This window comes from Mustela lutreola, chromosome 7, assembly GCF_030435805.1.
Source record: "Mustela lutreola isolate mMusLut2 chromosome 7, mMusLut2.pri, whole genome shotgun sequence".
Taxonomy (NCBI): Eukaryota; Metazoa; Chordata; class Mammalia; order Carnivora; family Mustelidae; genus Mustela; species Mustela lutreola.
In genome coordinates this window covers 18,594,512-18,666,600 of record NC_081296.1, presented here as the reverse complement: position 1 = coordinate 18,666,600, position 72,089 = coordinate 18,594,512, and the positions used below count along the sequence as shown (strand labels likewise).

The window sequence follows — 72,089 nt, the reverse complement described above, 5'->3', positions numbered from 1 at the left end:
GGGCGGCCGGTGGCGTCCTCGCCTGCGGGACGTGTGGCCCGGGACGGCCACCCGCAGGCACCGCGCGGCCCCGCAGGGGGAAGGGAGGAACCGAGTGGGTGTCGGGGGTTGGGGGGGACGCAGCCGGTCTTCCCGCCGCCGGAGCCGGCTCACGGAGCGTGAAGCCCCCGCTCTGGGTCCCCTTCCGTAGTCAGCGCCGCGGCGTCGGTGGCGGGGAGCTGTCCGCCCCAGTGGTTCTGAACCAGGCGCTGCGGAAATTCCAGGTAGGCGCCGGGCCTGAGGGTCACGATTTCCGTGGCTGCTGTGGCTGCTGCTGCTTCCGTGCTCCACAGCCGGCTGTGCCTTGAGCTCTTGCAAGCACAAGGGCTATCTGGCTTCCAGGAGCCTTGCTCTAATGAGGAGCCCGCCTCGCCAGTTCATTCCTGGGGTCAGGTGGTGACTCAGTCTCGCTTCAATACCCCTGTAATTTGAGGGGGTCAACATCCGATCTTAGTCATTCCTCCCGTCTTTGACCTTTGGCATCTTTAAACTCAAAATATTCATTACCTTCCAAATATTAATTACTCTAACACCACCATTGCAACATCTTCACCCATACATTTGACACACTTGTCTGTTAAAATACGGCACAATCACCCAGGCTTCAGTGTTCTGATATACAATAGATCAGAAAGGTTTCATCCATCCCTCTGCCTTGGCCAGGAGTGCGTGGCACTCATTCCGTTGATAACGATACACATGATTGGGCGTTTCTTGCTCCTCTCTCCCTCCCACAATAATGCAATAAGTCACAATGATGGTAATTGGGCCATAAAGTCACTTGCACTCTGAAATAAAATAAATCCACAGAGATGTGAAGGGCTTGCAAATCCTACTGGGTATTAACTAAATAAGGATTACACGAAAGGGAAAGGCATATTGCTATTTCATGCATAAAGGATGCAGATGAATAAAGGGTGAAGATGTTGGGACCACCAGCTACGGTCAGTTCTAACAGCAGGTGAGCAGCTTCTGCTCTCGCCCTCCCCCTCGCAAGCCCCTGTTTCCTCCTCCCAAACCAGAGTCTCTGTACCAGCACGAATTCCTGATCATCACTGAAAGATGATATATAAAAAGGAAAGGATTCACATGACATTGCTTTGTATGTGAATTGGCTGATATACGTGAAATTGTTTGCAAAGCATTTCAACTCCGTTGGAAGAATTGTGTCACAGAAAAGAACTGGTTTCCAGCACTTCTCTATACTGTGTTAACCAGGGAAAGATTCTGAAGAGAGTTCATACAGGTAATCAGACTTAAAAAGGTCAATGACACATAGATTGAAGACGAAAGGTAAGACTGCGTAGCTCAAGTTCAAATTCTGCAATTAGGAATTCTGTAATTCTCCTGTAAAATTTAATGATATATATTTTAAAAAATAATTGAAAGGGATCAAAACACTGAAATACATAGGCAAGAACTCCTTCTCTTCTCCAGGCAGCCAATGAAAAAGTCAGCAGCTAAAGTGAGTGTGTATTTTAAAAACAGTGGCTTGCTCTGCTACCCAGAGGAAGCAGGAAGTAGAGCAGTAACAGTTACAAGGATGGACACAGTCTTCCATTGTCCCAAATCTGCATTTGTATGGTGCTAATCCCAAAGAAACCTTAGAGTCTTTGTGCTTATGAGCTCTCAAGTGCTTGTAGTTCACAGAGCATGCAACACTGGGAGAGGATTATATGGTCACAAAAGAAACAGACTGGGAAATCAAATTGTTATCCAAACCCTGGCCCAACAAAAATGAGATGGCTATGTCCATTTAGAATCAAGGGTTTAGCAACCAAGTGCTACTTTGTTTAAACAAATGTTTCCGACCAAGAACAGTAAAAATACTTCAGCCTTTAAAAACAGGTGGCTGATTCTCCTTGTGAAAGGAGGGGAGGAAAGGGAAGAAAACAACTGGAAAACAAAAACCAAAAAACTTTCCCATCTGCTTGGCAACCTCCTACTCGATGCTATGATTATGGTTCTACATCATTAAGTTTTACAAGTAATGTTGTCTGGGAGGATAATTATAGAACCAGCATTATACTGAGATCTTTTAACTTTGAGTCATTTAAACACATCTTCCAAATAATACAACTTTGTAATATAATTAATTTTAAGATTAATATTGAGCTTTTGGTTCATAGCCTGCACAAAAGGCTCAAGGGTAGTAAGAACAATCCATTTCTGTAGTAGATTCCTTAGGCTTTTTTAAGCCAGAGAGGTTCATGCACTTGTGAAACTGGGGATAATAGCCATATTTCATTGAGTCTTGGCCTCCTTTCCTGGTATAGTTTAATGAGAAACAAAAAATGCTACCATTCAAACTATGATACAATGTTTTCTTTTCATTAATATTTTAATTTAAATGTATTCAAAAAGCTCTTTGGTAAGTATTTAGACAGATTTTTATCACGTATGGCCTTAATGCATACATAAAAATAAAAGTTAAAATTTTTGGTTATCGTTTTTCCAAACCTCACATTAAGAATCTCACTACTTTTATTTACTTTCTAACTGAGAGATTTCAGTGCCCAGATTTTTCTCACAATATGTTCCTCTGAGCCACCTAGAGCTTCTGTCATGCTGCATTTAAAAAATTATTATTAGACATATAGCTGACATTCAATGTTAAATTAGTTTCAGGTGTACAACATAGTAATTTGACAATTCTATACATTACTCAGTGATCACCACAGTAAATATATCATCACGTCACCATAAAAACTTATTATAATATCATTGGCTGTATTCCCAATGCTGTACTTTTCATCTCCAGATGAGAACAGGAAATTATTTTATTTATTTTATAACAGGAAATTTGTACCTCTTTATCCCCTTCACCTATTTCACTCATCCCCCATCCTTCCCTCCCATGACCACCAGTTTGTTCTTTGTATTTAAGAGTCTATTTCTGTTTTTTTTTTTTTTGTCTGTTCACTTGTTTCTTTTTTTAGATTCCATATAGAAGTGAAATTACAGGGGCCCCTGGGTGGCTTAGTGGGTTAAAGCCTCTGCCTTTGGCTCAGGTCATGATACCAGGTTCCTGGAATCGAGCCCCAAGTCGGGCTCTCTGATCGGTGGGGACCCTGCTTCACCTGCCTCTCTGCCTGCCTCTCTGCCTACTTGTGATCTCTCTCTCTCTTTCAAATAAATAAATAAAATCTTAAAAAGAAAAAAAAGGGAAGTGAAATCATATGGTATTTGCCTTTCTCGATCTGACTTATTTCTCTTAACCTAATACCCTCTAGATCCAGCCATGTTGTCACAAATGGCAAGATCTCATTCTTTTTTATAGCTGGATATTATTCCATTATATATCTATATACACCATATCTTTACCCATTCATCTACTGATGAACACCTGGACTGCTTCCATATCCTGGCTATTATAAATAGTGGTGCAGAAAACCTAGAAGGGCATATCTTTTTGAATCAAGTGTTTTTATTTCCTTAGGGTAAATATCAAGTACTAGAATTACTGAAGCATATGGTAAATCTATTTTTAATTTTTTGAGGAACCTCCATTCTGTTTTCCACAGTTGTTGCACCAATTTACATTCCCACTAAAAATGTACAGAGGTTTCTTTTTCTCTACATCCTGGCCAACACTTGTTCTTTCTTGTCTTTTTAATACTAGCCATTCTGACAAGTATAAGGTGATAGATCTCCCTGTGGTTTTGATTTTATTTTCCTGATGATGAGTGATATTGAGCATCTTTTCACATGTCTATTGGATGTCTGTATGTATTTTTTGGAAAAATGTCTATTAAGTCCTCTGCCCATTTTTCAATTGGATTATATGTTGGGGTTTGGGTTTTTGGGTTTGTGTGTGTGTGTGTGTGTGTTCTTTACATATTTTGGTTATTAATCCTTAATTATATTTATCATTCACCACTATCTTCTCCCATTCTGTAGGTTCCCTTTTGGTTTTGTTGCGGGTTTCCCTTACTGTGCAAAAGCTTTTTATTTTGTTGTAGTCTTAATAATTTATTTTTGTTCTTGTTTCCCTTGCATAAGCAGACATATCCACAAATAATGTTGCTAAAACCAATCTCCAAGTGATTACTGCTTATTGCCTTTTAGGAGTTTTATGGTTTCAGGTCTCTCATTTATTCATTTAATTTTTTTTTTAAGTAAGCTTTACACTGAATGTGGGACCTAAACTCACAGCCTCAAGAAAAAGAGTCACATGCTGTACAGGCTGAGCCAGGCAGGCACACCTCAGATTTCACATTTAGATCTTTGATCCGTTTTGAGTTTCTTTACGTGTATGGTAAAAGAATGTGGTCTAGTTTCATTCTTTTGCATATGGCTCTCTAGTTTTCCCAACACTGTTTTTGAGGAGACTTCCTTCTGTTACACATTCTTGCCTCCTTTGTCAAATATTAATTGACCATATAATTGTGGATTTATTTCTGGGCTCTCTATCCTGTTTCCATTGATTTATGCATATATTTTCTCCCAGTACCCTACTGTTTTGATTACTATAACTTTGTAGTATATCTTGAAATCCAAGAAACTGATACCTCCAGCTTTGTTCTCCTTTCTCAAGATTGTTTTGCATGCTGCACTTCTTATAAAAGTATTCTGAGGTCATCTAAATTGCCACCCCTCCATTCTGCTTGGTTTGATGCTGGTGGGGCTTCTCTTTTTTTTTTTTTTTCTTTTTTTTTTCCTTATCTGAGATTTTCATATAATAACCAGTTTATTTGCTTTCTTTAAATGGTCCTCAAAAGGCCTGTGGCTTGGCATGCCAAGGGATGTAGATGATCAGTTGTGCCCTAGGAGCAGTAACCACATGGCACAGGGTCAAGCTGTGGTAACTTTATAGGGACTTCCACTTGCTCAGCTCCAACTATAACACAATTCCTGACATTGGAGATGTGAAAGAAAATGGGAGGGGAGGGGCATCTTAAAATCCATAAAATATTACATATTGTCTCCTGTTTGTACTTTTACAATTTCTGATTTTGCAAATGGCCAAGCTGCCTCAGGGAACAAAAATGAGGTCCTAAGGTGGCAGAGACTGACCTGGCCAGCCCTGTACTGCACAGGCTATGCATTACTGGATCAGTATGAATGGAGAAAGCAGGGGTGAGTCAGGGCAGCTGCTGCCTCTCCCTACATTGCCTTCATCACCCACAAGGAGGGGGCCCAAAGCCAAGGAGGACCTCCTGGAACTGAGACAGGGGAGGGGAAAAGAAAGCTGAACGATGCCACAGCTGCTGAACCATGACCAAAATATGGGGGAGAAGGCTGGAAGCAAATGTGCATGGTACACCGTGACATTTGGAGTCCTAGGTGACATAGAAGCTTAAGGATCCAACCTTGCTCAAACTGATTTTACATGTTGATTTTATCTACTAATCAACCCAGAGATGCAGAGAATGAAATAGGGCAATACTATAGAAAATGCTTGAGAGGAATCTCTCTTATGATTGAGATAACCTGATATTTCCATTGATTCATTCATTCATGCATTCAACAATTATGTACTGAGTATTATGTATCAAATCCTCTTCTGAACACAGAATAAATCAGGAAAAAAAACCCCACAAATACCATTTTTATAGCACATGCATTCAAATAGAAGAGAGAGAACAGACAGTAAATAAATAAATATATAATATATCAGCTGTTGATAAGAAGTCAAAAATAGAGAGGGACAGAAATTATGTTGATTGTGATGGTGCTGGTGCTGGCTGTGTTTGCAGTTAGGGGAGATTACTCTGATAAGAAGACATTGGCAGATCCTTGAGTGGATTCAGAGAACAAGATGGGTACATTTAAGAAGAGGAAACAAGTGCAACCCCCCAAGGGAGGCACGCACTTGCTGTACTCTGTTAAACACTAAGGAGGCTGGTGAGCGGAGGCAGAGACAGCTGAGTGAAGAAGTAGGAGATGAATTGAGAAGGAAGTTGAGTGTTAAATTTTGTAAGACTGAATTTTGTATTGAGTGAAGTGGGGAGCCATTGGAGATCTTAGAGCAGAGAAATAACAGGGTCTGACTTTTGTCTTAAACGGATTGCTTTAACTGCTGAGTGTAAAATAAACTAGAACAGAGCAAAGATGGAATCCAGAAGACCAGATAGGAGACTATTACAATAACTCATAGAAGACGGTCTTTTGGACCACAGTGGGAGTAACTGAAGTGTGGAGAACTGGTCAGATTTAGAATATATTTTGAAGATAGAATCCACAGCTTCTACCAAAGAATTAAACGTGGGCAGTGAAAGAAAGAGATGAATCAAGAATGACTCTACAGTTTCCTGTTTGAGCTATTGCAAGACCAGCAGAGCTCGAGAAGAATAAGAGCTTGGTTTTGAACATGTTGGGTTTAACTCTTCTAGGTAGATCTGGAAAGCAGGCAGTGGAAAAAAGTTCAAAATCCAGGTCTGGACTGAAGGTGGAGATGTGGAGTCATCAGGAGATAGATGGTAGAAGAGGAACAGTCACCAAGGACTCAGTGTAGACAGAGGAGAAGTCTGAGGTTGGGTCCTGGAGCACATTCATACTCAGAGATCAGGGAAATGAGAAGAAATCCCAAGTAGAGGGGCTTGTCCTCACTCAGAAGGGATTGGAGTAAGGGTTCAACCCAGGAAAACTTAGTGGGGTTCTGTGGGTCTTCTTTCCTTACCGATTTGATTTTCTTTTCAAGATTTATTTGAGAGAGAGAGAGAGAGAGAGAGAGAGCAGGAGCACACACATGCAGGGGGAAGAGACAGAAAGAGAGGGAGATAATCTCAATCAGATTCCCTGCTGAGCATGGAGCCTGATGTGGGGCTCGATTCCATAACCCTGAGCTCATGACCTGAGCCAAGATTCACACGCTTAACCACTTAGCCACCTAGACACCCACCCAATTTCTTTTTCTTTCTTTTTTTTTTTAAATATTTTATTCATTTATTTATTTGACACAGAGAGAAAGAGAGAGAGAGAGATCACAAGTAGGCAGAGAGGCAGGCAGAGGGAGAGGGAGAAGCAGGTTCCCTGCTGAGCAGAGAGCCCGATACCCTGAGACCATGACCTGAGCTGAAGCCACCCAGGTGCCCCCAATTTACTTTTCTCAGTGAAGTCATCAGGATGGTCGGTCATCAGCTGTATCTGATGGAAGGTGTTCAGTTCTCACTCTGAACAAAATGGCTGTACATTAGAATCACTGGGAGAATTTTATGTATTTATTTATTTGACAGAGAGATCACAAGTAGGCAGAGAGGCAGGCAGAGAGAGGAGGAAGCAGGCTCCCCGCTGAGCAGAGAGGCCGACGTGGGACCTAATCTCAGGACCTTGAGATCATGACCTGAGCTGAAGGCAGCGGCTTAACCCACTGAGCCACCCAGGCGCCCCCACTGGGAGAATTTTAAAAGCACACTTATACCCAGACCCTAATTGGATATTAATCTAATTGGTTCTACACCAATTAGACCAGATCTTCTGGAGGTGGGCACTCCTGTGTTTTAAAGTCTTCCAGGTGATTCAAAAGTGTGGCCAGTGTTGAGAAGCCCTGGCTTAAGGTTGGAGGAAAGAAGATGTGAAATAGTCAAAATATTTTACGAGAAGAGTGGAGATTCTGTCAGTCAGAGAAACATACTTGGATTTGTGGCTGAGAATATAATGTGAAAGGGGCGCCTGGGTGGCTCAGTGGGTTAATCCGCTGCCTTCAGCTCAGGTCATGATCTCAGGGTCCTAGGATCGAGTCCCACATCGGGCTCTCTGCTCAGCAGGGGGCCTGCTTCCCTTCCTCTCTCTGTGATCTCTTCCCTTCCTCTCTCCTACTGTGATCTCTCTCTGTCAAATTAAAAAATAAAATCTTTAAAAAAAAAGAATTTAATGTGAAAGCTTCCAGCATCTTTGCTTTTCTCACCAACCACGTTCAGCTGCCAGGGGCAGACGAGGATGGACAGAGGGTTGGGTTTTTACCAAGGTGGGGTTGTATCAGGTATGTATGATATATGATGGAGGTGAGAGTATGGGACAGGGATTATAGTTATGGGAGCGGACTCTGTGCCAGCTGCGGAGGCCTGTGAGAATTTGGGGGAAGGATCAAGAACCACAGAAAATGAAATAGGGGGACGCCTGGGTGGCTCAGTTGGTTAAGCAGCTGCCTTCAGCTCAGGTCATGATCCCAGCGTCCTGGGATCAAGTCCCACATCGGGATCCTTGCTCAGCAGGGAGCCTGCTTCTCCCTCTATCTCTGCCTGCCACTCTGTCTGCCTGTGCTCACTCTCGCTCCCTCTCTCTCTCTGACAAATAAATAAAATCTTTAAAAAAAAAGATTCTCTTAAAAAAAGAAAGAAAATGAAATACTTAAATGGCTTTTTCTGAGTGACTTAGATAATTAATACTTCTTGAAATAATTTAGTGCAGCCAGACCCCTGCAAAGCAGCACAAACAACTCTGATGAGTGCTTCAATCTACCATTTCTTCCCAGGGCTTCAATCAATTGCTTTCAACAAGTGAACATTGAGATATTTAGAGCAAAGGAAAAAAATACATATTGGAAGTTCGCTTTTTTTTTTTTTTTTAAGATTTTATTTATTTATTTGACAGAGACACAATGAGATAGGGAATACAAGCAGGAGGAGTGGGAGAGAGAGAAGCAGGTTTTTCCGCTGAGAAGGGAGCCCGACGCGGGGCTGGATTCTCAGGCCCCTGGGATCATGACCTGAGCCGAAGGGCAGATGCTTAACAATTGAGCTACCCAGGATCCCCTGGAAGTTAGCTTTTTACATTCTTGGGAAATGGGATTTTGTACATTTATGTCCTTTTTCTGTCCCCTTGTGGATATTTTCCCTCTTGAAACACACCCAACCCCTGCTCCACAGTTGTCCAGTAAAAGAAAGGGATCTGAGTACCATCCCCAAAGTTCACTTGCGTTTAAAGGAGAAACAATCCTCGGAAGTCGTTTTACACAAAAGAGTAGATTGCTCAGTTGTAGAAACTCAGGTATTATAAGAAAGCGGGAGAGACATTCCTTACTAGAAGAGGGACCTGCTCAGTGTTTCTAAATTCACATTGGTAGATTGTTGAACTGTTGTAGGCTGAGTGTTAAAATCACATCTTTCCCTCCGTTTTCTTACAGAGACAATGATGGTGCTTCCAAGATTGTCTGTGAAAGGCTAGGCACCTGCAAAATCACACATTTGACCTGAGCCATCACCCAAGTAGAATGTAATCCGCTCTCAAATCATAGGAGAAAAAAGAAAGAGAGAGAGAATCCCAAGAAGAAACACTCACGTCAGGGTTTTCATCAAATTTAGTGCACGTCTCACCATTTATCTTCATTTGCAGTATTTTTTTTTAAAGATTTTATTTATTTATTTGAGAGAGAGACAGTGAGAGAGAACATGAGCAAGGAGAAGGTCAGAGAGAGAAGCAGACTCCCCGTGGAGCTGGGAGACTGATGCGGGACTCGATCCCGGGACTCCGGGATCATGACCTGAGCCGAAGGCAGTCGTCCAACCAACTGAGCCACCCAGGCGTCCCTGCAGTAATTTTTTAAATAAACACTAATGTCGAATTGCCCTGAGTTACAACGAGCAACTCAATTATCAGAAAACCACGAGTCTCCAACGTTTGTTCTAATTACTAAAGCAGAAGAGTGGACAGAGTTTAGAAAATTTTCAACAAGGCTTAAACAAGAGAGATTCCACTTTTTTCTAATCAGGTCAACATAGATACCACTTTCCCTACAACCTTGTAGGCAGTTGGTATTTTTCAGAGATATCATTTGGTTCTTTGTAGAAGGCTTAAAGTTGGAGGTCCATAAAAACTATAATCAACTTTTATGTGCGCCTTCTATAGGCCAGGAACTGTGCTAAATGAACAGTATCTAATTTAATCCTCCTAACAAGCCCTGTGAAGTCAATACTACTGACTATTCTCACTCCAAGGGGGGGCAAAGCAGATGCTTCGAGAGTTGAACTCAGTTTACCAAGTTCATACAGCTCGTATATGATGGAATCAGGACTTGAGCTCAGTCTAATGCGAGGTTGGACCCTCAGTGGCAGCTACTGTAGTGTTTTTGACCGTCACCTGCTTCCCTCCCCCACCCCGCCCCCATCTCATTCCCATTTAGGGATAATCAGCCATACCTAAATGACAGTGGCCAGGCAGGAAGGGTGGCGACTGGGTTTAATTATTTATATCCAGGGGGAAGAGCCACCTCGCCCCATACATTCTGCTTCAGCTCTTGCCCTGCCAGGGGAGTAGCCATCCTTCAAACCATCAGTGTTAATTGCTGGTGAGGGATGAATTAGGCGGCAGGGGTCACACACTGTTTACTAGTCATGCATATTTCTTTCAGAATACCTAAGTACCATTCCATTGGAGATGAGAAGAAATGATGGGAGGGATGTTAAAAGGGACTCCCAGAGGGGCGCCTGGGTGGCTCAGCGGGTTAAGGCCTCTGCCTTCAGCTCTGGTCATGATCCCAGGGTTCTGGGATCGAGCCCCGCATCGGGCTCTCTGCTCAGCGGGAGCCTGCTTCCTCCTCTCTCTCTCTCTCTCTCTCTCTCTATCTCTATCTCTGCCTACTTGTGACCTCTGTCATATAAATATATAAAAACCTTAAAAAAAAAAGGACTCCCAGAAATATTTCTGGACCAGTCATGATCACTAGCCCTTATGATACTCTTGGAGTCATTTCACTGATTCTTGAAACGAGTGCACTTGCCCTAGGATGGCTTGGCCCCTCCCAGTAATCAGAAGTTCCCAGGATGGGTCAAAGATTACTTTATTTGCTATAATTCTGCAAGTTGAATGTATCTCTCAGCCATTTCCTGAGAATGCTATTATGGGGCAGGCACAGGGGGATGACTATGGGACGAAACATATCAGGTGAGAGGGATCCTATGCTTTTGTATGAAGGAGAAGCCCATTCTCCTTGGCGATGGGAGTTTCCCTTCTGCTCTGACTCCTGCCCAGCCGGGATCAGTGTAGAGCCTCCTCCTTTGGGCGACAGGTCTCTTTCTTTCTAAATCCTCTTTTTTTGGGCAAAAAGCAAGACTACCCTTCTTTTCATCTTTCAGCTTTTTCATCCTGGCCAATGACACTCAAACACCCTCGCCCCCAATTTGGGTTGCTAGACTATGGCAAGAGGCCACGTACGGGGTATATTACCTCAGGCCCAGTGTTTGGACTTCACTGAACCTTAACTGTAACATCTAAGAAGGGTTGGGGGGGTGGATGATGTGAGGATTCATTAAGACAATGTTAAATTTTTATCACGGAGTCAAGGAAGATCTCTTGTTAGGAATGTGTTCCATCTTACCAGGATAGAGGGCAAAATAGCATTTTACTGGGACGCCTGAGTGGCTCAGTGGGTTAAGCCTCTGCCTTCAGATCAGGTCATGATCTCAGGGTCCTGGGATCAAGTCCCGCATTAGGCTCTCTGCTCGGAAGCAGGGAGCCTGCTTTCCCCTCTGTCTCTCTGCCTGCCTCTCTGCCTACTTGTCATCCCTCTCTCTCTCTGTCAAATAAATTAAAAAAAAATCTTTAAAAATATAGCATTTTACTTATTTTTTAATAAAGTATTTCTTTTTTAAAAATTATTTATTTGACAGAGAGACAGAGCAGGAATACAAGCAGGGGGAGTGGGAGAGGGAGAAGCAGGCTTCCTGATGAGCAGGGAGCCCAATGTGGGCCTCAATCCCAAGACCCTAAGATCATGACCTGAGTGGAAGAAAGACACTTAAGGACTGAGCCACCCAGGTTCCCCGCAAAACAGCATTTTTTAAAAAAGATTTTATTTATTAATTTGACAGAAAGAGATCACAAGTAGGCAGAGGAGCAGGCAGAGAGAGAGGGAGAAGCTGGCTCCCCGCTGAGCAGAGAGCCCGATGCGGGGCTCGATCCCAGGACCCTGGGATCATGACCTGAGCTGAAGGCAGAGGCTTTAACCCACCGAGCCACCCAGGCGCCCCGCAAAACAGCCTTTTAAACAATATTTTTATTTTTATTTTATACATATATATGTAAACATAGAATTGAATGTATACATATAAATATAATTTGTAAACACATTTGATATATATTTATGTTTATCCTTGGACGCAACACTGCCCTCCTGAGCAGTGCAAGAGGGTGGGTTTTTACAGAGAATCACCAAACAGTTTGACCCAACTGAAGGGCCAGCCTTGCGCTGCTGCTTAAGAGAAAGCCTTGAGTTGGGAAAGGTTTGACAAATACTGAGAAAAACCAGTCAATTAATATGTTAAAAACACTACCCAACCACTGTATGAACCATTTAGACATATGGCTTTAATTTTGACTTTAGTCTCCAAAGCCTAGGGGTCCCTGGGGAAAGGGGGCAGAGGGAGAGACAGGACCAGCTTCTCTGTGGGCCAGGTTTCTGGGGTTGCTCCCAGCCCTGCCCCCAGAGGGAACGCCCCCACCCAGGGCTTTGTTCCCAGAAGGGCCCCTCCCCCAGAAAGCCCCTTCCCAAAGGGCCCTGCCCTTTGGGCCACACCCTCAGAGGTCCCATTATCCACCTCCAACCTCCCCACACACCCCTACCCCCGCCAAGCACCACCCTCAGAAGGGTTCTAAGGTGAAGTCAGTGTGCTTCTCTCTCACTGTGTAGGAATTACTGTTTTATTTTTGACTTTGTTTTTTGAGCGAAGTGGGTGGTGTAAGGACCTATTTTATATTTTTATATTTTAGCCATAGGCTTCCATTGAGGTTACACAATCACCTTGTTGTTTAACCCTTAAGCTGTCCCCGCTCCCCTTCTCCCAGGGGACTTACTTAAAAACAAGTCCCGGAAATCAACCTCAGGTAACAAAGCCCAAATACAAGGGTGGGTCAGGCCAGGTGAAGACATCTGATCAGTGGAGGGTTGCATACTGTCCCCCTAGCTACCAAGGAGTATGGGTCCCGCCCTTTGTGAGTCTTTTGGGCGCCAATCCTAACCAAGGTGATAGGCTAGGTCAAATGTCTACCAAAAGGTAAGTTGTAATTCAATTGGTCACCTAGCATCACTGTGCAGCTTTCTCTGTGTGTTACAATTTCATTGGCCACCTGTGCCTGGCCAAGCCTAACCGCATGGCCTTTGCCCTTAAAAGCTAGTCCGTAAAGGAGAGAGGGGTCGACTTCTCTGTAAGAGAAGCGGCCCTGGCTGGTCAGTTTGATTCTTGATGCTTGGTGCGAAATAAAGCTTTGTTTGACCTTCGCTTTGTATCAGTCTCGCTCTTTTAATCATGGACCCATTATTGGGACATAACAGGTGGGACAGTGGAGCAAGTACATAGCGGAGGGGACAGCCCACTGTGGGTATCCACCGTTCCTTGCCTCCTCATTTGCATGTACTGCTCGCCCTGCCCGGTGAGCACAGCATGGAAATGGACACCTCGTGAGTGGTGGTCAACGAGACTCACTGACGTCTATGACCGAGTCAACCGGAGCTCGCCTTCCCTACAGACCAGAGCTTGCTCTGAGCACCGGCAGGAGGTGGTGGCCTCTTGTGAGCAGCCCAGAACCCTGTCTTGTCCTTTCTCACTCATGTCACCTCCCTGTGTTAGCCAAGCCTTGGAAGTGGTGACTTAGGAGGGAAGGGAAAGAAAGGCAGCCCCCGGCTCCTGATCCTGTCAAGTTCCTTACTCATCAGGAAGCCGAGGGAGGCAGGGTCGGTGGAACAGGTGTGAGTCCCCGGGTGAGGTAAAGATGGCAGAGCTGGTCTTGTGCAGGATTTCCACGGTTCTGATAAGAAGAGGGCACATGGGTGTGCCCCAGCTGTGGAATTTCTGCATGAATTATTTAACACTGACATTGCACCCTGCGAAGATGAATGGCAAAAACCATGCCCATAATCACATTTTAAAATTTTTATTTGCTTGGAATGACATTAAATGCAAATAGAAAACAGCAGCCATGCCCCTTCAGAAGACAGACCATGGAGGAAATGAGCTTTCTATTTTAGAACCTTTAACAAACACTTCCTCCCTGTTTTTGCCCAAAGGGCCCTATATCTTCATTTTTCATGGGGCTTGTAAATTATGTAGCCAGCCCTGGGGACAGCTGTGCAGTGTCTCAATGACCCAGTGCGGGGAATGGCAGGAGCCTCCCTCCTTGATACAGTAGTATTACACAAGCCCCTGAAGCTGAAACAGAACTTCAGGATAAAGTCTAGGGGGGAGGTCCTCAAATTTCTGAGTCATGGGCTGTCGTAAACAAAATATCAACAGCCGGATGGCTTAGGCAACATTCAATTTATTTTCTCATGGTTCTGGGCGCTGGAAGTCCAAGATCAAGGTGGCAGTAGGGTTCGATTCTTCAAACGTCTCTCCTTGGCTTGCAGATAGCTGTGTTCTCCACTCTGTCTTCAAACGATTGTCCTTCAGTCTGTTTTGTCTGTGTCCTAATCTCCTCTTCCTGTAAGCACACCAGTCCTGTTGGCTTGGTGCCCACCCCCAGTGAGCTCGTTTTCCCTTTATCACCTCTTTAAAAATGCTGTCTCTGAATACTGCCACATTTTGAGATGTTGGGTGTTAGGACGTCAACGTAGGAATCTGGGGGCATCCAACTAAGCCCATAACAATAGTCAAAACTGGATCCGAAACTGAAATTTAGACACATTTTAAGATGGTAAAAGTGTATATATATAATTTTTGTGGTAGGCCTGAGATGGTTGGTAGGCTGAGATGTATTTGTAACCTTTGAGGGAAACATCCTTTGGAATGATCAAAGAGAGCTTCTATGTAATTCCATACATCCACAATTAAACCCCAGAGCTTTCTAATTTGGAATTTGGCTGTTTTGTGCCTGGTGGCAACCAAAACCAGCCTAGGGCTTTTCTTTTGTTTTGGCAGAAAAGTAGGAGGCAGCATTTAGACATCTTGCTGCTCTTTGGTTTAATCATACTCTACTGAGTTGCCCGAAACTAATTAAGCTCTTGGCTCTGTAGAGGAGAGATGATGTTCATTACATGTCATTGGCCACAATGTTCCTTTTTAAAATTGTTGTTAACATTTGTGTTATTTCTCAGCATAAGAGACAAGCTTTATCTTAGTTTGGGCTGATGTAACAAGAGCACCATAAACTAGGTGCTTTAAAGACATACTTATTTCTCTCAGTTCTGGAAGCTGGGAAGTCTATGATCAAGACCCTGGAAGATTCCGTGTCTGTTCAAGTGCCCACTTCCTGGGTCACAGATGACCATCTTCTCCCTATAACCTCCAAGGTGGAGGAGGCGAGGGATCTCTGTGGGGTCTCTCTCATGGAGACACTAATCTCGCCCATGAGGACTCCACCCTCATGACCTAAACATCTCCCAAGGACCCCATCTCCTAGTTATGTCCCTTTGGACATTGAGTTTTCAACTTATGAATGCTGGAGGGATACACTGTCTACAGTGAGCTTCGTCAAACATATTTTATGTTCAAGGCACTGTTTTTTGGCAAAATTAATCATTTCCTACACATCCTTTGAAGCAAGAGTTTCTGCACTTTGCCTTCCTTTACAACCTTTCTCTAGAGAGGATCCTAAAAAGTTCAGAAAAGACGCAGAAGAAAACTGCTGGTTAGCTCATTTTTCACATTTTGAAGCAGGTTAATCTTAGAAATCCAGGCGAAGATACTTCGCTTGAAAATCATCTCAAATGATCAGTTTTGTTAGTATGAGTAATAGTAACTATAAGATCAATAGAACAACTTTTTGTTCTACTGTGGGCCTACTGTGTGCTGGGTACCTCGGAGCACCTGAGTCGAACCATCTCGTGATCCTTTCAACAGCCCACTGAGGGTCACACTGTCTTCTCCTCCACGTTATGGATTAGCCTTAAGTCTGGGACAGAAATTACACAACTTTCCCAAAGCCATATTGCTACTGAGGGGCCAGCTGGGATCTACGCCCACTCTGGTGCCAGAGCCTGTGATTGCAAACGTGGGCTGCACTAGCTGTTCAGAACAAAGGACTGTTCATGGCGGTGACACAGCAAACCCGTGAGACCCACCACCCTTTTCCCTAAGGTCATTCCGGTATAGCCTGCAGTGATGGCCCGAGTTAAGCATTCGAACTTGGTGCTGCAGAGGGCATGTTTTAGGGACAAATTGGTGTTAAGGGGGTCTAATGAAGACCAGAGGGAATGGAAGGAAACAGGACTTGGGGAAATATCTGGGTCCCTGGAGCAGTGATCTCCTTTTATTACTGTGCACCTATCTTTCACAAAAATAAATGCATACATACATACATACATACATACATACATACAAAAATATTTGCGGACATACCACCAATTTAAGCAAATTTTTGATAAATTATAGACTCTACTACTCTAAATTATTATGCACATTATAAATGACATGCAAAAGCTAAACAGTTAAATGGATGGCATGAAATATGAATAAAACTTATAATATTTTCTTCCAGCCACTTACTGGACTATTTCTCAAACTCCCTTTGTAGAAGACTTTTTAAAGATTTGTTTATTTATTCATTGAGAGAGAGAGAGACAACACGTGTGTGCACATGTGAGTATGGGGATGGGGCAAAGGGAAAAGGAGAGAAGCAGACTCCTCATTGAGCGCAGAGGCCTCACTAGGGCTCAATCCCATGACCCTGAGATCATGACTTGAGCCAAAATATTGAGTCAGAGATTTAATCAACTGAGACACCCAGGTTCCCTGGAGAAGACTTTTTAAGAAAGAGATAGGACACTTGGATTTATAGCAATAATTCCTAGAATTAATCTTTAAAAGTGGGAAGATAGAAATGTTTTTTTTTAAAAGATTTTCTTTATTTATTCATAAGAGATGGGAGGCAGAGCAGAAACAGGTTTCCCGCAGAGTAGGAAGTCCAGAGCGGGACTTGATCCCAGGACCTGGGACCGTGACCCGAGCTGGAGATAGACGCTGGAGACACTGATAAACCAAACTTCAGGGAAAAATGCTGATCTTTACTGGGAAGATGAAGAAGAACAACAGCATATGGCAGCAACATGAGTTTTAGATAGCTGTTGGTCACCCAGAAGGCTTAAGGTGGAGAGAAAAACAAAAGGCTGTAGTGATCCAAAATTGTCCGAGTTGTGTAATTTGACCCAGGAACTTCCGGGTGACATAAAGATTTGTTTATTTATTACACGGACAGCGCCATGTGGGGACAGAGCGAGGGGGAATGAGAATTCCATACAAACGTGTGAGTGGCTCTTCTCCCATCTCCAGGGGGGAAGGAAGAGATTGGGTTTACTCCAGTAAGCATGGTGATGAGTTGGTGAGGTAGGTTGACTAGATGTCTGGGCACCTGAAAAAGCCAGCTAAGGGGGCTTCCTGGCCATCTTGTCAGTGTCTTATTGAAAGCTTGTCATGTGCAAGACTTTCTTTTAACAGGTTGCCAGGTGAATTGATGTACAAATCAGACTACCGGCTGCCATGTGTCATTGCTCAGGTGGTCCATGACACAATGTCCTGCAACTAAGGGGATACACTTAGCATTACAGACATCGTTCTGTCTTTGTTATTTTGAAATTTAAAAAATATCTTATTAATTTGTTCACTCCAAAGAGGCAATTTATTGCTTACTATGGCAGTCTTTTGGTAGAGGACACAAAACTGCTTTCCTTGTTATGAAAATAAATGTGTTACACCAATTTTCTGAAAGATGGAAATGAAGTGCCTCCTTCCAGCTGGGTCAGGACATAACTGTACCCTATGTATTGGTTTTTCAATAGAGTCCATTTACAGAATGTACATGTCTCTCAATACAGAAGACATTTGCTCACATTTATGTGTAGAACATTCCCGAACCTGGTCCAGGTTGCGGATGAAACCGTCACTCTGACTGGCAAGGCATAACGAAGAAGAGTTTTCCTGTAAACAATATGTGGTCATGGAAGGAATCAGCACTGCAATTCGTGGCTGATTCCAAAGGCTCTAAGAGGTGGTAGATGCACAGGCAAAGTGGTGACTTTTGCAGAGGAAGCAGGCTGGGGAGAGATAGCAAAACAGAAGTTTGAGAGGGCCCTAAAATCTCCTCCTGTGGGATTATTGGCCATTGAGCTTGAGAAAGGCTATGGTGAAAACTTGAAAGAGCATCAGATCAAACCCTTGGCCACTGGAGGTTGAAACTGACATGAGCAGCACTACCTCTATTCTTGACCCAAGGCCATAGGATGACAAACTTTGCTTTTTCAATGTGGCCTCATGTTTCTATACTGCCCTATAAAGAAATTAATACAAATAAATGCTGAGAGTGTAAAGTGTAAGCAGAGCTCCCCTTGGCCATTTCCTAAGTTTTGTCCACTCCGAAGTGAGTATCACTTTGGTGAGTGCATTGCAGGAAATGGCCTTAATGATCAATGGCAGACCTCCACTCCAGTGGGACATAAAAAGCAATCTGCACCTCCTTCCTGATTTGTCTGTAATGAAACTTGCTTTCCTCAGGTCCCAGCATTCGAGGCAGATAAATATGTTCCCTTTCGTTGGCTCTTACTCATACTTCAGCAAGACTTCCCATGTGCTTTTCTTGGCTGGCTGGGAAACTGGACCACAATTTATGGCATCTTAGGGGACAGGCGCGTAGAATTCCAGTGGGATCCCGGAACAGAACCTAATTGGAGATTAGAAACCATTGCGGTGCGAAGCTTTTCTTTGAGATCGAAAGAGGTGCATGTTATGCAAATATTAGCAAGTGTAAGTTCACACTGTCTATTGAAAATTTATAGACTCATTATGGTCAAGAAGGCTGGAAGATATGTAGATTTTGGGAAAGATGCAGGTAAATTCAGGGAGGTGGCAAATTACCCCAGGGAAAGTAGAATGGCGAAAGAGTATGTCCCAAACTTTTAAAAAAGATTTTATTCATTTATTTGACACACAGAGAGCCAGAAAGCACAAGTGGGGGGAATGGCAGAGGGAGGAGAAGCAGGCTCCCTGCTGAGCAGGGAGGCAAATGTGTGGGACTCGATCCTAGGACCCTGGGATCATGACCTGAGCTGAAGGCAGACACTTAAGCGACTGAGCCACCCAGGCGCCCCCTGGCTCCAACTTCCAAAGATGGTGTATGAGATACCTTTGGTGGGAAGGAATGAAGATCAGCAACTGTCCTTGATTCTGCTTCTCAGGAAGGCATTGTGATGTGGTACCCAGGACTTTGGAGACAGACACATGCTTGGTGCCCTCTGGCTCTGCCGCTAAAGCAACACCTTCCAGAGGGCAGCTGCAGGCACCGGGTGGCGTCACACAGGGTCAGACCCGGGAGGCACTCAGCCACGTAACCCTTCCACCATCCTGCTGGGTTTGAAAGAGCGCTATCAAAGTCCCTACTGCCAAAGGACCATCCAGAGTGACATGTCCCATGGGGCACGCCGGCATTCCTTTACCCCTTCAGGTTATTGGCAGCAAGGCTGGAAGTTTTTTAAATTTCCTGGGAAAATGATAGCAAATGGCTCCAAAAAGGAGTTTCAAAACACAGACTTCATACTATGTTTTGAGTACATTTCATTCATTTGGCAGGTACTGACAAGGTGCTTAAGTGCCAGGTGCTGCTGCATTAGAAACGGACTTGAGAAGTTAACAGGAGGGGGCTCCAGCCCTCAATCAGCACAAAGTGGATCAATGGACGCATGTGACAGACAGAGCACTGTGACGGGGAGTACTATGTGCTCTCATAAGAAGGGTGTGCTAGGAGCTAAGGGAACACTCGGGGGGAGCCAGCACCAACACTCGGGGAGAGCTGTGGGAAACATGATGGATGCAGATGGCTCCAGGGGGAACCAGGGAACTGCTCAGATCCCTGCTTCTTAACAGCTCCAAGTGCCCGCCGCTTCAGAGTGGAGGCTGGGCGAGCAGGGAGCTGGGGTGGGCACAGCGATGCCTGAGTTCCGACCTGCAGCCCCTGCGCTGTTTCACCTGTCCCTTTAGGAGTACAATAACATAGGATGTCACCAACGGAGGATCTACCCCTGCATCCTGGTACTGGGAAAGCACGCGATGGCTGAGGAGCTGAAAGCAAGAGTTGGTAGTTCCAGTAATGTGTGCAGGGTTTTAAAAAACTATACACGGGAAAATATCCGGTCTTATTTCCATGTGTTTGTATCATGTACAATTTTTAACTGCAATCCTCCTTTTACCTTCTTCCCTGTTGTTAAGACTCTCCTCTCCTCACCGCTGCCTTTGTCCCTATAATACCTGTTGACAGCCTGGTGCTCATCCATGAGCTCATTCGCCTCTATCCACGCACGCATGGGGCTCTGTCACTGCTTAACAAATATGGGCTCATTTTATCTACCTCTTGATCTAGTGCTTCCCGGTTAATAATCCCTCCTGCATAACATCCTTCTGTTTTTATCTTCATTTTTACAAAGAATGGCTGCTCACCTTTTATCAGGTGCCTTTATTTTTTATCAAATGCATTTATTGCTATGATCTTAAGAGTTTTTTCACAGTTAATTCAGTGATGAGGTAAATCTTATTGATTTTCTGGTCTTGAGCTCCCTTTATTTTCCTGGAATGAATCCAAGTTGGTCTCAGGATATAGTCCTTTGATAAATGCCTGACTTCTGTTATTTGCTAACATTAGTTCAGTTTCTGTTAACTAATCTGTCCTAAGCCAGATTTGTTAATAGCTTCCCCGTTCCTACCTCTCGGGTTTGGGTATTAAAATTGTGCTCAGCTTCATCAAGTGAATTGACTTATTATTGTTTAATTGCCTGTTGCCATTTAACAGTAGAATGACAGTTATCCAGCTGCAAACCTGTATGATCTTGGAACTCATCTTCTGAATTTTCCATTCTTGAATCATTTGTATGATTTTGTTTTCCTAGGAAATCATCGTTTCTTCTAGGTTATCAAATTGATTAGTATAAAGTGCCTTGCAGTTTAGTGATTCTTTTATATTATGCATTTGCTTTTATATCTGTTCCCAATCCTTATCTGTTTTGCAACTCTCTCTCTCCCTCTCTCTGTCCCCTCCTCCCTGAAACCCCCCTTTCCCCATCCCCCTTCCCTCTCTCCCCACCTCCTCCATACTCCATCTTCCCCCTCTCTTATCCTTAATAGGACATGTGAAGTTTTTTATTATTTCATTAGTCTTTCATAGAAACAACTTTGAGTTTATTTGCCCCTCATATTTTTTATTAGTTTAAAAATTTATCTTTAATATAATTACTTCCTTTCTTTTGATTGAACTGCCCTTTTCTGATGGGTTTAAATGAGTAGTTTCTTTTATTCAAAAAAATGTTTGAAATTGAAGACATTTGACACTAAAGTCTCCTTAGAGTATAACTTCTGGTGTCTTATGTAAGTTTTGGTATAAAATAGTCTCCTTTCCATTGCTTTCAAGATTTTCTTCAGTCATCTTATGATTTTTTTCTTCGACTGAAAACTGTATTTCTTAACTTGTATGTAGTTTCAATTTTTTGTTACCAGGTTATCTAATTCTGATTCTACTGGATTGTGATCAAAGAACTGTTCTTTAAATCTTTAATTTGGAAGGCTTGTAAAGGTTTCCTTTGTTGCCTAGTATGCAATTAATCTTTACAAATATGGCTTTTCTTAGGTGTAAGAAAGAAATGTTTTCTGAGGGAAATAAGGATGTCTCTTTTCTTTTTTTTTTTTAAAGATTTTATTTATTTATTTGACAGACAGAGATCACAAGTAGGCAGAGAGGCAGGCAGAGAGTGAGAGAGAGGAAAAAGCAGGCTCCCTGCGAAGCAGAGAGCCCAATGTGGGGCTCGATCCTAGGACGCTGGGATCATGACCTGAGCCGAAGTCAGAGGCTTTAACCCACTGAGCCACCCAGGCGCCCCAGGATGTCTATTTTCTGTGTGTCCTTGTTTTTCCCTCCTTCTAATAGATACTCCCATTTGAAAAGCTAAAATTTTACCTTGTTATTGCATTTTTAGAGTCTGTAGGTATTATGTTGTTAGATGTATACCTGCTTATACATTTTACATCTTCTTTCCAAACTCTGCCTTTAAAAATGTCCCTCTTCATCTTAGTACCTATAACTTTAGAACCAACTTGTCTGCGATGAATTTTGCCATTCCGGCTTTCTCTTTTGCATGGTATCTCCTCACCTGATACATTCTCAATCCCTTTTGCATTTTAAGTATGTTTCTTGAACAGCGTGGATCTGTAACCCCCCGATAGGAACTTTAATAGAAAAAGTCAGTCTGTACACATTTAAATTAATGATAAACAGTCATGATCTTATTCCTCCCATCTTATTTTGTTTGTTTTTATTTTCCCCATTTTTGATGTTTTTAATCAAGTTCATTCTTTTTCTACTTGATAAATATAGAAGTTCTTTGCATTTTTCGATGACAGCTTAATTGAGATATAATTCACAGGCCATACCACTCACCATCTAATGTGGACAATTTAATGGCTTTCACTATAGTTAACTATACTATACTGAACTACCTACACATTTTCATCATCCTCAAAAGAAAACTTTAGCCATCACCACCAGTCTTAGGCAACCGCTATCTACTTTCGGTCTCTGTAGATTTAGCTATTCTGGAAATTCCATATAAGTCAAATTATGCAATATGTGGTCTTCTGTGACTGACTTCTCTCAATCAGCAGAATGTTTTCAAGGCTCCTCTGTGTCGTGGCACATTTCAAAATTCTATTCCTTTTCAAGGCTGAATAATATTCCACTGGCTGGATGGATCACATTTTATTTATCTGTTCATCAGTTGATGAACATCTGGGTTGTTCTCACCTTTTACTATTACGAATAAACCCTAAACCTTCATGCACAAGTTTTTGTGTGGGCATAGTTTTTTTCTTGGGTCTATACACAGGAGTGATATTGGTGTGTCCTATGGCAACTCTGTGTTCAGCATTTTGAGGAGCTACTAAACTGTTTCTAATGTGGCTGTGCCATTTTCCAAGCCCACCAGCAATTTACAGGTTCCAGCTCTTCACATCCTTCCAACACCTGCTTTTGGGTTTTTTGATAGTAGCCATCCACGTGGGTGGGAGGTGGTATCTCACCATGGTTTTCATTTGCATTTCCCGAATGATTAGTGATGTTGAGCATATTTTCACGTGCTTATTGTCCCATATATTTTATATATACCTTATATGTATCTTCAAATATATATTATATATTTATTTTATTATATTTAATACATATTTAAGAATGTAAATATATTTACATAAATATGTTTATATAAATATATGATAATGTAAAATACATTTATATATTAATGTATACATTTGAGTATTGGAGAAATGTGTATTCAAGTTCTTTGTGCATTTTTTTAAAGATTTTATTTATTTATTTGAGCGAGATCACAAGCAGGCAGAGAGGCAGGCAGAGAGAGAGGAAGAAGCAGGCTCCCTGCTGAGCAGATAGCCCAATGCGGGGCTCGATTCCAGGACTCCGAGTACATGACCTGCGCCGAAGGCAGCAGCTTAACCCACTGAGCCATCCAGGCGCCCCTCTTTGCTCATTTCTTAACTGGGTTGTCTTTTTATTTGAGTTGTAAGAATTTTTCACACAGTCTGAATGGATGTTCCTTATATATGACCTGCAAATATTTTCTCCCATTTAGTGGCTTGTCTTTTGACTTTGTCAATGGGGTCCTTGGAAGCACAAAACTGGGACATTTTGGTTGAGTCCCATTTATTTATTATTTTTTTTAAGTTGCTTGTACTTTGGTGTTATGGCTGAGGAGCCGTTGTTAGATTCAAGACCACTAACATTTACCTTTGTGTTTTCTTCTGAAAACTTTATCATTTTATTTTATTTTTATTTTTATTTTATTTTATTTTATTTTTTTAAAAGATTTTATTTATTTTATTTGACAGAGAGAGAGATCACAAGTAGGCATAGAGGCAGGCAGAGACAGAGGGGGAAGCAGGCCCCCTGCTGAGCCGAGGGCCCGATGCGGGGCTCCATCCCAGGACACTGAGATCATGACCTGAGCCGAAGGCAGCGGCTTTAATCCACTGAGCTACCCAGGCGCCCCATTATTTTTATTTTTTAAAAGATTTTATTTATTTATTTGAGAAAGAGACAATGAGAGAGAGCATGAGTAAGGAGAAGGTCAGAGGGAGAAGCAGACTCCCTGTGGAGCTGGAAGCCTGATGCAGGACTCGATCCAGGAACTCCGGGATCATGACCTGAGCAGAGGGCAGCCGTCCAACCAACTGAGCTACCCAGGCATCCCGAACTTTATCATTTTAATGTTTACATTTATGTCTTTGATGCATTTTGGGTTATTTTCTCTGTATGGTGTGAGGCAGGACTCCTGTTTCATTATTTGCATGTGGCTGCTTGGGAGTAAAATACTGTTCTTACCCCCATTGAATTGTTTGGCACCCTTGTCAAACATTAGTTGACTGTAATTTATTTTCCTTTTTCTTTTTTCCCATTGAGGCATTTCACGTGCCATGTATATTATATTTCTAGGAAAAAAGAATCCCAGGATTTTCCCTCCTGCCTGGATTCTTCCTTCTTCATGGTGCATGATGCCAGAAGAATTTTTCCATGCAGTGAAACCAAACTGAGGGGATGGAAATATTCTGCCACTTTTCTAGATCTTTCAGTTATACAAGTCTAGGGCTGGTCATGCCACATTTGTTTAACTTGTCCGTGAGGTTCACAGCAGTTTTCCCAGCTCTGTGGTCATCAATAATTTCAAATTTGCCAATGTACTCATGCTTCCTCATCACATTGAGGAAATGGGACGGTGACTTTGGTGCAGGGCCTCCTAAGAACCTGGCCTTCGCCTCCCCTTTCAGCAGTGTTAATGTTCTTGAGGGCATCTGTGGGACATTTGTTCACACTGTTACTGCAGCACGGAAAGATGGCAGAAAAAGCTTTTTTCCCTTTTATTAATATTTGGTCTTGTTCTCCTTCCCTTTCTCATAACCGAATGCGTATTTTCTCTCCGTCATTTGAAAACTGCATACTGTTCTCCAGCTGTTTTCCCCAGAACGAGACCTTGTGTATCAAGAATCCTTATTTCACGGTTATTATACACAATCTTAAAGATTTATGACTGTCCTCTTATTTTACACATGCGTACACACGAAGCACTAAATACGGACTTTATCTGAATGGCTAAATGTTGGCCAAGACAGAAGCCAGTTGTAGTGGGAACTTCTAGGATAAAGATATAGTCTGAAGTTTTTGTTCTTTAAAAAAAGCCTTCATGGGGTGCCTGGGTGGCTCAGTGGGCTAAAGCCTCTTGCCTTCAGCCCAGGTCATGATCCCAGGGTCCTGGGATCAAGCCCCGCATTGGGTTCTCTGTTCAGTGCGGAGCCTGCTTCCCCCTCTCTCTGCCTGCCTCTCTGCCTACTTGTGATCTCTGTCTTTCAAATAAATAAAATCTTAAAAAAAAAAAAGGTCTTCATATTTTATTAAAACTTTTAGGTGTCCGAATTCAAAAGGTTAACAATATAGTATAATAATAATAATAATATATCATCTAATAATAATATAATAATAATTTCTCCTGCATAGTCACTGCTGCACACTAGTAAAATGAGATGTTTCTTTTCTTTTCTTTTTTTTCTTTTTTAAAGATTTTATTTATTTTATTTATTTGACAGACAGAGATCACAAGTAGGCAGAGAGGCAGGCAGAGAGAGAAGGAGGGAAGTGTGCTCCCCCCTGAGCAAAGAGCCTGACGTGGGGCTCGATCCCAAGAGCCTGAGATGACCCGAGCCAAAGGCAGAAGCTTAACCCACCCAGGCGCCCCGAGATGTTTATTTTCATTTGGGATTATGGAGGGGCAAGGTGTTTTTGGCTCTCCTGCTGAAGTAGGGACTCCTGTCAGTATTGTCTCCACCTTTTTCCCTAATAGTAGCTCTGAAAGATGAAGACGTCCCTCCATCTCCCAGACATGAGGGTTTGACCAGGACATGAGATGGTATAAGCTCATTGACATAGTCTCATGAACTAAGCCCTGGTTTATTGGTCACAGTCGTTCTCCAAGTATTTTCAGGAGTAAACTTCAGGGGTTGCCCTTACTCTAATTTTTCTTTCTGAGATTTCTGACTGCAATCGCTACTTCCTGCAGTCACTCGAGGAGATACAAGGCATGTGGCAGCGCAACAGGTTTTCTTTCAAGATGACAGAATCCCTCTTGATTTCTGTATGCATCTCGGATTTTCATATACGAACATGGATTTTGGTGTCTACCCTGAGGAGATGATACGTACGGTGTGAGGCACACTTGTATTCTCATGACACGTCACCTGGGTTACCCAGAACTTTCTGGGCCTGGCAGAAAGGCAGAAACCCGGGTGAATTCCTCCTTGTTCCAGCAGGCTGTCAGCCCTCAAAGGCCTTCTGGATGTGTTTGTGCATCGCAGTGTCTGCTGTGTAAGATACAGAAAGAGCACAGTAGTTCAGGGGGAAAATATTTAGGAACACATTTTCCAGGAGGAACCAGGATTCAGTTTGGGTGACTCTTGACCGTTTTTCATCTTCTGACAACTGAAAGTGGTAGTTAGTCTACAGTCATGGTTTTAACATGCATTTCGAATGTAATGTTAGTTTCCATCAACATAAAACTATAAGAACTGTCTTCCTAAAGGGCATTCGTGTAAGGTCCATTATTTTCCAGCTTGATTAATAAAAACAAAATTTTTCTGTAATGCTTTCTTCCTACTCTGTATTAGTTTTCAGGACTGGATTGAAAGTGATTTATTGTGGATAGGGTTATACATGCTCGTGGAATTTTTTCTGTTCCGGGGTTTTTAAAGGTGGCAGAGTTGACTTTCTGATTTTAATTCATCTTCACTAGATGAAGAATTCACAAATAGGACTTTTTCTTGAAATAACCATAGCCTGGGAGCGCTTGGGTGGCTCAGGTCATGATCTCAGGGTCCTGGGATCGAGTCCCACATTGGGCTCCCTGCTCAGTGGGGAGCCTGCTTCACTCTTTGCCTCCCCCTCTGCTTATGATTTCTCTAATAAGTAAATAAATAAATAACCTAAAAAAAAAAAGAAGTTGTATTTGACTGGAGCTTCATGTGGAGTGACAGATCAACAGAAAGACAAAGGGATAGGAGACAGGAAGCAATGAAGGAAAACACAGAGGTGCACAGTACAGACAGATGTTCCTCGGCTTATGACGGCCTCGGCTTCTAATAAACCCAGTGTTCAGCTGGAAATCTCTTTAGTTGAAAATGCATGGAAAACACCTAAGCGACTGAACATCAGAGCTTAGCCCCGCCAACCTTAAATGTGTTGAGAACACTTACAGTATTGCACAGTTGGGCAAAATCCTCTAACAAAAAGCCTATTTCACAATAAAGTGTCTGGTATCTCATGTAACTTACTGAACACTGCACTGAAAGCCAGAACAGGACGGTTCAAGTGTGTTGGTTGCTGACCCTCGTGATCACGTGGTTTGCCTGGGGGCTGTGCTCGCTGCCCCTGCCCAGCATTACAAAAGAGGACCCTACTGTAGATCGCCAGCCTGGGAAAAGATCCAAACTAAATGCATATCACTTCTGCACTATTATAAAAAGTCAAAAAACCATAAACTGAACCAAGGTGAAGTCAGGGATCTTCTGTACCAGGTGTGTTAGGGAAGGTCAAGCGCTCCTGTCTGGCCAGGAACCATAGTGGTATGGGGGAAAGTTCCACAGTAGAAAGTTCTACAGTGGAGAACCACTAGGACTCAAGCACCAAGGGTCACAGGTTGCGCCAGGAAGACTGTGGGCGATGAGAAACCACGAGCGACTCAGGAAGGCTGCAGAGCTCTGGGCAGGTGGGACAGCTGAGGGCTGCAATGAAGAGGGACAGGTGGAGCTGGGAGACCAGGTGGGGAGAGCCCGCTACCCTTGAACAAAAAAAGGTGACAAAGGTCTGGACTGGGATGACGGAGATGGTGGAAGGTAATGGGATATTCATGAAACAGAACTGGAAAGCCATGGAAATGAAATAAGAGAGGGAGGGAAAACCGAACATGACTTTAATTGCCATCAGTATAAAACATGTTGAATTAAAATGAATTGGTATTTCTAGACCGATGATGACATCACAATAATGGAAGGAAACCAATTTTGATTTTGAACCTGGTTAAGGAGAAAGTATAGACAAGAGAAAAGCAGAGGCTCTGGAGTCACACAAATGTCACCGTTGAGATTCGTCCCCACTCTTCATTCCCTTCCCTGTAAACCCAGGCAAGCGACACCTGCCTCACAGCACTGGTAACAAATAGGGAAGAGCACATGTTCCTGGGTCAGACAGGACAGCCAGGGATCAGCGGCACATGAGGAGGTGACAGGTGGTCACTAAACTGAGCTCAGGTGCATACACAGCAGTTTACGTCACCTTGAGATGGCTCCTCCTGTGACCTCTCGAAGAAGGCGGCAGTGGTGAGGAACGAACTCCAGGAGCTTATTAGCATACATGATCTTCAGGCCATCCGGATGAGACTCAACAATCTGCACTACAATCACCGAGCAGAAGGAAGAGCGTTTTATTTTTATTTATTTATTTATTTGTTTGTTTGTTTGTTTGTGTTTTGTTTGTTTTTAAAGCACCTAAAAGAGAAGTATGAACTATACACTACAGAGAAAAGAATCGAGTAAACCTTAAAAATGCACTTCGTCCTTCCTCCTCCCCACTCAGTATGCTTTCTAAACAGGAGGTAATTAACAACGGCACAAAAATCTAGGTCCCGGGATTTGGGAATACTGCTCCAACCCTGGGGGACACAGAGGCTGAGGGACAGAGACGGCCTGAAGCTAAAACATCACACACACTCATCTGCTTCCCTTCTGAGCTTAAAAGCGAAATACTGTATCTGCAGACAACAGCTCTGTACCATCTTCACCCTGGCCTTATCCTATACCATCTCCAGAACAGGGAAAGGGCTGAGATGGAAAGTGATGGAAGAAAACACATCGTATTTTGCTTTAGTATTTTTTTTTTTTTTTTTTGGAGAGGCTGAGTTGCAGGAGGTGAATGACAAGCATACAAACTTAAATTACAAACGTGGCCACAGTTCATTTAATGACACGGAAACGTAAAGTACTTCCCTAATTTAGCATATTAGATTCAGTTCAATGAAAAGGGCATAAATTAAATAACTAAAATATTTTCATTTAGTGACAAAGAATAATGTGATCTTTTTCACCCCCACAGAGAGAGCTATGAACTATATAATAGGATACATACAAAGAACTGACAGATCATTTACTTTTAGTAGTCCTAATGAAGCTGAGAAGATTACTGAAATTAATCCTTCAATTTCACTTCTATCACTGGGATACTGTCCCGTTTTAAAACTGGAAGCCTTTCATCCTGAAGTCATGGTGGGTAGCTTTATACTTACCGGACAGAAAGAACACTCGCACTGGCAGGTGACTGGAAGAAAGCCCTCAAACGCTGAGACTGGCTTCATGACTTCTGTCAGCCTGAACTAGATGAAACCAATGCTCTCTAAATGGGAAGCTGCTGATTGCTGGCAGCCTCACACGGTGCAGCCCATACTCCGGCTGCTCAGAGGCAGGATACACTGACTCCCTGTATTTAACTGTATCCTCATAGGTCAAGAACACTGGGTAACCAAGTTCCAGACTTAAGGTACTACCCCGCTAACTCGCCCTTAAAAGCCCTTTATCTTTGAATATTCCCTCCCTCCCACCTTCCTAGCCTGGCAAACTCCCCCATGGTCTTCAAGACTTAGGTCACATCAATTCTGCGAAGACGCCTCCCCTCACGGACTTTCCCTGCGCACAGAGCTGTCTTCCAGCTCCTCCAGTGGGCACAGGCGCCTTGGTGGGGTCACGCTTTTCGGCAACTTCATTAACATATAACTTAGGGAAATGGAAATTGACCTGAAAATGTTCTGATCCGTACCTTCTTCCTAGGCAAGTCCCTCACCCCTACTAAATTAAGATGATCCCTGAGCTATGGCATCACTGGAAGAGACCAGAGCGCATGCCTGATTCCTGCCATGCTGAGGGGCACCAAGCGGGAGCAACCTTTTCTTACAACCAGAAGAGCAGGAACTAGGAGCATCTTCAAGGAAGAGCCCTGAGCTCTCTCGCACCCAGTCAAGAAACGAAGCCAGATTAGATACTCTGTTTGCGGAATGAGGTGCATGGGGGCACAAACCTCATCCATGTACGGTTTCACCAGTACTTGACCGACTAACGCCTCTACATCCCGTGTCTTGTCAATTGTAGCGTAAGTCCGAAGGCAGTGCCATATGATGTCCACATTGGAAGTCTGAAGCCCTTCTAGCAGCAGGCCTCCCAGGGACTGCTGCAGCATGGCTGTAATGTGGGCTATACGCTGCAAGAACAGAGAGACCAGGAAAGAAGGTCCAGGCACAACAGTTTCTAAAAGCTCAAATATATGTGTATAATTTATATACATATGTGTTATATATATAAAGCGAGCCTCTAATTCTACCAGAATATATGTAAGATTAAAATCCCAACATTTCCTAGAGAATAACAATGAATCTCTTCTCCCCATGATTGCTTTCTTTCTTTCTTTCTTTCTTTCTTTTTAAAAGGTTTTTATTTATTTATTTGTCAAGAGAGAGCACAAGCACACAAGGAGGCACAGGCAGAAAGAGAAGCAGGCTTCCTGCCAAGCAAGGAACCCAAGGTGGGACTCGATCCCAGGACCCTGGGATCATGACCTAAGCCAGAGGCAGTGGCTTAACTGACTGAGCCACTGAGGCATGCCCTCCCTATGATTTCGCTGAAAGTAAGTCGGCTTCATCAAAGTGAAGTTTAGACAATTACTGAACGACAAAAAGTTATTTGCCTCTTAAGCTACGGAGTAAATCTGACGAATGTGCATTTAAACCCAGTCAAGGGCATTGGATAAATGAACTCTGACTACATCATATAATGTGTCAAGTTACATGAAATTCAGAATTAATTTTACTTGCATAGTTTGGAAACTACGCTTGTGTCTTTACACAAAATCTATCTAGTGTGACATAATGGAAGCAGGGTCCCAAGCAGGAGACACTGAAAAAAAAAATTCAAAGCTAGCTTCAAAATCCTGTAGAGTAGCAATTATCAGGGGGCAATGCTAGGTCAAACCAAAATCATCCAGGAAATTCGCAAACAGCAAATTGAAAATCGAAACCAACACTTACTGGTCTTACTTTGTCCAGGAGGCATGTCTTTGCTCTGAACAGTATGAAACTGTAACTGGTTAAATTCTGTGGCAATTCTCTCCAAAATCTCTCTAGTCCAGAGAGGGCTAGTAGAGACAATTAGAGAAGTGCAATTCCGAAAGTTAAAACCTACCACCCCCACCGCCCCCCATGCTTTACAGCTCTCAGGCACCTGCACCTGCACGCCATCAATTTTCAGGACAAACTGTCTGTGCAGCAGGCCCCAGGTGCAAGGGGTGAGGATCGGGAAGGTCGTAGAAGCCACCGACGCAGCCTGGCCCGGGCCACAGGGCCCAGGCAAGGGGATGGAGCTATTTTAGGTCAGTGTGGGTACAAATGCATGTTTCCACCACGTTCCTCGGGCTCTCCCATTCGTACCCTTCTTCTCCCTTCTTCTCCCATTCTCTAACCCCCTCCTCTCTCTTGCCCTGTCCTACTGTTCATACCCGAATCCCCCTCTTCTTCTCCGCCTGCCTCATTCTCCCTCCCAAGTACCTCCCCAGTACCAACTACTGCTGTCTCCTCGATCAGCTAAAACTGACCGCCTAGCAGTAACCTGGGAAATCGCTCAGAGCAGCGGAATCCAAGTTTACATTTACCCAACGGCAGAAAGAGCAAGCTCGGTGGGTCCGGGAGCTGGTGAGAAATCACTCACAGTGCATCTGCCATCAAGTGGACTGGATACACTTCCCTCTTGCCCCCCACATTAGAAATCGTCAACCCCATTCAAAAGGAAGCTGAACAGTGAAAGAAAAAAAAAACAAAACAAAACACAACAAAGGCCCCAAAGCCCCTGCTGGGCTCTATGAGGCATCCCACATCTGAGGATGGGCAGTCAGGTAGTGAGGAAACACACTGTAAGGAAACCCAAAATGTCTGGAGACCTGCCACGATGTGCCCCGTCCCAGAGCATCAGAACTGGTGTGGAGGGAAGGCAAGCGCTCCACATGACCAACACTGAAGCCTAATCCCAACCTCTACTGACTGATCCCATGCGCATGTCCTATTTATCCTTATCTCGGCATTTCTGGGCCTGGCAGAGCATGATGGATTTACCGTGCGCTGACGCTGCTCTGGCTTTCCTCACTCCAGAGCTCAGAGCTGCTCTTCTGGAGAAAAAAGTCCTCCAAGGTAATTCTGAGCAAGAAAGCGCACAATGTCTGTTTATCGAGGACAGTGTTGCAAAGGGACAGGATTGTAGACACAGAGCTCACTGAGGTGTTTCTATCCGAGGAGCACAGCAGCAACAGCAAAGATGGGAAGAACACTGGAGGGCCAGCTCCCCAGGGGCCGAACGTGGACATGGCTGGAGGGGCTGCAGGCACTGCCAAGTGCCGCAGTGAAGCAGAGCCGCTGGAGACACACGGGCTGCAGAAGGGCCGCGTACAGACTGTCTGCTAAGTGTGGACGAATGGGGGCAGAAGCACAAGTGCTACGGGCTAGAGACACAAGCAGAGTGGAGGCTGACCACTTAGTTGAATGCCTTGATGTGAAAGGGGGCAGAGACCTAGGACCAGAGAATCGCTTCCTTTGGGATGTGTCCGTTCTTAATCTCCATCATGAGACATGTGGAGCATATGGTCTCTCAAGTTCCTTCCAAATCTAAAACCTTAATTCCTAAAATTTAGAAACCTAACTCCGCCTGCAGGGGGAGGGACTGTTAGCCTCACACAACAGAGCATGCAGGGCACCAGGTGACCTTGACGCAGGCAGCCCAGCTGGTATGTGCAGGACCAGCCCGGGCTACTCCCACTGCACCACTGTGCGTCTCATGGTGCTGACAGGACCTAACTACTCATTTTCTGAGTCACTCATCTACCCTGGCTGATTGAAAATTCACACCAGGAAGGGAACAAGACAATCACAGTATAACAAAGAGAGCCATCATCTTTTTCCTATTTCATAAGCTTTTTCTTTCCTGTTTGTAAATTTCAACTGGATGTGTCCTATACTGTTTCATAATAATATAATGCTGGTGCAAAATACATCAATGGTAATACTCTGGGCATGTCTAGGAAAAAAAATGAGATGGAGAAAAACCAAGATGAATGGTAGGTATGCCTTAAAGATCAACAGGACTTTGCTACTCCTCAGGGAAGGTGATTCCAAATATCCTTTTCCACTGCAAGCATGATGACGTGTTGGAACTGTGGTCTATAACCAAAGGGTTTATAGGAACGTGTTATAGATTTCACCATTTCATGCTCTCCACTCTCCTGGAGCTACATTCTAGCCACAAACCTGGATTTTCTTCTTGTTCAGAAATGAATTCTAACTAAGCCGTCCCCGTCTAATTAGACTGGATGTGAAGTAATAATTTATGTGCTACTTAGTTAAAAAAAAAAAATGCTTACCTGCTTGCTTCTAGTGCAGAGGTTTCTTTAGAACTTTGTGAATTTAAGATTTTTTCAATCTTTTCAACTGATCAAATAACTTGTATAAGCCTCAACACACACATCTATAAAAATAAAAATTAAGCAAACAAAAAACGTCACCATCTTTACTCTTAATCATCGTTATTTCCCATGCTAAATGCAGGAAAATCTAAGACCAAAAGTTAACTTCAAATATATAGGGCATGCTATATTTTGAATATTTCTATGAAACACAGAATTCTCAAGAATTCAAATCTTAATTCTAGAATAAGCATACTTCCATATTCTATTGCAAGTTTATAAAGAAAAAAAAAAAAAACCTAGACTTTGCTTTCTCATATTCTATACTCCTATTTCTTCTTTTCCCCATCCTGAATCTTTCTATGGGTATTTCTTTCCTATTTTTTTAAAAAGATTTGTTTATTTGAGAGAGAGAGAGAGAGACTGCATGTGTGTGTGCAGGGGAGGGGCAGAGGGAGAGAATCTCGAGCAGACATCCTGCTGAGCACAGAGCTCAATGTGGGGCTCAATCTCATGACCTGAGCCAAAATCAAGAGTCGGACGTTTAACCAACTGAGCCACCAGGCGCCCCTCCATTTGTTTTCTTATGGCCCTTTATTCATGTTTTAACCTTGGCTTCCGATCGTACTGACCGTCTCAGTTTACATGTGCATATACCTATATGGCCAAGCACCAAATCATTAAAGACCTTTTACACTACAAATATTATCAAAGAGGTTGAGGAACATTATGAAAACTCTCATCCTTAAAGAACAAAAAAATACAAAGTCATCCATTCAATAAAATAGTTACTGAACACCCCTGGGAGCTCGACATTCATTCTGACGGGGGGTGGGGGAGGAGGGGAACACGAGAAAATAAAGCAAGAAATACACCCTGCTCTCATAAAGCTTACTGTTTTGTCTGGAAGCACATGACAAGCATTCTTTGGATAAAAGCTGTGAGGAGATCCAGAGGCGAATTAAATAGAAGATCCCTCAAACAGGCTCTCTCCCCACTGAGATTTTAACAAATATGCTAATAATACACATAGAAAACATTGTACAGAACAGCAGGCGAGAGTCAGAAGCCCAGACTCCCAATGCCCGCTGTGCCCCTACATCATTATGATCATGAATGACATCGGGGACACTTGAAACTGGAGATAGCACTAAGGGGCATACTCCCGGGGTGAGCCCTCAGATGTACAGAGCCGTTGCCTGTCTCACACACCTGAAACTAAGCCAACACCGCATGCTAACTACTGGGAATCGAAAAAATTAAAGTGAACACCAGAACATAAAGAACACAGGATCAGAAAATAACAACAAACCTACGGCAGAATCCTGAGTTTGCTTTGGAAAGCCCACTTCTCCCCTAGTCTCTAATATAGGCCTATTTTCTTTACAGGGCCGCTGACAATTTATACAGTCGTTAACTGTCAAGTGCTGCACCGACAACAGTTATCACTGTTTCTTGTTCCGGAAAAAGTGGGTGATCTTGAGATCGTGTGGGTACCTCTAAAATTCTGTCTTATTATTTCAGGTAGATAACGTGACATAATGCATAAAATGCACATGCGTGAGAGCTTTGAAAAAAACCTGAATAGTGCTGACAAGCTCGTAGAGACAAGAGGAGAGGGCTTCAAATGGCAGGCAGCATAAGAAATCTACTGGAGGGTACCTTTTTCTTCCTTATGTCCTCTTGTTTACACATTCGTTCATCTACTGCCCGAATTCCTTCACTGACAGATGACCTGAGACTCTTTAAAAGAATAATAAAAAAAACATATTACAGACATTGTTTTGTCACATTATCAAGTTCCTACATCTCATTCAATTCCACAGAACTTAATACCTGTGCACCAGTACTATGCAGATATTGTCCAAAAAAAAAAATGATATACCAGACACAGTTACTGTTGAGGGGACTCATGATCTGGGGGCATAATGACACGAAGGCAGGGTCGCATGGCCAGAAGAAGAATGACACATATACAGTGAAAGTTAGGGGGATGAGGGGGCTTAGAATGGAGAACAGATAATATGAAGCAAAGTACAGGAGAGTCTGGAAATGCGACGGGGCTCGAATCAGACTCTGAAAGCCATGTGTACACAGCTGCCGAGGTAGGTAGGGGATGGGGAGAAGATGTTAGTGCAGACACACTCAGGGGCAGGGTCAGACAGGCACACAGCCATGTGCACTTCAGGCTTCCTTCTGGAGAGAAGCAGAAATAGGAATGGAGGGCCAACTTCACTGAGATGAGGTCTTTAGATTCTGCCTATTTTGGAGAACGAGAGAATGTCAAAGCACTGATGCATGATGATGAAATGTGGGTATGGAAATACCAGGAATCAAGAATGAAGAACAGAAGACCAGAAAAAGGCAGAGCGCAGAGGTGGAGAAACATGCCCAGAAGCTAATGAATAAAGAGATAATTAGGAAGTAGGGCCAAAACAAAGGTTAACAGAAACAACTAGAATGAAGTAGGCATATCACAAAAATTCCACAGGAAGGTGAATTAATTCACTCCATCAACATTATGAAACCCCTCCTGGACGTCAGTATTGTGGCAGCCCACAGGGATACAATGAAGACAGATATAGTCGGATCCCTCAGTGGTCTGAGAATCTCACAGAACAGCTTCAGAGTTGGGACCAGAAAGGCAGGTCAGGCCTGTGGCTGAGCAGGACCAAAGTGGCCATAAAGACAGGCCATGGAAAAGGGAGGGGATACGGTGATGGCAGGGGGTGAGGCGGGACGGGAGCCTGTGTGAGTAGAGCAAATCTGCCTCTAGGGAGGGGGTTTGAGAGAAGAGTGGGAGGCCAAAGGAAGGCTAGGCTTGGGAAACAACACCACTATGAGGCCCCGGGAGGAAGAGGCACACCAAGGAGGCAGTGGGAGAGCCCCACAGCGGCTGGTGTGGAATCCAACAGTGGACCACGAAAATCCCTTCCATTCCAAGAAAAAGTACCTTTAACAAGATTTTGTAAAATTCAAATGAGACATAAACCATGGAAAGTATTGGCTACCTCAAGGCACAACTCAAGATTTTTACCTATTTCACGAACTCTTTCCTGCCTGCCCCTCCCCTAGGCTTCTCAGCACTGATATTTCCGTGACTCTGCATTTTTCTTGGTTCTAACCATGTACTGTGTCTTCCCTTAAATTATGTTCTCCTTATATTCTCTCTAGGATGCAGGCACTGTTTAAGGGGAGGGATGCACGAGGCCACTAAAGCTAGAGGAGACACACAAGGAAGGATGGTGTCGTTTATGACAAGTTTACGACAGGGCATCAGAACGGACAGAGGCCAGAAGTCAGGGCACCAGACACAGATGGGGGGGGCGGGGGGGGGAGACAGGGCAGCACAGTTTTCTGTTAGAAGTGATGCCACAATTCCCCCTCCACTGTTCACCCAGGTGGAGTTCCTATTCCCAATGGCTTAGAGGTGGGGAGTCCCATTCCCACAACAGAGATTTTTCTGAGAGAACATGCAAATGTAACACTTATTAAGTATTACATTTTATTTATATTATCCTTCAGTTCCATTAAGGATTACACAGTTTTTGTAGATCAGCCCAGGAACCTAATCACACGTAGATTACGTGTGTGTGTGTGGGGGGGGTATTTACAAGATTACAAAATGTTAAAATACAAGTCATTCGTAAGTTAGAAACCACTTACATATGACCAAAGTGGCATTAATAAGTTGAATTTGGAAATATGCTTCCTCTCCCCTGACATCTTAAGGTTGTCTACTCTGAGAATATGTCTTCTTCAAATCGAACATGTTTTTTGAGGTTTTTAGCATATGCAAAAACAAAATCATTTACAACTCTTCTGAAGGTGAATATTATAATCATGAACCGTTACAATAAATCCACCAGTACCACCCAACTAACAGATGAAAGAATTCTTAGAGAAAAGCCGACGAGGACAACAGGCATCACAGCAGACTGTTTTCATTAATTGGGGACTTACCAGAACTTCTCGTAACTGTCCCAAAGGCACAGAAAGTTGATTGAGGGCTTTGTCCATGCCAACCTAAAGGCAAAACCAGGTTGGCACAAACACATCACGATAAGGAGTAATAGTGATGTATCTATTTAACGATCAAAGCAGTACCAGAGTTAAGTTATTTTTTTGGCACAACCGTATTTTGCTACATAACTAGATAAACAACAGAAGTGTTATTTGGCCATTAATGTAGTTCATAGAATATGAAAAAAATCTGTTGAAATACATGAAACTATAAAAATAAGGGAAGTCATGAGAAACGAAAGTTTCCTTTAGAACAATTTGCCTTTAGATGACATTTTAAATGAATGTGAAAAATTTTCACAGAAGGTGAACAGTTCTCTGTCTGTAATTGATGATACTCAGCCAGCTGATGTGAAAGTCTGACGGGCTACGTCTCTCTTAAACATTATTATGAGCCTTGAGAAAAATAGAAATTAAACAGAAGTAAAATTTTCTAGGTTTTAAATCCTAATGGGATATTTATCTTAGTGGTATATTTCCCAAAAGCAAATGTGCATTATTAATTTTAATGCTTCTTGAAATTCCCATGGAGCTGCAACTTTCTGTGCTTCTCTGGACAAACAGATTTAAAACAAAATGAAGCATCAACAAGGAGACTTTTCTGCCAAGTAACAAAATTCAACATTTCTAAACGGCTTTTACAAACAATTGATAAGCTCACTGCAAATCATTCTTATATTTTTATAAAACCAAACTTTTTAAATATCAATATTGGCCAATGTTCCCTCAACCTAGCTCTGGCTAAAAGATATACCTGGGAGTAAATTAAACATTGTAAGAGTGGTGGACATTTGCTCCTACAAATTAGTCTAAATCAAGGAACACTTCAGGGTAATCACTTCGCAACTAATAAAACAACCCCTTGGGTATTATTATCCTTTACTTTTCACTGTTGACTAATGAATTTGAAACATAATCAAACTAGAGCACCCTTAAATGAATAAAAACTAAAACAAACAAAAGATGTATTCCAAAAAGTTTAGTTCTTTTATTAATGAAATTGGTAATTTCTTCAAGTTTCTGGTGGGGTTGGTGGGGTAATCAACTAAAAGGTTTCTAAAAACTCTGCCCTTTTAATAAATATGAAGGAGAGAGAAAGTGTGTGTGTGTGTGTGTAGGACTTGTGAATTTCAGGTTTACCAAGTTTGTGGAAAGGTGGACAAAATCTGCATAATCCTTGTTGATGAGCTCGACCATGGCTATTTTAAGAAGTTTATAGTAGAGTTCCAGATCTCCTCTTAGTTCCTCCAGCTGGACACGCTTCCTACAGTCAGACACAAAGTGATCGACGTCGAAATCTTCCTGAAAATCAAACCAGAAAGAAAAAATGATTGCACTGATACCACATTTTACATAGAAAAATAAGATCAGAGAAAGAATAAGAGGCCGTATTACTGCAAGGGAACACACACAGGGACATCAGGGGGTCTGCTCACTTCCTAAGATTATGGGAAAGAGGGCCCCTCACCAAGACCATTCTCTCCTGTTGCCTAACTCTACAGGCATTTTATTTCTTTTAATTATACATTTCAAAGAGGCTCTTCTCAAAATAGAAACAGCTTTTTCTTCTTAATTTTAAAAGTAACAAATGTTCACTGTCAAACTTTCAACCAAGCAAGAAATACTTATGTAAGAGAGAAAAAAAAAATCACCCACTCTCTAATGCTCTGCAGTTAAGCACTGTTAATGTTTATTTTTCTTCACTATTTAACACAGCGATTCACATCCTTCCAGACTTTGCTTTGGTCTTTCTCTTTACTTTTTTTTTTTTTTTTTAAGATTTTATTTATTTGAGAGAGAGAGACGGAGAGAACAAGTGGGAGGAGGGGCAGAGGGAGAAGCCAGCTCTCTGCTGAGCTGGGAGCCTGATCCCAGGGTTCATTCCAAGACCCTGAAATCAAGACCTCAACCGAAGGCAGACGCTTAACTGACTGAGACACCCAGGTGCCCTAGTCTGTCTCTTTAAAATATAAATTACTTTTGGGGTGCCTGGCTGGTTCAGTGGGTTAAGGCCTCTGTCTTTAGCTCAGGTCATGATCCCAGGGTTATGGGTTCAAGCCCCGCATTGGGCTTTCTGCTCAGCAGGGAGCCTGCTTCCCTGTCTCTCTCTCTGCCTGCCTCTCTGCCTACTTAAGATCTCTGTCTGTCAAATAAATAAATAATTTTTAAAAAAATAATATATCAATTACTTTTTAAAGAAACTGACATATAATGGACACATGTTAGTTTCAGGGGTACAACATAAAAATTCCATATTTTTATCTGTTGTGAAATGACCACCCTAAAACTAGTTAACATCCATCACCAAACATATACATTTTTTTCTTGTGCTAAGAACTCTTAAGCTTTACCAACTTTAAATATATAATGATATAGGGCACCTGGGTAGCTCAGTGAGTTAAGGCCTCTGCCTTCGGCTCAGGTCATGATTCCAGGGTCCTGGGATCGAGCCCCACATCAGGCTCTCTCCTCAGCAGGGAGCCTGTTTCCTCCTCTCTCTCTGCCTGCCTCTCTTCCTACTTGTGATCTCTGTCAAATAAATAAATAAAATCTTAATATATATATATATATATATATATATATATATATATAAAATATACTATGCAGCTATCAAAAGAAATGAAATCTTGCCATGTACAATGATGTGGATGGAACTAGAGAGTATGCTGAGTGAAATAATCAGAGAAAGACAATTATCATACAATCTCCCTGATATGAGGAATTTGAGAGGCAAAGTGGGGGGTGTGGGGGTAGGGAAGGAAAAAAAATGAAACAAGATAGGATTCGGAGGGGGGCACCTGGGTGGCTCAGTGGGTTAAAGCCTCTGCCTTTGGCTCAGGTCATGATCCCAGGGTCCTGGGATCGAGCCCCACATCGGCCTCTCTGCTCAGCGGGGAGCCTGCTTCCTCCTCTCTCTCTGCCTGCCTCTCTGCCTACTTGTGATCTCTGTCTGTCCAATAAATAAATAAAATCTTTAAAAAAAAAAAGATTAGATTGGGAAGGAGACAAACCATAAGAGACTCTTAATCTCACAAAACAAACTGAGGGTTGCTGGGGGGAGGGGTGTAGGGAGAGGGTGGTGGGGTTGTGGACATTGGGGAAGGTATGTACTATGCTGAGTGCTGGGAAGTATGTAAGCCTGACAATCCACAGACCTGTAACCCTGGGGCTAAAATACATATTTCTAATAAAAAATAATAAAATAAATATACAATAATACACAGTATTATTTACTACAGTCACTATGATGTACATTACATCCCCAGGGCTTATCTTATTAACTGGAAGTTTATACCACTGGACCCCTTCATCTATTTCCTCCACAACCTCGCCTCTGGCAACTACCAATCTGTTCTCTATGACTTCATTTTGTTTTGTTTTTTAGATTCCACACGTGAGGGAGATAATATAGTATTTCTCTTTCTCTGTCTGACTTATTTCACTCAGCACAATATCCTCAAGGTCCATCCATGTTGTTGCAAACGGCAAGACTTCCTTCTTTTTATGGTTGAGTAATATTCCATCATATACACACACATTTTCCTTATGCATTCACCCCGTTGGTGACACTTTAGTTATTTCCAAGTCTTGGTTGTTGTAAATGCTGCGATACTCACTACTGTGAGTTTGAGTCTTGCTGGCCGCTAGAGCCAGGTGATCTAGAGGTATACCCTGGGTAGCAACAGCAAACCTTGGGGCATCATACGTGCATTCAAGCTCCTTTCCAAGAGATACCAGAAAGCAGAAGCGAGGCAGAGTGACAGCGCAAAGATGGTACCCATCAGCTCCATCTTTGGAGAATACCTTACTAGGCTCCTAGATCCATGTTAAATTAGATGCCTGCCCCTCAGGGCTTTAAGATAAGCAAATGAGCCTCTTTCACAGAAATCTGAATGCATTTCAGTCTGCTAGTTCCGTGCTGAGTTCCAGGGTGGGTAAGTCTACTCGGCAACTGCATTAAGAACTGTTTCTCAGTTTGCTATAGCCTTGTGGGTCTCATGGGTGCAAGCTCTGATGGCTTTCAAAGCTGGATGTTTTGGGGTCTTGTCTCTTAGATGTACGTCTTGAAAGTTGGAGTGCCAGAAGTGGGGCTCAAACCCTTTGCTCCTCAGGGAGAAGCCTGGGGTTGTGAGTACCCTCCCAATCCCAGGTTGCTGTACCAGGGGTGGGGTTTATGGCAAGACTGATTCTTACTTCAACATAGGTTTTTTTCCTTACTCACCTAATGTGTAGGAGTCACTCAGCTAGTTGTAGGGTTTTTTCCACAGGAAATTTGTCCATATGGAGCTATAGATTCAGTGTGTTATTTCATAGAAGAGATGAGTTCAAGATCCTCCTATGCCACCATCTTGAATAGAAACCCCAGACCTTCTCTATGTATGTGTGTACACACACATATGTGTACACACACAAATATTCATGCTCTTCTAATCTATTTCCCATCTAGGGGCACCTGGGTGGCTCAGTGGGTTAAGCCTCTGCCTTCGGCTCAGGTCATATCTCAGGGTCCTGAGATTAAGCCTCACATCAGGCTCTCTGCTCAGCCAGGAGCCTACTTTCCCCCCTCTCTCTGCCTGTCTCTCTGCCTCCTTGTGACCTCTCTCTCTGTCAAATAAATAAATAAAATCTTAAAAAAATAATAAAAAAATAAAAAATAAAAACCCATTCTATTAAAAAAAATTCCCATCTAAAAATATAACTTGAATGTCTTTATGTAAAACACATACATTTCTATTAATATTTTATGTGCATGCTGAGTGTCCCATTGAACATATGTTCCAAATCTTTCATAACCTATTTCCAAGTATTGGTCTCACAGGATTAGCTATCCTGTGTTTCCCCTTTACAATACTGTGATACCCCGGTAGGCTTATATGCTTAGAGGCAATAAATTACCATCTACTTCCCCTGTGACTCTGCTACTCCATGACCTGTTTAGTCAGCAAGAATCAAATGTGATGATTCCCAAACTAGTTAAGGACACCTACACTTACTTCATAATTATATAGCTTCATTAAACACTATGTAAACCAACAAAATATGACTGCAAAAAAAAAATCACTGTGCTTTTGAAAACTAACACAGCTACTTTGGAAAGATTTGATACAAAGAAATCAATAAGAAAATTTTTGCTAAGTTAGGTATGGGTGAGATGACCACGTACCAGGCAGGGAGGGAGTGATCACAGGATTCTCACTCAATTCAGTTAAAGAAACTGAAACTGAATGCAAAAAAAGACAACATAGAAAGCTTTTTTAAAAAAGATTCTTTTTATTTATTTGAGACACAGACAGACAGTATGAGCAGGGAAAGGGGCAATGGGAGAAGGAGATTCCCTGCTGAACAGGGAGCCCAATGCAGGACTCCATCCCAGGACCCCGAGGTCATGACCTGAACCGAAGGTAGATGCCTAACCTATTGAGCGACCCAAGTGCTGTGATAACTCAGAAATCTAATCTGCAGGCCAGTTTCCAGAGAAAAGACCTGGCACTGTTTCAATGGAGAATAAATGTACATATATTTTTTCCAAATAAAATGCTAAAAACTGTATGTACCATTCCCTAAGAGTACTTGTTTAAACTGACTTTCTTAGTTAATCAACCAAAGACTGACCCTGCTAGTGTCGGACACAAGGACTTCATACCAAACCGTAATTTCACAGTCATCTACAGAAAGCCACCTGCTTCTTACACTGGTGACCAAATTAGCCTGGACCTTTCTCTCCTGAGACCATCTCAGACCTTACATCATAGTTATGTAGTACATCACGGGAGGGGGTCTCGGTTCATAATCCTGGCCATCCTACTCACCAACTGTATACCTTTAGGTCGATCACTTTCCCTGCCTCAGTTACACATTGTTGAAGTTCTTGAACTTCATGATGGCATTCTAAATTGTATAACTGGGGTGCCTATGTGGCTCAGTTGGTTAAGCATCTGCCTTTGGCTCAGGTCATGATCCCAGTCTCTTGGGTTTGAGATCCACATCAGGCGCTCTGCTGAGCAAGGAGCCTGCTTCTCCCTCTGTCCCTTCCTCTTGCTCCTGCACTCTCTCACTCTCAAATAAAATCTTAAATAAATAAATAAATTATATAACTTAGCCTCAGTGAACAAATGCTATTAGGTAATATTAGTACTCAACATTTATGAATTTGTTCTCAGATAAACAAAAGTTGCATAACACATGACTAAATAACTCGGAACATCTGTGAATACTGGGTTAGGCAGCGTTTGCTGTGAAAAGCAAACCCAAACTCACAGTGCCATAATAGAGACCCATTTCACTTAACCAAGAATGGTTTTACTACTTTAGGAATGGTTTTACTTTATAGTGTAGATTTCCCAAGTATTCAAAAAGAAAGTATTTACAACCCATACATTTACGGTCAACTGATTTTTCACAAGGATGCCAAGACCATTTAATGGAGGGAAAAACAGTCTTTTCGAGTGCCTACTACTGGGACAAGTGAATATCTACATGCAAAAGAATGAACTTGGAACAGCAACGTCACACATACACAAAAATATAACTCAAAATGGATCAAAGATTTAAATGTAAGAGTAAAAACTGTAACATTCAGAGAAAACAGGTGAAAATCTGTAGGACTTTGGATCGGGCAAAGCTTTCTTAGACATGATACACAAAGCAATAAGAAATATTAGATAAGCTGAACTTGATCAAAATAAAAACTTTCGTGTGTCAAAGGACACTATGGAGAAAGTGAAAAGACAACCCACAGAATGGGAGAGAGATCTGCAAATCATTTGTCTGACAAGGACCGAATAAACAGAATATGCAAATATACTTTTAGAACTCAACAACAAAAAGACAAATAACCTAATTTAAAAACAAGCCAAAGACTTTTGAATAGACATTTCTCCAAAGGTGATACACAGACGGTCAAGAGCACATGTCGGGATGTTCGACATCCTTAGTCATTGGGGAAATGCGAATCAAAAGCACATGCAGATGCCACGTCACACCCACTAGGACAACTATGGTAAAATAAGAAAAAGAAAAAGAAAAAAAAAAGAAGAAGAAAAGTGCTGGCAAGAAGGCGGAGAAGCTGGAACCCTCCTGTATTGTCGGTGAGAATGTAAAATAGTGTGGCTAAGGCAGCAAACAGTTACACACGTACAATTAACCAGCAGTTCTACGTCTAGGGGTATGACACTGACAGAACTGACAACAGATGTTCCTGCCACAACCTGTACATGAATGTGCACAGCAGCGCTGCTCGTAACAGCCAAAAGAGTATATACCCAACGTCCATCAACTGATGAATGGATACATAAAATGTGGAAGAGCCTCTTACACAACCATAAAAAGGATTAAACTGTTACATGCTAAACACGAGTGAAGTCTGAAAACATTCTACTCTCAGGTTAAAGGAAGCCAGACACAAAAGGTCACGTGTTATACAATTCCACTGATATGAGATGTTCCAGAAAAGGCAAATCCATAAAAACAGAAAGTAGATTCATGATTGCCAGGAAATAAGGGGAGCGGAGAATTGGAACTAAGAGGTTTATTTTTCGGGTGATGGAAGCATTCTGGAATTAGACAGAAGTGACGTATGTGTACCATATACATAGTAAATATACTAAAAACCAGAGAAGAGTACACTTTAAAATGGCAACTATTATGCTTTGTGAATTATATTTTGATGAAAAATGAAACGACTTAAATATCAACAAGTTAAATGCTAGGATACATTAAAAAAATCCAAAGTAACACTAATCACAGGAACAATGGAGTAGCTACATGAATTTCAGACAAAGCAGATTTCAGAGAAGGAAAATTATCAGGCATAAAGAGCAGCATTACATAATGATAAAGAAATCGACTGACCAAGAAGACACAATTATCCTTAACGTATGTGTGCCTGATCAACACAGGTGAGATACAACCTAACAGAACTTCAGGGAGAAATAAACAATTCCATTATCACAGCTGGTGACTTCAACACTTCTCCATCAGTAATGGGCCGATCCAGCAGCAGGGCAACAAGGATCTGAGAGATGTGGACATTCAGTCCAGACATGGCACACTCAACACCACCATCAATTACCGTACAACAGATGTACACAGACAATTTTGCCCAGTATTAGTGCAACACACATTCTTCTTAAGCTCATATGGAACACTCATCAAGACAGAATAATTCTGGGCCACAAAACACAACAAATTTTTAAAAATAAAAATTATACCAAGTATGTTCTCAGACCGCAATGGAATTAAAAATCAGTAACAGAAGATAGCTGAAGAAGTCCAAAATACATAGAGATTAAATGACACACTTTTAAATGACAGGAGACCAGTCTCAACAAAATACAATGTAGCAATGTGTGGAATGCTGCTTAAAGGGAAAATACAGTACTGAATGCAAATAATAGAAAAAAAAGATTCAAGTCAATAATCTAAACTTCCATTTTAGGCAACAACAACAAAATCAAATCTAAAGTAAGGAGGGGCTCCTGGGTGGTTCAGTTGGTTAATCATCTGCCTTTGGCTCAGGACATGGTCCTAGGGTCCTGGGACAGAGCCCTGCATCAGAGCTTCCTGCTCAGGGAGGCTGCTTCTCCCTCTCCCATTCCTCCTGCCTGTATTCCCTCTCTCACGGACTCTCTCTGTGTCAAATAAAATCATAAAAAAAAAACCCTAAAGGAAGTAGAAAAAAATAAAAATTTGAGCAGAAATCAATGTAATTAAAACCAGGAATTTTTTTTTAAATCAATAAACTCCAAGTCTGTTTCTTTGAAAACATCAATAAAAGAGATACACCCTTAGCCAGGCAAACAAAGAAAAAAAGGTAGAAGACATAAATTACTAATATCATATGAAAGAATGGAGGGCTACTGCTAACAATCCCAATCACTGTAAATTTAACCAAACATTTATGGAATACTACACAATTCTCTAAAATCTCTTCCATAAATTAGAACTAGAAGAAATACTTCCTAACTCATTCTAGGAGTACATTATTACCCTGACACCAAAACCAATACTACAAGAAAAGAAACTACAAACTAGTATCTCTCATGAACACAGACACAAAATCTTCAACAAAAATTAGCAAATAAAAGCAAACACTATATTAAAAAATTATACACCAGGATCATGTAGGATTTATTCCAGGTATGCAACATTAGAAAATGTTCAACATTAGAAAATCAATGTGATCCATCATATCAACAGAAAAAAAATCACATGATCATATCAATGAAGGGAGGAAAAAAACATTTAACAAAATCCACACCTCTTCATTATTAACCCTCAGGAAACTAGGAATAGGAGGACTTCCTCAACTTGATAAAGAATGTCTCCAAAAATCCACAGCTAACATGATATTAATACTGAGAAAATAGAAGACAGGGAATCAAGCCAAGGATGTCCCTCCTACTACTACTATTCAATACTATACTGGAAGGCCAAACTAATGAAATAAGGTAAGAAAAGGAAACAAAAGGTATACAACCTGGGAAAGAATAAAACTTTGTTCACAGATGACATGACTGTCTACAGAAAATACAAAGACTTCACACCCCACACCCACACCCACACCCTCCTGAAACTAGTCAAGTGATTACAGCAAGACTGCACGATACACAGCTAAAATACAGAAGTCAATTCCTTTCCAATGATGTATCAGACAAAGGGCCAGTATTCAAAATTTATAAAGAATTTATCAAACTCAACATCCAAAAAACAAAAAAATCCAGTCAAGAAATGGACAGAAGACATGAACAGACCAAAGAAGACATCCAAATGGGCTCCACATCACTCAGCATCAGGGAAATACAAATCAAAACCACAATGAGACACCACCTTACATCAGTCAAAATGGCTAAAATTAACAAGTCAGGAAACAACAGATGTTGGCGAGGATGTGGAGAAAGGGGAATCCTCCTACACTGTTGGTGGGAATGCAACTCTGGAAAACAGTATGGAGGCTCCTCAAAAAGTTAAAAATGTAACAACCCAACGACTTAGCAATTGCCCTATTAGATGTTTATACAAAGTACACAAAGTGATTTGAAGGGGCAAAAGCACCCCAATGTTTATAGTCAAACTATTGAAAGAGCCCAGATGTCCATCAACAAATGGATGGATAAAGATGTGGTATACACACACACACACACACACACACATTACTCAGCCATCAAAAAGAACAAAATCTTGCCATTTGCAAGGACATGGATGGAACCAGAGGAAGACAAATACCATATAGTTTCAGTCACATGTGGAACTTAAGAAACAACAGATGAATATAGGAGAAGGGAAGGAAAAATAGAAACAGACAGGGAGGCAAATCACAAGAGACAACTACAGGAAACAAACTGAGGGTTACTGGAGAGGGGAAAGTTGGGGTAACTGGGTGAGAGGTTTTAAGGAGGGCACTTGTTGGGATGAGCTCTGGGTGTTGTATGCAACCAATGAATCACGAAATTCTAACCATGAAACTAAAAGTACACTATATGTTAATGAGATTGAATTTTAATTAAAAAATTTAAAAAGTCAATTGCTTTCATATATACCAGCAATGTACAAGTGGAATTTGAAGTTAAAAACACAAGACCATTTACATTAGCATACCAAAAAAAATTAATACTTAGGTGCAAATCTAACGAAATATGCACAAGATCTATGTGAGAAAAAGTATAAAATTCTGATGAAAGATAACAAGCAAGGTAAGATGTGAAGTGGAAAGAAAGTCCATAATCTTGGGTAAGAACACTCAATACTGTTAAGAGGTCAGTCCTTCCCAAACTGATCGACAGACTCAATGCAATCCCAATCAAAATGCCAGGAAGTTATTCTGTGGATACCAACATGTTGACTCTAAAATTTGGATGGAAAACTGGAAAACCAAGAGTCCCAGAGTAGTCAACAAAATATTAAAGAGCGGGGGGAAAAAAGGAAATTAAGGATTGCCACCACCCAATCTCAAGACTTACTATTAAAGCTATAGTGATTAAGACAGAAGGTGCCTGGCAAAAGAGACAGGCGCTTGGAACAGAGTGGAGAGCCCAGAAAAACATCCACACACACAGGCAAAGGCAACTCAATGGCAAGGACAGTCTTCAACAAATGGAACCGAACAATGGGACATTGATAAGAAAAAACAAACAAATGAAAAGAATAAAAACAAACTTTTCACACCTTTCACAAAACCTAAACGTAAAATGCAAAACTTCTTAAAGATGACATAAGAAAAAATGTAGGGATCCTTGGATTTGGCAATGACTTTTCAGATATAAAACCAAAAGCATGATCTATGAAAGAAAAAAATTGATGAGAGGGACTTTGTTAAAATTAAAGTTTTCTGTAAAAGACACTGTTAAGAGAATGAAAAGACGGGATGCCTGGGTGGCTCAGTTGGTTAAGCAGCTGCCTTCGGCTCAGGTCATGATCCCAGCGTCCTGGTATTGAGTCCCACATCGGGATCCTTGCTCTGCAGGGAGCCTGCTTCTCCCTCTGACTCTGCCCTCCACTCTCTGCCTGTGCTTGCTCTCGCTCGCTCTCTGACAAATAAATAAATAAAATCTTAAAAAAAAAGAGAGAGAGAGAGAGAGAGAATGAAAAGACCAGTCACAGAGTAGAGAAAATATCTGCAAAACACATCCATGGTAAAGGACTTAAAATAAGAAATATAATATAAAGATGTCTTAGTAGCAACAAGAAATCAAACCTAATTTAAAAATGTGAAAAGAGCGGTGGTTGGGAAACCCAGTCCTGGGACTGAACCCCACACTGGGCCCCCGGCTCAGTGAGGAACCTGCTTTTTTCCCTCTCCCGCTGCCTGCTGCTACCTCTCCGTGTGCTTGTGCTGTTAATAAATAAATAGAATCTTTAAAAAAGAAAAAAAAAAGGATCTGAAAAGATGCTCAACTTTGTATGTCATTAAGAAATTGCAAATTTAAACAAGGTACTCTTACATATCACGTAGAATATAAAAAATCCAAAGCACTAGTAATACCAAATGCTAACAAGGATGTGGGACAACCGAACATCATTCACTGTTTGGTCAGAATGCAAAATGGGAAGCACTGTGTGAGACAGCTTGGTAGTTTCTTACAGAACTAAACACATTCCCGCTATAAGATCAGTAATTGTGCTCCTTTGTATTTACCCAAAAGAGCTTAAAACTAGTGTCCACACAAAAACTTGCACACGGATGTTTACAGCAGCTTTATTCTCTGAAGTGTCAAAACTTGGAAGCAATCCAAATCTCCTTCAGTAGGTGAACAGGTACACTGTGCCACACCCACACAATGGATTATTCGACAATTAAAAGATGAATTATTAAGCCACAAGACTTCGAAGAACCTTAAATGCATATTGCTAAGTGAAAGACCAGTCTCAAAGGCTAAATATTATATGATTCCAACTCTACGGCATTCTGGAAAAGGTAAAAATTAACCAACATTTTTATTTTTATTTATTTTTTAGGTCATCTCTATACCCAATGTGGTGGCTAGAACTCACAACCCCGAGATCAAGAGTCAGATGCCCTAGCAACTAAGCCAGCCAGGTGCCTCTGAAAAGCTAAAACTATAGACAGTCAAAAGATCCCGGGCTGAGGGGTGAGCGAGGAGGGTGCAGAGAGAGGAGAAGAAACAAATAGATGAGGTACAGGGGTTTTCAAGGCAATGAAACTAGGCTGTAAGATACCAACAGTAGGTAAATAACATTATACATTTGTCAAAAACCACAGAACTATAGAAAGAGGAGTGAACCCTAATGTAAACCATGCATTTTAATTAATACTGTATCAATGCTGGTTCATCAGTTGTAACACATGTACCACAATAATGTAATACATTAATAATAGGAGATAGTGAAGTTAGAAGAAAAATATCTTCTCTTTGTACCAGTTAAAGTACAAATCCCCCAAAAGGCCAGAAGTTGGGAGATCACAAGAGGTGTTGGAACACAGGAAAATAAATGAGCAAACCAGACAAGCTGCAGGTAATTAAGAACCATTAAGCATTAGAGAAGCAGTGACATCGCTCAAAATTAAACCCAAGTAGAATTTAACAGTTTAACTACTTTACTAACTAGCTGCAATCAGGGATGGCAAGCAAAGACTAATTCAAAGTAACCTGGGAATTAATCATTTAAAACTTACCAATAATCTGAAATTAGTAGCTTTAATGCTATGAAAATTACATGGAATTTGGAAAGATTGAAGTTCTCTAAGCTGCCAAGAAGTAAAACACTCCTTCCCGGATACATGGACTTATAAAATCCCTATATACTATCTCCACGAGAAGCAGAATCCCCCAGAACCATCACTCTGTAATGATGAGAAGTACTAAGAGGGCATATGAAATTTATGAGCTCTGCCCTGAAACATGTCCCATTTCATCGAGACCAAAAACCAAAATAGTTAAGCACTAATCTGCACACTACATAGGGGTTGAAAGACATAGAAAGTTTGTGTGAGCTCACGTATGTGTGTGTTTCCAACCATTCTTGAAAACAATGGACAACAGAGATGAATAAATGTCCCTGTATATCCCATAAATATTCCTCAAATATTTATCATGCAACTCCAGCTCTGCTCGAAGACCTGGGGACACAGTCATGAAAAGAAAAGACAAGGTCTCTGCTTTTAAGGAGCAGATATTCTAATGCAGAAATGAGAAAATAAATATGTAAACAAACATTATATTAATGAACAGTGATCAAATAGTGATTAATGAATAGTGATCACAGCTAAAAAGAAAACAGGACACAGTAAAGGTCTGAGTGACAAATGGGATGTATTTTAACTTGGATGAACCAGGAAATATAGAACAATGAGTTGAGATCCAAATGACACAAAGGAGCTAGCCACAGGAAGTGTGGGATACCAACAGTATCCCGCCCAAGGTATCAGCATGTATACAAAAATGTCCTTGGAGCTCTTCCCTCCAGCCCCTGCTCTCAAATCTCTGACCCAGCTAGGTGGGTCTCCCAAAACTCATTCTAAATCTTTGTTCGGTGACTAAATTATTCAAGCTTGAGAAATTAAAAACATAGGCTAACAAGATCTTCCTACCATCTACAGAGAGATCATCTTAAAAGCATCATGAAATAGTAACACTGAAATTCTAAAAAACTTCTGTTCTAACATTTTAATCAATTTTATATCAAACTCCTTTGTTGAATTTATGTACCCATTTGACATATTTATGAAGAGACAAAAAAAAAAAACCCGTACATTCCGTAAATGTATTTATCCATCTAACAAATATTTGAGTACCTAATTACACTCTGTTCCAGCTGACTTCTCTTTATCTCTTTTTTCCCCTCAATTTATCACCAATCATAATCTATGTAGGCTTTTAGTTTGCTTTTAAAAATTAATTTCTTGAGCTATTTAAAGGAATTATCCAGTCCTAGAGTTCTCAACACTGGTCACACATTAGAATCACTTAAGGAACTTTTTTTTTTAAAGATTTTATTTATTTATTTGACACAGAGAGAGAGATCACAAGTACCAGAGAGGGAGGGAATCATGCTCCATGCTGAGCAGAGTGTCCCATGCAGGGCTCGATCCCAGGACCCTGAGACCATGACCTGAGCTGAAGGCAGAAGCTTAACCCTCTGAGCCACTAAGGCACCCCCTCACCTGAGGAACTTAAAAACAAAAAGCGCAAAGGGCACCTGGCTCGTTCAGTCACTGGAGCGTGCAGGTCTTGATCTCAGGGTTGTGAGTTCAAGTCCCATGTTGGGTATAGAGATTACTTTAAAAAAAAGAGCCCAAGCCCCAGTTTGTGATTAATTTGTTTAAATGTTTCAAGAAATTTGATGCTAAATGTTGTAAGACTAGTTAAATAACAAAAAGATATATTTACATAATATTTCTTGCTCCCAAATTTTGAACAAAGAACTTAGTAGGCCAACATTTTATTTAAATAAGTTTTATAGTACTACAAAGAGTGAATTAGAAAATCAAAAGCAAGGAGAAATGGGCATGGTGTGAACATGGGGAAGCAAGAGAATGCAAGCAAGTATGTGACCGGGAAGCGAATGCTTAGCTCTGAGATCCTTCTCTGAGAGAAGGACAGATTAAAACCTAAAAAGAAAGAAAAGAAGGATCCCATGCACTCAAGGAAAGAGAAGTCCCCCAACATTCCTCCTGCTTTTTCCAATATAAACACACAGCTGGGCCGACTTACCACATCCTGGTTGGTACCGACTTTATCAACTTTTCTATTTAGGCCAAACTTGACCGGTCAATGATGGACGGGCTGTGTGCCAAGTGTACCAGTTGTACAACTGACTGTGTAATGGCTGAAACTGAGAAACCGGGGTGAAAGTATCAAGAGGCTCTAAGGATTGCGAAAGAGCCAAGATTCAAACGATTACCACGTACACACAAGACAAACTATGCAGATGACTGCTCAGTACGGAAGTCATTCAGAGTGTTACACTGTGGCATCAGCTGACCCAGACCCAGAAGATTGCTGGAGTTCCCATCATGGACATCTCTAACCATATAGACGACACTGAGCGAATGCCAGATGATGACAGAGCCCCTCACTCCTATGTCTTAATAGAGTTCCTCAGCTCTCCTTTACCAACTTTTCCTGTTGCCAGTCCATACAAGCAATTCTCCTTACCCAGTTCCTCTGTTCTGAGCTATGGCTAAAGATATTCACTTTTTTATGTTTTGAAACTGATTATCTTGTACCATTTTACTTTTTGTTGCATCTTTTTACAAATCAGATGACCGCTCAGAAGACAAAAAAAAAAAAAAAGAATGGAAAGGAAAGATCAAAAGGGAGGACAACAACAACAAAACAGTTCTTTTTTGCCGGGAACCCTTCTTACAAGTGCCAATCAGATAAACTTTATCTGATGTTACATCGTCACAACTCCTCTATCATCAGGGAAAGTAGTTCACATGAGAAAATTTTGCTATAAAATGAGTTCCAGGCTTACATTCCATATTTGGCTAATTAGAATTTCATTACGATGTCTGTCTCAAACTGATGCGGAAGAGAATGGAATCTTGTCACCAAGATGTGACATCGAACTAAGAACCCACAGGGTAAGCACTCAGCTCCTGTGATACGAAGACGGCTCCTGGGGATGGGCGACCCTGAGCAGCAGTGGCTGACCTGAGGGCCTGCGGCTATCTGCCATCTGTCACTCTTCCCTCTTCCTCCTCTGTCAGCTGCTATCTCCAGCCGCCATCAACAAAATCCACCTCAAACAGCCATCACTTCCCTCTCACCCCGTTTACACTAGCTAAGCTCCAGGACAGGCATCCAGATCACCAGCCCTGTGGGAACTTCTTCTAAGGTAAGAGGTGGCCCTATTGGTGAAATGCAGGTGCCAAGGCATGCGGACATTGTGCCATCTCCTGCGCTATTCTTAATGTTCTGATTGTCCCACTTCCCTCAGTTCCCACCTGTGGCCTCTGGAAAGGAACATATTACAGTAGGATTTCCAAGGACTGATGCGTGGGGGTCAGGAGATCTGGCCTGTGATTGGCCCCAACAAGCTGTGTGGCTTTAAAGAAAGTCATCACACATCAGGCCTCAGTTTCCTTATCTGCAAGCCAGGATGGACTGGAGTCTTTTCAGAGGAGCTGGCAAAGATGACATAGATAAGCACCACCTCATTATACTAACAAGCAAACAGAAGGCCAGAGGCCAGTGATTTGCCCCAAGTTAGACATAAGCAGGCAGAGAGCAGAGCCGAGGATGGGACCCACATCTGCAGGTCACAGCTAATCAGCCAGCACAGTACAAACAGATCTGAGTAGCTGCTCATTCTTCCCCTTTTCCGTTTTGTCCATCAGAATGCATGCTCCCTGCAAACAAGGACACACAGGACCTGCTTTCTGTCTCAAAATTCCCAGTTCACACAATTAGAACAGGAAGGAGCCTCAAGGACTTACCCCCCGACCCACACACACGGTTCTTTTACCTATGGAACATGAGAGTACATACATTCACCATCCAGAGGGCTCCTGCCTTCACTTCTCATGGAAAAGGTCATCATGTGCCTACCTGGGGTGCCAACGAAGCCACAGGTTACAGAGAGGAACTGACACAGAGAAGTTCGAAGGAGGCAGATGGCTCAGCGCAGAAACAAACGATCTACCAAGGAAAACTACCCCATGCGGGACTGATTCTCTTTGAAATACATTCGAGTGCGTGGGAAAATGGTTTTTCAAGAGCTGGTGGACTGACCAGTCACCTGGTACATACAAGATCACATCCGCATTCTGACAAGAGTGTCTTGCCTGCAGTGTAGACCAGGGGCCAGAAAGACAAGGAAGGCACATGGAGACTGGGTGAGAAGCTTCTACGGTGTGATGGCAAGGGCACACTGCAAAGGTACGAGAAGAGATGGAAGGAAGTAAATGGACTCAAGAGGTTTAGGAAGCGAAATCCACAGGACTTGGTGTGACAGACTAGATTTTGGAAAGGTGACAGAGTAGGAGTTGACTTCTGGTTTCCCGACTCCAGGCTAAACGGATGAAGTGTTTACTGAGAGAGGCAACAGAATAAGAAAGGTGGTTTTCAGTGGAGAAGGTGCTCATGAATTCCGTCTTGAACCTGATGAGTCTGAGGAGCCATAGACACATCCGAGAAGAAAGGTCAGCAAGCCCGATACACAGAACTGGTGCTCAGGAGGCGTGTGGGCCAGAGACAGGAATCTGCCTTACCGGCTGATAGGTGGTCATGAAGCTGCACAAAAGGTCATCTAGGGAAAGAAAGGAACACGGGGCTGAGCCCATAATCAGCATTCAGTGGCTAGCAGGAGCATGACTTTGCACAGGAGACACATCAGAGAGGTAGAAGAAAGACAGGAAGCAATGCAGAGCATTTGGTCTACTGCGATGTTGAGTAAGGAGAGAGAGAAAGGTCAGGTGCGTTGACTTAGAAACAGTTTGGTAAGAACTCTTTAGTGGAACGACAGGGCCTGAAGGGTGGAAGGTGGAAAAGTCAAGTCAACCCCTGAGCACTGGCTGTGATGCGCGACAGTGACAGGGCAATACCTAGAGGTGGGGCAGTCAAGTGGGAGAGGATCAAACAGGAGCGCGTGATGGGAAGGAGTGCAGGGGAGAGGATCCTCGCAGGCTCCTGGAAGGGCGGGAGGGCATGAACTCCGAGCCAGAGTGGAGACTGAACCCGAGGAGGAAGGAGAGCCCCTCCCCATACCAGGCAAGGAGGAGAAGGGGACAAATACAAAAATGGGATCATGATCAGCAGGATGGAGGAGGTCCCGTGGGATGGCTGCTAATTTTTCTGTACTACTGGAGATGAAGTCATATGTTGAGATGGAAGAGGAAGGCTACATGTGATGTCAATAGCACACCCATGTAAATGGTCTAATTTATCTGTTATGCCACTTTCTCCCCCTACTACCAATACCTTATGTCCTGCTCATCTATTAGTTGGCTGTCAACCCAAAGGATTTTCGTATTTCTAAGCTGACAAAGTATGATGTTGCCAGTGCCTGTGCCCCAGGTGACCCTTCCCCATCTGCCATTCCTGCACTTTGATCACCTACCTCTTTTGCATACCTTCCCCCTTCTATTTCTCATTAGATCTCATAAACATGACTTTTTAAGTAGTCTCCTGCCACCAGTCAGCTCGAACTCAACAGATATGACCATGCAACTTCCTGCTGTAAACCTGACTGCAGCTCTACCATGAAAACTGCATCAACGTGGACCCCTCAATGTATGCAGTGTCCAAGGTGCAACCCGCAGCCCCACCCCATCTCCCTTTCTACCATCCCAGTCTCATTCCAAAATGTGCCAAACAAGACACCTATGTAGAAATACAACCCCGACAGCAAGCTCTCCACTCATTTCTGCCTCGGAACTGTAACTTAACAAAACATCTCTCTGACGGAAACACAAATTGCAAATAACCTTTATCTCCAGCTCCCACATAGAAGATCAATACCACTTTACACAGAACAGCTGTTCCATGTATTTTCCTTCTATGTATGAAGGGGTCATGTTCATTAACACTACAAATTGTACATTATATTCAGAAATTTCAGAGTCTTGAAAGAATATGGAATTGCTGGCATTCTAGCCACTTTCCCAGTTTGCTCTCTTCCTACCTATAAGTCCTACTTTAAAACTGCTATTCTGAGATTTCTATTTTCTGAAGCTGCTTTGACCAAAGGCATTCTGTCAGCACAGAGTGAGAAAGATGGCGGGGCGAGGAAGTGTGAGAAAATGCTAGTGTTAGGCCCAAAGAAAGCCTGACGAAGTCCAAAGACAGTCAAGCTAAAGAGACTTCCGTGCTTTGAGATTCTTTAAGTCTGTGTGTGTGCCTTTTCTTCTTCCAATGACCTCTCTCCTTATCACGTGTCCTTCGTTAACAAAAGGTTTCTGGATCAGAGAATTCACTCTGTGCTCTCCTTCAGACACTCCATTCAATTTACACCTTTTATTACAGTGGCTTAACATCACCATACAAGAACAAGAGTACAATATACCTTCGTCTAGGCATCCCTACATATTAAAAATGATATGGCCACACCGCAGAGGATCCAGACATAAGCACTTTTAAAGCCAGAGTTTGGGAGATGTGATCTGAATGCAAGTATCAAAAAGGAACTAGCTGGTTAACCCAAAAAAGAAAAAAACATATTATGACTTGAAGCCATTAAAAAGCAAGAAATTCAAACTCTTTTCAGAATTTTAGGTACCTACAGAGCCAAAACTTTTTAACACTGAAACCAGCTACTAAATCCCAATCCTTAGAAATTAAACATATACGTTTTGATACTTTAAGTACAGACCCAGGGGGATACAGAAAACTGATAAAGCTCCTCCTGGCTCTGATTCAAACCTTGGGACATTTTCAAGGCTATGTCTGTCAGTAAAGTCTTTTCAGTTTAAATTTCTATTCTGTAAGTTTATGTCCTACAGTTATCTGCTGCCAGCTCCAGGCTGACCTCACCAAGAGAAGTAGGGCAACTTTAGAAAAGGAGCTTGGTATGCTTTGTAGTACTGGACCAGAACCAGTAAGGACAGTACAGTCTTTCAGATTTCTCATTCCGGGAGCTTAAGTCGAAAGTCAGGCATAACCGTTAGGTTAAGTGCCTTTTTGACCCGATTCCTGGTAAGTACGTGCGTTCAGAGATGTGTTCAACGCACAGTAGCTCAGCTTCTAGGCACAAGGCACTGGGAGGCTTCTGTCAGGCCGGGGGAGAGGCGGGTCCTACGGATCCGGGGCTTTTACATTTAGCTCAAAACCACTTGCCCTGAACTTTCAGGCCTTTTCATTCAATGTGCACGATTTCACAGGACTGCTTTCTCCAGGCTGCACCTAGCCCACCCGAGGCGAAGAGACTCACTGCAAAGTGCAGTGAGGTCCCCGCCGAGGAACCGTCCGGGGCGGGGACCCAGGAAGCCCGCAGGAGAAGCCCGAGGAGAGGCCCCGGGGGGCCGAGGAGGGCAGGCCACCCACGGCCTGGCTCCGGGGAGCAGAGCCCAGGCGCGCACCTTCATGAACTCGTCCTTGTCGAAGCAGAGCATGTCCGGCCCCTTGGGCAGGTTCATCCTACTTCTCTCCATCCCGCTGGCAGCCGCCTCTCAGCACCGACACTCGAGCGAGGAGGAAAGGTAGGAGGCTGCGCTCCCCGACGCTACGGGTGAAGCCACGGCGTTTCCACGCACAGAAAGCACCGCTTCCTCCAACATGGCAGCGCCTGAGCCGCGCCCAATGAAAGAGGACACCGCAGGCCCGCCTCCGCCTGCCTCGGCCAAGAGAGGCCCGAGGACCGCTGCCGCAGCCAGCAGGTGATGCTGCCTCCCTGCCGCGGAGGGCGACACTACAACCTCGCGTACATTTCTGCGGGGCAGCCCCTCCGCTGGTAATGCCGGGTGAGCGGGAAAGGGGAGGGCGGGGAGGGACAGGGGCGCTCCCTCCCCACCTCGCCCTTTCCCTCGGAAAATCGGCCTGCGAGCCTCTTCCAGGACCTTCTCCCGAGATTGTCCCGCGGGAAGCATAGCCGTGGCGGGATGCTGGCCCTTTACTTCTGTGGCCGGTTGTCCAGAGTGGGGGGCGCGTCCCGGTGTCAGGCCTCTGGTCCCCGTGCGCCGCCGCTGCAGCCGCTTGGGCGCGGAGGCCTCTGTGGGAACCCGGCTTCCGCCCTTAGCCCTGGCACCCACCCGCCAGCGTGGCTTCTCCCCCGCCGAGCTTGGCTCCAGCGATCTTTAGGGAGGAAGGTGGTCAGCTGGCAGCCTCGGGTCGTGTGGGCAGTTCCCAGCTCCACTTAGGCTCAGCTGCAGGGCGGCCACAAGTTTGGGTTCTCAGAGTTCTTAAAGAATCACCTCGCAACTGGCCGGCCGACAAAATCCAGCCGACAAGTAGATGCGCGAGCATGTTTATGTCCAGTCAGCTCTAGAATGGGCGGAATCGTGTGTTTGTGGCTAGCATTGGTTCGATCGCCACACCTGCCCCCAATTTCCGAGACCCCCTCCTCCTCCTGCCATCCACCCCACATTTATTTTGAGATTTTTCTTTCCTCTTCCCTTGCTCTTTCTCCCACTGTCCTCCCCTTTAGTGGGAATGTCATGGTCAAATGATGATTCATTTCTCTTTTTTTTGCTCGGTGAGACTCTGACAGCTCAAACCACAGACCTCAGGCGTGCCCTTCAGGCTGCAGCTTTGCTGTAATAGCCCAGGCCTGGGCTGCCCCTCCCAATGCTGTGATCTCCCAGAGATAGCAGGAGCAGTCCTTAGAAAGGGATGGGACACAGCAAGACAATGGCTTACAGTGAGTTGCATTCCAGTCACTCCAAACGGGAAACTGGTCACTTTTTTTTTTTTTTTAAACGTGAGTACAGGGACGCCTGGGTGGCTCACTTGGTTAAGCAGCTGCCTTTGGTTCAGGTCATGATACCAACGTCCTCAGATCCAGTCCCACATCTGACTCCTTGCTCAGCAGGGAGCCTGTTTCTCCCTCTGCCTCTGCCTGCCATTCTGTCTGCCTGTGCTCGCTCTCTCTCCCCCCCTCTCTCTCTGATAAATAAATTTAAAAAAATCTTTAAAACGTGAGTACAGAATCTGAAAGAAGTGGGCCTGGCAAGGCCTTCTTGAGGAAAACGTTCCCAGTCAATATCCAGAGACCATGACAGGAAGGATGAGAGCTGGAATCTTATTTGGAGAATCAGAATAAATTGCCAGGGGAGCAACTATGAAAGTGCATTCTATGCCCTGTTGTGGTCATTTGGATATAGGGAATGAAAGCCTCATTATTTGGTCTTTGTTGTTTACTCTTATTATGAAAATTCTCAAGCATACACCAAAGTGTGTAGAGCAGAAGGATCCCGGCCCTTCCGAGTACTTATCACTCTGCTTCCCCAACTGTTGTATAGGCCCTCCTCCTTCTACTGCCCCCAAAGTGCCTGTATTTTTGTTTTTTGGGGAGGGGGGAGGTCTGGAATATATCTTAAAGTAAATCCCAAACATCACATCATTCCCTGCTCCCCAAATACCTTGGTTTACACATCAAAGAAGGAGGAGGAAGAGGTGGAGGAGGGGAAGACTGAGAAGGAGGAGGGATAAAGAAGAGAGATTTCTGCACAGGCCAACTATGCCAGAAGCAATAGGTCTAATAAGCTATTCCGATTGGCTCTGAGAGGCATGACTTTTAGCCCAGGGCCACAGTGCTAATAAGCAACAAGGGCAAATTCAGGCAGCTGCAAACAGCAAGGCCCACACTCATCACCAAGGCACTGAGAGGGGGGGCAAGGGTGCCAGACCAACGGAACAAAGTTGTCTGGGAAACCCACCTGCCCTAGAAGTCCAGATGAGCGAGTAGTTGAACTGTTTTTTACCTTCATTGTCATTCCTTTCTGAAATTATTGCCAGCCTTTGGTAAAGACATGAACCTGAGCTTGTGCAGCCTGGGGTACTGATCTTGGGGTTGCTGAAGAGAGCAGGTGCCAATAAAGAATGAAAATCCCTACTGCCTGTTCTCCTTCCGAGAATCAGGAGGGAATAGTCAAGACCCCATACAGTGCACTGCCACTTGGAGCCCTGGCTGTGGCAGTGGCATGGCCCACCAAAGCCAGGAGCAACAGGCAAGACACCAGACCCCAAATGCTAATGGAACACCCTGGGGAGGACAAAGGAAAGGCAGAGAGTCAGCGGAAACCTTCCCAAAGGACATTTCCCTCAGTTTCATCTGGGAGCTGACATTCAGCTGGTACACACCCCTTCAGCCACACAAAGTTTGGTGACTAGCCTCTGGCCAGAACCTGCTGTGTGTCTCCCTACCCTGAACCCTTCCCAAGATCCCTACCATGGCCTCGCGATCCAGGCACTGGGCATGTAACACTTGACTCTGCAGGGGTCCCCGGGCCAGCTTTTGGTTAGTTAGTTGTCCGCGCTGTTAAAGATTTGACTACTGTTACATGTTTGACTCTCGTCTTTGGTGATGGTACCTATTTCATTAGGAAATAGAAGATGGAATCCAGGAAACAGGCTGGAAGATGAAATTAAAAAGTGGATACAAAGCTTCTAATCAGAGCCAGACACAATCGGTGATCAACTATATCCTAGTCTCTCCCCTCTTCTCTGATCTGTACTTTCCTTAATGAAGAATGAGACTTTAAGTTGACTTTTTTTTTTATCTTCAAGTCTCTCTCTCCATTCCCTAACTTGCCTCTCTTGCCTTCATTTCATCCTAGAGCTTGTGCCCACTACTTCTTTTCTAAGTAAATATTAACCCCCTTTGACTCTGAATCTCTGGAAAATTCTCAGTTCCCTATTTTTGCTGGCACTGTGACAGGTTCTCATTTATCCTTCCCACTCCTCTCTATTTATAGTTTTCAATTTTGGGGGGCAGGTTGGCTACAGAACACTCAAAAATTGCAAAGAGAAATATTGTGTTCTGGAAATTCGTCCGAGCATTTTTTTCCAATATCGTCCTTAAGCTCTTCTGATCCTCTCTTGAACTGTTGGACTAAAGCAGCTGACGCTTCCAGCAACCAAAGTCATTCTGTCTACTTCTGTGGGAACAGAGGGTTTCCATTTGGAACTGCAGAATGAGCCTAAAATTTGGTGGCCCTTTGGTGCCAGGATAGCAGGTATGGGACGGGTGGGACATGGAGGACAAGCATCATGGTAGATGTCTCTATTCAACCAGGAAAGCTCACAATGAGCCAACAGGTCCATTTCAACATCTTCTGTATTTTCCTTATAACCTGTTTCATTCCAGAGTGGATTTGAGATCATTTAATTTGATTCTTAAATGTTTCCCATTCCAACCAGAAACAGACTCATCCTAGGGGCTCCCAAATTCTGCCTCATCTTCCTAATCAGTTAGTACCCCAAATTGGGTACGATAGTGCCAGAACATTCTTCCATGTGTATTTTATAACAGATTAGTATTTTATTAGTTTTTTTTTTCAAACTAATAAGAATGATAAGGGTAACTTTTTTTTTTTAAAAGCATAGGCAAAATCATGAAAGACATTGAAATGAACCTAAAAGATTATAGTGTCTTCCAAGGGAAAACAAGTGTTGTCTCATGTACCCTTCTGGGCTGACCAATTCTATGGGATATTCTGTGCCTTTCTTGTCTTTGAGCTATTTTGCAACTCGATAGATTGTACATAATTGATGTGGATGCAGATGAACTTGTCTAGCTATATGTAAATGAATCTTGTCCACTGGAAGTACAGTTGGCCCCCCTTTCCTTTGGTAGAAGGCAGTTTTGCATCCATTTGCATTCTATTTGCATATCTATTTGCATCTATCAAATCAAATTCGTTTAAGTATTACTGATTGTATATGTGTCTGCCTTGAGATTCTTGCTTGAAGTGGTGGTAACATCTTAGTGGGTGCCGAGCTAATGAATGAATTAAACAAAATCCCTTCAGGCATTCATCTCATATTTGTAAAACGGTCCTTATTTAATCTTTTTGAGAAAATGATACACTAGCAAACCATGACAAGATTCTGGTAAATGAAAAGTGCAATGAAATCAAATAGTAATGAATTTTAGAATTACCTTCAATGTGGTCCACGCTATGCCAGAGGCAGAGAATGAATGAATCTCAAAGACATGGCTTCTGGCCCTCAGGAGTTACAGTAATCTGTGTCAACATTGGCATGCCTGAGAAATGCATGTGACTTTCCCATCAGGGTTTCCCCAGGGGTTCAGTTAACCTTTCTCTTCCAAGCTACCCTCTCTTGTAGTGATATCAACTGTGCCCTTGGTTTCAGCTCCCATACCCTAGCCAACATCTCTGCCACTGATACACGACCATCTGTTTCTTTCCTACCCACCAGGCCCGTGTAACTGACTACCTACTCATGCTATTTCACTGATGTCCCACCTGTGCCTCAAAACCCAGCATGTTCAAAACTTGATTCATCATCGTTTCTGAAAGAATGGCTTATCCTCTTTTGTTTTGTTTCTTTAGAAATGATTCTACCAATGCCAGCGGCATGCACCAGAAACCAGGAAGGAATCATACAGCTGAGCCAACCTGCTGTACTTTAAAACACTTGACCACAATTCTCCAGTGGATACTCAACCCTGGCTTCAAACTCCCTTGTCTCTCCGGTGAGTTTGCTTTCCCTCTAATGGATGACCGTTTCACACCTTCAAGACTTGCCTCAACAATACCTACCCCCACCTCTTCTGAACTATGTCACCTCACTCCCAGCTCCTGTCCTAGGGATGAGGGAGCAGAAGGCAAGCTGAGGACAAAGCAGAATCTGGCGCCCTACACCCTCTCCCCATGCCATATGTGTAACATTCCTCGTGCACTCCCGGCTGCCCTAAAGGAAAAACGATGCTTAACTGATAAGAGATCCCAGTCCTGCAGGACAGGAGTCTCCCTCCATCTACAAATGTCCTAGCGACTTACAAGGAAGGAAGAAGCTTTCTCATCAATAGCCTGACTTCCAGAGACCCATACCTCAGTTTCCGGAAGCCCTAACATCACCCTCCCCTCCATAAAATTGAGGGAGGCTAAGGGGGAGGGAAGTGTAATAAAACTGAATTTCTTCTAAGCCCAAAGCCCACTGACAAGGATGTGTGATAGGAGGAATGTAACATATCTCCAGGAAACTCCCGACTATCTTCATGCTTTTCCTCATTAGAGGCAAAAACAGCCTTGACTTGACAATAACCAGGTCTCCCTTATCCTGAAATTCTTCTTTAGCATATGACAGTCCTTCTGGACACCCCATTTGTCCTCACCTTCCTCAGCTCCCAGTCAACCATGCCTCTGTCTGAGCAGCTCTTTCTGCCCCTGGGTCCTGTCCCTGTGTTTTAATAAAACCACCATTTGCACCTAAGACGTCTCAAGAATCCTTTCTTGGTCATTGGCTCTGGACATCACCCCACCAAACCTCACCTGTGTTCCAAAACTTCATCACTAGTGTCACACTTCAAGAAAATAAAAGCCCCTTGTGCAGGAATTCCCTTATCTTACCACCACCCAATCAAATCTATACCTACATTTGTATCCATTTTTAATTTGTTTTTAGACATTTACTCAACAAATATTTAGTCAGTACCTACTGTGGGCTACACACTGCCCTGAGTGTTTGTAAATCTGTGGCGAACGACACAGAAAAGTCCCTGGCATCATGGAATTTACATGGTAATTGGAGAAATGTACAAGAAACACAGAAAGAGTTGAAGACAGAGCAGGTTTATTGAGAAGAGCAGACATCCCCAGCTGGGTTTTGTTCTTCCTTGTGCCTGGGATTTGCTCCCTCCAGCCCTCTCCAGGACTCCACTCCCAGGGTCAATATCAAGTTCTCGTTCCAATGGATCCTTCCAGTCAGAAGACAAATGACCTTTTTCTTAAAAACAAAAGGAAAAAACCCAAAACAAAGACTTCCTTTAACCTTCTATCTTCCTATAACAACCTCCATATTTCTCTCCCCACCTCATTCCCAGCATAGCTTGTAAAATATTTGTTTACATCTGTGGGTGTAGGGTACCATGTCCCCAAGGGTAGTTGAAAAAGCTCTATAAAGAATCCTTATGTGCAGATCATTTTAAGGGAGTCCATTTCCAGATCCAAACTCCATGTGTGCTCTGTAGGATAGGTGATATGCCCATTCTTGGGTCTGATATCAGGATACTCCTCTCCTTCCTGGAAGATCAAGACACTCCTCTCAGATCTTATTAGAGTGTAGGATTTGGGCTGATACCAAAGTTGAAATACCAGTTTTGTTTCAAATAATGCCCTTCTGTGGGCAGTCCAGGGGCTCCGCCTTTAGGGCTTCCTCTCCTTATTAGGGTAAAGGTTAACATTGGAAAGGGGATTTGGGCAGATGTTGGAAGTGCTCTGACATCAGAATAACAATCAGTTTTGGTTAGTGACACTCATTCCTTCATATTTAAATTAAACTACCCATATTTAGGGACATAATAGGAAAAAGCACAAGTAAGGGTTTTAATGGTTTCATTCCATTCCGGTGTGGTTTGGGAAATAAAATAACAGAAAATGAGACTGTTCTGCTTAAAAAAAAATCAACTTGTAGCAGGCAAATGTTATTCCAATGAAGTCAATCCTTTCCTTCCTCATTTTCTTCTTAAAGATTTATTTATTTGGTAGAGACACACACACAGAACACAAGTAGGGAGAGTGGGGGATGGAGAAGCAGGCTTCCTGCTGATCAGGAATGTGGGCCTTCACCCAGGCCCCTGGGATCATGACCTGAGCCAAAGGCAGCTGCTTAGTGACTGAGCCACCCAGGTTCCCTCTATCTCATTTTTTAAATGTTTAATATTTTCAACACCTAGTTAATAAAATATACATATATTGTGATGAAAAGTTTATGATTAAAAAGTTTCAGATGCCCACTTAAAAATGTGCAAGGTGTGTGAATTCTAATAGGTGGACCATGCACCATACACGCCTATCACTAGCAAACGTGGATGTACTCGGTGTCTCTAGGTTCCCGCTTCCTTAGTGCCCTCTTAATCACATTGTTTCTCTTCCTACCATCCTGGACCTGTATTCTCAATTTGCTTCTCTATTTCATCTCCGCCCCTTTGAAGAGCTTGATTCTGGGTCTTCTGTAGCTATGCGTTTGCTCTCTTACTCTCTCTCCCTCGATCAGGCTTTCGCAACCTAGCACTATTGATACCTGGTGGCTGATTCTCTGCTGTGGGGCTGTCCTGTACCCTGCAGGACAGTTAGCAGCATCTCTGGTCTCTAGCCACTAGATGCCAGCAGCACTCCCCCCCCCCCCGCCCCCGCCAAGTGGTGACCACCAAAAATGTCGCCAGATACTGTTCAATCGGCCCTGGGAGCAAAACTCCTTGCCTCCCAGCCCCAGTTTAAAAACCACTGCTTTAGCCGATTCCATTCAGCATCATTGATTTAAGCTCTTTGTAGAAGCTGAAGGCTCTGAAGTTAACGTCTTTAATCCTAACCCGCCCTTTGAGCTGAGAATTACATGGCCAGCTGCCTGCAGCATATTTCTCCATGAATATGTAACAGGAGTCTTATTTTCACCATGACTTCTATCCTGCTCCCTCCTCAACCTGCTCCTGTCCCAGTCTCCCCATCTTAGTAAACAGCATCCCCACCTCCTACTGGCTAAAGCCTCAGCCCCTGGGATAAATTCCCCCTTTCCCTTTTCTTGTATCTAATCCATCAGCAAAACCAACTGATTTGACCTCCAAAACAGAAGTCAGACTTGCTCACTGCTCTTTATATCCACTGCTCCCATTTGAATCCAAACCCTGAAATTTTTTTTGCACTTCGGACACTGTTAACAGTAATTGGTCCCACGACTACACCTACAGAGATATTTTACAAGATCGCTAATCACCGCCAAGTTGCCAAATCCAATGATTAACCCTCAGATCCAAATGGCTCAACCTGTCAGTCCTATAGACATAGAAGTCCCTCCACTTCTCTGGAAATATTCTATCTTTTTCATCGTGATATTGGCTCTCCCTTCCTCTTCCACACTGGTCAGTGATGATGGCTCCTTTCCTGGCTGGGTTTTTTTGAGTTTCCTGACCTTTAGACATCAGTCCTGTGCTCTGGGACTCGGACCTTCTGTTTGAGTTTTCTGTTGTGTTAAAAAAAAAAAAATTCAGCTGAGTACATTTTAAAGAACCTATTGGTTTTATTCAATGATTCACGAAATGGGCAGCATCCTGCTTGCAGACTGAAAGGAGCTCAGAGGAGCAATACAAAATGAAAGACTTTTATAGGCAGAAGAGAGGAGGAGCAAGGAAGTCACGTCAGGCAAACAAGGCAGGTTGGTTATGGCCAGGTGACTTGGCTTCTGGGGATGGCAGGGGTCCGAGGGAGTGGGGATCAGGTGGTGTCTGCTTGCCTGGGCTCAGATTCCATTTCTGGGACAGCTGAAATCATAATTAAGTCTGGTTTAGGGGACATGGGGCTTAGCATAAGCAACTCCATTTTGGGCCTCTTGTTTTCTTTTTAATAGTTACTTCATAACAAATAATAACAAGTTTAGTAACTTTAAACAGCTCAGTTTACTATCCTACCATCTCTAGCTGTCATGAGGCCAGACACAGCTTAACCAGGGTCCTCGGCTCAGGGTCTCACTCAAAGGAGGAGAGAAGGCGCCCACCAAGCTGTGTTCTCACCTGCAGGTTCCACTAGGGAAGGCTCTGCTTCCAAACTCACTCGGGTTGTTGGCAGAACTCATTTCCTTGTAGCTGTATGATTTTGGGGGCAGCCCATGCTGGGGTGGGCCAGGGAGATTCTCCAGGCTGTTAACTGGAAACCATCCTCAGCACCCAGAGGCTGCTTGCGGTTTCCTGCCATATAACCTCTCCACAGGTGATTCTGAACTTGGCTCTTTGCTTCTTCAAGTACAGGACAGCCTCTCACTCCAATCAGTAAAGCAGTCTGAATTAATATAATGAGATCATAATAGTGACATCTTCTTACCTTGCCAAATTCTACTGGTTAAAAGCAAGTCCTAAGTCCCATACACACTCCCATCCATACTCACAGGACAAATACCAGGGGACAGATACCATGAAGCTGCCTTATCATGTTGCCAAACACACCTCTGTCCATACTCACTGCGTAGGTAAGCCCACTTCTTCTCAGAGCTTGAACCCTATGTCCTAACGGTGCTCATATTTGTGCCTCCAGCCTGGACCTCACCCATGAATGCCAGACTCGTGTGTTTAGCTGCTGGTTGGGCATCCCCATGTGGATTCAGCCATCATCTCCAGAACCAAACACTTGTTGCCCATCAAACTTGCTTCTCCCGCCGTCTTTCCCATCTTAGCAAGTGGTAACGTCACTGTTCCAGGGCCTTGGGCCCTCAAAATTGTAAAATCATCCCAACTCTTGTCTTTTCCGCACACTCCACACTTAATATACTTACAAATCCTGCGTGTTCTGTCTTCAATATACACCCAGAATCTCCCCCCTTCTCCCTACCCCTGCATCTACTGCTCTGGTCTGGGCCAATACCCCCTCTCACCCAGATCAGTGGTCCTCAACCAGGAGAGTTTTGTGCACCTGCTCCCCCCCCGGGGATTTTGACAGGGTCTGGACACACTTTTCGTTGTCACAACTTGGGAGTGGGAAAGGGCGCTCCTGCGATCTAGTGGTCAGTGCACAGGACAGCTCCCCATAGCAAAAATTAATGTGGCCCCAAATGCCAGCAGTATAGAAATCTCAGTCTACATTAATGTAAGTAGCATCCCCACCCCACAACCCCACATGTCTGTTCTGCACACAGCAGCCTGAGGGATTCTTTTCTTTTCTCTTTAAGATTTTATTTATTTATTTGACAGAGCGAGAGAGAGATCCATGTAGGCAGAGAGGCAGGCAGTGGGAAAGGGAGAATCAGGCTCCCTGATGAGCAGAGATCCCAATGCAGGGCTCGATGCCAGGACCCGAGACCATGACCTGAGCTGAAGGCAGAGGCTTAACCCACTGAGCCACCCAGGCGCCCTGATCCTTTTCTAATCTAAATCAAGTCAAGCCTCTTCAAAACCATCCAAGCTCTTCTCATCTGGCACAAAGTTAAAGGCAAATCTTTACAATGGCCTTCAAGACTTTATGTGATCTGACCCCACTACCTTCCTTACCTACCTCCTACCACTTGCCGTCTTGCTCATTTTTTGCCCAGCATTATTGGTCGCCATGTCATTCTTTTAACACACCAGATGTGCTGCCACCTTGGGCTTACTGTTTGCTTTGTGTGGGATGCTCTTCTCCAAACAGCACAACTGCTCGTTCCTTAATTTCCTCCAGGTCTTTCCTCAAATGAGGGAGACTTCCCTGACACAGTCCCATAGAAAATACCAACCTGCTCCCCTAAACCCCCACACCCCATGCCCACTCACTCAGCTTAGTTTCCTTCCTACCCCACATCAACCCCTGATATGTATGTATATTTATTTGCTTCATTTCTCACTCAACAACTAAAATGAAAACTCCAGGAGGACATCAAATTCATTTTGTTTCTTGTTAACTATTCTGTCTTTAGGGTTTAGAACAGTACCTGACACATATTAGATGTTCCGTAAATATTGGAGAATGATTTGTTTCTATTTTTGACTTTTCTCTGTCCATTCTTTACACAGCAGCCAAAAATCACATTTTAAAAATGCAAAAGGAATCCCATGACCACCCTCCACCCACCAGTGTAAAACCCTTCAACGGCTTTTCGTTGTGTTCAAGCCGCAGCTGACATTCTACAGCCCAGGCCAGATTAAGATTTCAGAGTTCTTAATCACTGGAAAGACGATGGTGTTGTCACCACCAGAGATATTTAAATATTTTTGAAGATTAGATCCCAAAGTAAGTGTGCTAAAAGCCTAGCAATATCCTATTTCACAAACTCAGATTTCATAAAGTCTCATTAGTCTTCTCACCTTATGTAAGTTTAATCTTTCCTCGGCCTCCTTTTCTCTTCTGTTTCAGGCACTCACCATACTTTGCCAGAATGACCATAACGGCCTTCCAACCTGTCATCTCATCTTCAGGAATATGCCCCTTTCCCTCCCCTCCTCACACCAATTCATCCTCTTAACTTATTCTAAGATGATCACTCTAAAATTTGCATCTCATTGTGTTCTTCCCCTACAGGAACTTACTCAATAGCTCCTAAGGACATGTGAATTTCCTTGGTATGGTATTTTTACAAGACACTTTGCTTGCAAGTGGCCACAATCCAAAGAATACTGGAGGAACCAAAAGGGAAAAGCAAGCAAACAAACAAAAAACAAAGGAATGTCCAGGTTCCTGTAGGGGTGGATACCACAGAAGTTCATAAAAATCCAAAAGAAGACGGGGCACCTGGGTGGCTCAGTGGGTTAAGTCTCTGCCTTCGGCTCAGGTCATGATCCCAGGGTCCTGGGATCGAGCCCCACATTGGGCTTTCTGCTCTGTAGGGAGCCAGCTTCCTCCTCTCTCTCTGCCTGCCTCTCTGCCTACTTGTGATCTCTGTCAGATAAATAAAGAAAAAATCTTTTTAAAAAATCAAAAGAAGAGCTGCAGAACTAAAATTTCAGAATCAAGAACTAGGGCCTGGAAACCGGCAAAACACTTTTCTCTTTGTCCATGTCTCATGTTTACTCGTCTCCATATGGCTGTTTTCTTCTCTGGTCAGACTCTTCAACTGTCCAGGAAGATGGCCATTGCCAGCTCCTGCATCCCATCCAGCAAGGCCAGTCACTCGCCTAAAGAGAGAACCTTGTCTTCCTGTCATTTACATATCAATCCCAATCTCTGATTGGTCCTATTGGTGTCAGGTGGACCAATCACTATATGGGTTTATATGTGTGCCCATCCTCCCCGAGACTGCATAAAGCACAGGTGAAATTTTTTTAAATTAACATATAATGTATTATTTGCCCCAAGGGTGCAGGTCTGTGATTCATCTGTGTTACACATTTCACAGAACTCACCATATCACATACCCTCCCCAATGTTCATAACCCAGCCACCCTCTCCATACCCCCTCCATCCCCGCAAACCTCAGTTTGTTTTGTGAGATTAAGTCTGTTATGGTTTGTCTCTCTCCCCATCCCATCTTGTTTCATTTTTCCCTCCCTACCTCCCATGAGCCCTACCCTGCCTTTCAAATTCCTCATATCAGAGAGATCATATGATAATTGCCTTTCTCTGATTGACTTACTTCACGTAGCATAATACCCTCTAGTTCCATCCAAGTCATTGCAAATGGCAAGATTTCATTTTTGATCGCTGCATAGTATTCCTGTGTGTGTGTGTGTGTGTGTGTGTGTGTGTGTGTGTTTATTACATCTTCTTTATCCATTCCTCTGTTGATGAACATCTAGGTTCTTTCCATAGTTTGGCTATTGTGGACATTGCTGCTGTAAACATTCAGGTTCACATGCCCCTTTGGATCACTACATTTGTATCTTTAGGTAAATACCCAGTAGTGGGATTGCTGGGTCCTAGGGTAACTCTATTTTCCTCTTTGAGGAACCTTCATACTGTGAAGCACAGGGGAAATTATCCAGAGTGAACGGCGTTGTGTACCCAGAAAGAGGAAGATGAGAAAGTACAGCGGTCAGGCACAACACATAGCCCACAGTTTCCACCATTTACATGATCTCTTCGATTCCACTTTGCCCTGCTCCTTCCGCAGGTTCTGTGCTTGAACCACAGTGAACCCCTGTGAATTCGTGGATGGCTTTGGCTTTCTCTTACCTGCATCTGGCCACACCTGCTGCTCTCTGTGCCTAAAACCCTATTTTCAGGCTTGTTATACAAAGATAATACTTCCAGACATTCTTCACGCATTGTACACCTCATACATCACCTCCTCCAGGAAGTCTTTGTTTGGACTTAGGGGTTTTATTGTCATTTAGGGATAGTAAGGCCAACAGACCAGGAGATCACTGCCGTTGAAAAGACAATTGGTTACTCACAGATCCCAGAAGGATGGGGCTGGCGCAGCCACCAGGGAGGGGTGAGGGAGGACAAAGGGGAGCACCGGGTTCCGTCAGGATGGGACTGAGCATAAGAGCCTTTATTGTGGTTTCTGTAGGAAGGAATGGGGGAAGTAGGGATGATAGGTTGGGACTGGCTGATTTGGACACTTTCAGCAGGAGCTGGGGTATAACGGCTGTCCCTGGTTGTCTGGTACTTGGCCCTGGGGTGATTCGGACCCTGAGTAACAGTTTCACAGAGAAGGTGGTCAGGAATTCAGACTCTAGATTCATTGCTTTGCATTTAAAAACCTCACTCCCAGCTGAGGGGTAACTCTCTCTAGGAGCTGACCAATCCTGGAGGGGCAGTCCTTCCAGCTTCAGCAAGCACTCATGATGGTCAAAGTATCAAAATATGGAAAATAAAGGACGGTTACTCGTCTTCCCTGATTTTTTTTTCTTTTTAAACTTCTTTTATTTAAATTCAATTAGATAACGTAAAGTGTATCAATAGTTTCTAATGCAGAGTTCAATTATTCTTCCCTGATATTTTTTTCACCCTCTTCCCCTAAATCAGGTTTCTGGGACTCTTCCTTCTGATCCCATATAACCAGTGCATATTTCTGTCCTTGCAAGATGACAGCGCCAACAATGGCATCCCAAGTGACAGCATAGCAATGTTCAACCTTCAGATTCCTTTGAGGGAAGAGGGTGAGAACTTG

At 43.1% G+C, this 72,089-nt stretch overlaps 1 protein-coding gene across 6 annotated transcripts; it reads right to left on the bottom strand.

The window, feature by feature from the left end:
- Positions 1 to 14,212: 14,212 nt before the first annotated feature.
- LOC131835658 (conserved oligomeric Golgi complex subunit 2-like) lies at positions 14,213 to 58,140 on the bottom strand. Of its 6 annotated transcripts, none has more exons than XR_009355301.1 (9): positions 57,977 to 58,140; positions 39,879 to 40,026; positions 38,638 to 38,799; positions 37,438 to 37,500; positions 35,137 to 35,217; positions 33,433 to 33,536; positions 31,058 to 32,446; positions 28,264 to 30,234; positions 14,213 to 14,394 (listed from the first exon to the last, which is right to left on the bottom strand). XR_009355301.1 is itself a non-coding variant. In XM_059180091.1 (7 exons), exons 1-5 carry the CDS (start codon positions 58,046 to 58,048, stop codon positions 33,504 to 33,506), a joined length of 411 nt encoding a protein of 136 aa, XP_059036074.1. In that variant the 5' UTR covers positions 58,049 to 58,140; the 3' UTR covers positions 27,872 to 30,234; positions 31,058 to 32,446; positions 33,433 to 33,503. The 6 variants fall into 6 exon arrangements, 2 of the variants coding, with proteins under 2 accessions (XP_059036074.1, XP_059036075.1); XR_009355303.1 differs by lacking the exon at positions 14,213 to 14,394 and adding an exon at positions 17,634 to 17,825; XR_009355302.1 differs by lacking the exon at positions 14,213 to 14,394 and adding an exon at positions 27,643 to 27,713.
- Between the last annotated feature and the right edge of the window lie 13,949 nt (positions 58,141 to 72,089).

Excerpts from the sequence above, each read along its gene's own strand:
- LOC131835658 (XM_059180091.1), bottom strand. The coding sequence starts at position 58,048 with ATGGAGAGAAGTAGGATGAACCTGCCCAAGGGGCCGGACATGCTCTGC. Across the intron at positions 37,501-38,637 it reads TCCACCTTTCCACAAACTTG|GTTGGCATGGACAAAGCCCT; the intron begins GTAAACCTGAAA and ends TTTTGCCTTTAG. Across the intron at positions 35,218-37,437 it reads GACAGTTACGAGAAGTTCTG|AGTCTCAGGTCATCTGTCAG; the intron begins GTAAGTCCCCAA and ends ATTCTTTTAAAG.